Source organism: Psammomys obesus, unplaced genomic scaffold, assembly GCF_907164565.1.
Source record: "Psammomys obesus unplaced genomic scaffold, mPsaObe1.curated_primary_1811, whole genome shotgun sequence".
Taxonomy (NCBI): Eukaryota; Metazoa; Chordata; class Mammalia; order Rodentia; family Muridae; genus Psammomys; species Psammomys obesus.
The window spans coordinates 43,581,430-43,652,534 of NW_026585895.1; the positions used below are offsets into that span (position 1 = coordinate 43,581,430).

The following is a 71,105-nucleotide window of genomic DNA, read 5'->3' on the forward strand; positions in this document are numbered from 1 at the left end:
CCTGTCCCCACCCCTTCTCCGGGCCGGGTAGAGGGTGCCCAGGGCCCTCCCAGGAGAGAAAAGAATTCAGGCTGAGGCCTGGAGGCTGAGCAGAACCTCGCCACGTGACTTCTGTCTACAGATCCTTACACTAGACCCTACAAATCTTGATTTCTCAACTCTCAAAGGAAACCCCGTGTCCTGGGCCTGGAGGGGGAGGCAGGATGAAGAGGTTGCTGGAGGAAGAGGTAGGCAGGGCATGAGCCGGCCCACTGTTGGGTGGAAGGTGATAGGGGCGCGCACCCCTTCTTGGCCTCCATACACTCACCCTCACCCTGTGTGCTGTGAACGGAGAGTGCCGCATGGCCCACAGGTACCTGGGTACTCGGCCTGGATCAACACAGGTTCGACAGACTAAGGGACGCGCTGCCCCTAAACACATGCAAATACACTCTCACATTCAGTCAGGTGCTTTGTAACACAAGCTCAAGTGCACACGTGCGTGCACACATATGTATACGTGTGTGTGTGTGTACACACACACACACGCTCCTAGATGTGGACGCGCATTGCCGACACACAGAGACAGGCATGTGCATCTCTGGAAATGCAAGTAGTCCTGCACACTAAGCAACACACACACACACACATGCGCGCGCGCGCGCGCACACACACACACACACATGCACACACACATGCGCGCGCGCGCGCGCGCACACACACACACACAAGCACCACTCAGCAAGAAGGCCACTGTTAGCAAAGTGAGCCCCGAAGGCCAGGGAAGGCAGCTTGCAGCTCTTCACCCCTCCCATTCTTGGAGTGCCCCTCACACTGGGGCCCAGAAGAGCTCTGCCCAGAGGCTTGAGGAAGAGGTCTAAAGGAACGCAGGCAGGCCTGTGGGAATCTGTGTGCCAGTCCAGAGGCCCTGAGCTGCGGTCCTCTCCCAGCTCTCCACGTTGCCTATTGCAGGAGTTGGTACACCCAGGCACTTAACAATGGTCACTCTAGCTTGGCTGACGACAGTACCCTCAGCGCGGCCAGGATCTCCTGTCTCTCTGGTGTCTCCGGAGAATTTCACCCCGAGACCCCGAGACCTCGGGCTACTGAGGAGAGGATGCGCAGACGACTCGGGGCAATGCGGAGGTGCACCGCCAGGGGGCGCTCTCCACCCGGCTGCGACGCTCCCGGGTAGGACCCCAGGTCCCACCTCCAATGCCCGCGGCTTCTGTCTCGCTCCCTCGGGAGCTAGTCAGTCCCCTAGCGGGCGCCCCCGCAGGATGTCTGCGCTTCTCACTCGGCCGGATCCCACCTCGGCTCCGGCTTCCGCCTCCTCCCAGTCCCCAGGGCCTTGCCTCCTGGGACAGCTCCAGGACTGCAACCACCCTCTCTGCCGGAACCACCCCAAAGCCCACCCCCACCGGGCTCTGTCTGACAACCACCAAGGCCATCCTCCTGTGGGGCCGCGTCCCACGCCTCTCTCCGTGGAGCAAAGACACATAAAGGCGTATTAGCTGACAGATGGCAAACAAAACAGCCTCTGCTCCAAGGCGAGAACCTGTCCAGGCTTCAGGCTCTCCACTAACGGCTGTGGCTGCAGGGGTTATATTGCCACAAACTGTGAAGCAGGTTGTTATCACCTGGGTTCCACACGAACCTATTACAGATTCCAGAAGCTCAGAGAGGTGGGTGATTTGCCCAGAATCTGCAGTAGTGTCTGACTCCAAAGCCGTAAGGACTGTGCTCCGACCCTGAATGCCCCAGCTCTTCAGGATATGTTTATTAAGGACCTGTGGTGCCAGGCGTTGTGCCGGGGCAAAGATGAGGAGTTTTGAACCTTTCAGCAGCTGGAAGGAGGGTTGGAATTAAGCCTGCAGCCTTGTCCTCGCCTTGTCACCTTACTCAATTCGATGCTACTGGCTGCACTGTGCTGGCCACACCAGGCCAGGACGCTGGTTGGTCTGAAGCGGAGAAGATGCAGTCAAGTAGGCCCTATGTTTTGAGTCAGGCAGATAGGTATGCTAAGCAGGCAAGTGCTGTGGGGTGTGTTGGGGCTTCAGCATGGAAGGGGAGATGAGGAGCAGGACCCCAGGGCAGGGCCCACCCAGTGTGCAGGAGTCTGGCACACCTGGCTGGCTTCAAGCCCGGAGACTGGTGCAGATCCCGAGTCCTGCATCAGAGATCTGGGCAGGACTGACTGTCACGGAGCCACAAATGCCAGCTTGTGACCACCTGGCCCAGGAGGACTAGGAGATTCAGAAGACACAGTATGCCAGGTGCCTTCCATGCCTCCCACACCTGCCTGGGAACCGCCGCCCCCCAGGGGAAGTGGGAAAGGATTAGGATGGAATGGACCTATACTTGATGCCTTAAAGACATTGAAACCTCAAGTCCCAAACCTGTGGCCCTGTTCCCTTCTGCCTGACCTTCCTAATGCCTTCTCCCACTGGGTGGAGGGTCATAGGAACTCATCAACCCATGGTCCTACTCCCTTTGTCCTGCATGCCCTCTCACAGCTAGAGAATCCCCTCCTGCCTCTGCTGTGCTGGCTAGTTTCATGTCAATTTGACACGAAGTGCTCTGATCAGAGAGGAGGGGGCTCATTTGAGAAAATGCCTCCGTAAGACAGGGCTGTAGGCAGGCCTATAGAGCGCTTTTCTTAATTAGTGACTGATGGGGGAGGGCCCAGCCTATTTTGTGGGTGTTGCCAACCCTGGGCTGGTGGTCTTGAGTTCTATGAGAAAGCAGGCTGAGCAAGCCATGAGGAGCAAGCCAGGGAGCAGCACCCTTCCATGGCCTCTGCATCAGCTCCTGCATCCAGGTTCCAGGCCTGCTTGAGTTCCTGTCCTGCCTTCCTTCACTGATAAATTATGATGTGGAAGTGTAAGTCAAATAAACCTATAATAAACCTTTATTCCTGTCATGGTGTTTTAGCATAGCAATGACTTGGCTGACTGTGAAATCCCCTTTCGACTATCCCCTCACCCCTCCTGCCCTGACTCAGTATTCACACCTTCTTGGCTCTCTTGAAATAACCACCCAAGCGTGCTGCCATGTTTTCTGCCTTACCTCCCCCCATCCGGGCCCTTGATCTGAAAGCTCCAGTCACACAGTGCCTTAAACTCCCTGGATCTCAGGGCCTTTGCACACACTGCTGCTCCTTTCTCCCATTTGCAGTCATTTCCCACTCTTTTATCAAATTTGTCGGTGGGTCTTTTCTTTGTCTGGTCTCTGCCTGTGCTCTCATGGTCTATGCTGATGCATGGCCATCAGCATAGACAATGTTCAGGAGATGCTTTGGGGGCCCTTTGAGCCAAGTTGGCCTTGCAGATGCTAAAATTCTCCCTGGTCAGGGTCTGTGAGATACCCCTGGCTAGGCTTCTTCACAGGAAGTGATGGAGAGACAGACCACTTAGTTGTTGCTTGCTTGCATGGCTGGCTTTGAACTCACTTTGGAGGATGCCCTTTAGCTCCAGATCCCCTTGGCTCTTCCTTGTGAATTCTGGACTTGGAGGCATACCCACATCTGAGGATCGAACCCAGGGCTTGGAACATGCTAGGCCAGCACTCCGCCAATTGAGCTGCATTCCTACTCTGGCTATTTGGGAAAGCTGTAAGAGCCGTCGTTTGGAGCAGTATGGCTGGAACTCTCCTGTGCAGCCATGTCCATGCAAGCGCCTCTGTACCCTCCTCCAGCCCCGGCCACCTCAAGCATTTTGCAGTATGCTGTCTGGTCTTGTGACTCAAAGTGTCCTCCACTCATCCTGAGAAGGCATCCTCTTACAGCTCTCCACTTTCTTGGAAACCCATCCCCTTCTTCTCCAGTACTTCCTCTGCTTCTGCAAGATGCCAGAAAAGGTCTGGACTGCCCACGTGCCCTAGCCATGGTAGCTGGTATGGTGGGGGATGGATTCATCTGAGCTGTGAATATCCAATGGACTCCATGCTGTGTGATGCTGCTGAGCTGGTCTGTGAAAGGAAATGGCAGCTTCCTTCAAGCAGGTCAGCAACTGGCTGTTGCTTCATTTGTCTCCCAGGGAGCCCAGAAGCCCAAAGGAGACGCTCACTGTAAGTCAAATTATTTCTGTGTTTCGGTCCACTGAGGGGCTGAGGGGAGAATGAAGGCATACAGAGAGATGGAAGGGAAGGTTTGAAGGCATGTTTGCCTCTAGAGGCCTGGTAGCACAGGGGCCCTCAGCTGATGAGGGAGCCTGGAGATGCCCAGTTATACCTGCAGCCCACATTAGGGACTACAGCAAGAAATTGGGAGGTGGCAGGGCCTATTGACAGAACCCAAGATTTTAGCCCAGAAGGGTAGACTATGAAGCTGGACAACTCCTACCCTGGTCTTAGCTTCCAGTGTTCTCCCTGCCCCACTCTCCTCCTAGCCCAATAGTCACTGAAGCTTCCTAACAGGCCTCAGAGTGGTAAAGTCATGAGTGAGCAGCCCATTCATTGCCCAGGGCCTTCCCCATCATCATCTGCTGTCCACCCTGAGCTTTCATCTGCTAGACTCCCATCTCTACTATGGCCTCTCTCGGACTTAGTCAACTGTTGACAAAGAGGGTTCATATTCCCTCACAGAGAATTTCTTTAGAAATATTCCAACTACAGCTGAAGGTACTAAGGGCCAGAGTAGCTAAGTGCCTGACTTATGGCCCCCAATGGTAAGAAGATTGCAGAAGGGCTCTTCCATCTACCCAGGACCCCCTACCCTGTGGACAGGGGTAGGTTCATGATGGAGACTTTCGCTCCTGCAGACTGCCAGTGCTGAGTCTCTGTGTGGATCTCAGGACAAGGAAGACCCCATATTCACAAAATGTGTGGTCAGCAGACACAATGGGCCATGTTGCCAGCAGCTCCTCCTCTCTTGTCAAACGGCAGCCTGGGCACCGCCTGCTTCTTCTGCCTCTTCCTTGCTCTGACCTCGGTCCCACTTCCTTATTCTCTTCAACCGCCTTTAGGGGGCTGGTGTGTTTCCTGTTTCATTCCTCAGAATAGCCTCATTCAGCCTCCCAACCTGTGCCAGGATCACCTTCCCAAATCTGCCCTGCTCTGTCCCAGTCTCTTTGTCTCCCTGTCTTTCCCTGTGTCTCTATGTCACTCCAACTCTATCTCTTTGGTGTGCTGTCTTTTCTGTGCCTTCTGCTCATGTGTGTCTCTTTCCCACTTCTGCCCTGCTCCTCTGTCTCCACCTCTATGTATCTCTGTCATTGTCTTTCTGTCCTAGGATCCTTGCTGGTCCCCCTACCCCCCATTCCAGATCTTGAGAGAGAAACTCCTCCCACACCTGATTCCAGGGTCCCCATCTCCAGCCCAGGAGCAGACCTGTTTTCTAACCTGGCTCCTGTAGCAGGGCGGGGGGGGGGGACCCTGGGGCACCATTCCCAGGCCCTCTCCATCTGGGTGGCAGTGCTGACAGACGAGATAGTTATCAGGCTCGGCTCTGCCCGGGCCTGAGCAAGGGGCACAGCAGGGCTATGCGGGGGTGTCTGGGTACTGCTCACATTCACGTGCTTGCACGTCTGAGGCTGGGTGCAGGTCCCCCATGTGGGGTGGTCTGGTGTCTGGCTGAGTCTACATGGGAGCGTCTGGGCCTGTTTATGTCTGTCTCCAAGCATCTGGTCTAAGTCTTCGTTGAGGTTCTGTCTGGGCAGAAACGTCTTAGCTAGTGCCTCTGTCTAGGAGCCCCTGACAATGTGCCTGGGTGTGTGTTCCTGGGGGTGATTGGAGCCATTGTGTATGTGTGGCCATCCCTGGGCCAGGCCCTCTGCTGCCATCCTCGTGGGGTCCTAGCAGAGAATGCACAGGCAGAAAATGTGATGCCCATTGCTGCTCCCTGCTCTTGCTTCCCTGTGTAACCACGAATGCATGACGGCTTAAGCCTGAAGCTTGGGCTGGCTGTGGGATCCCAAGCAAGTGACTAAATCTTGCTGAGTCTCCTTAGTTGATCAAAAGCAAATAAAACTGGGCTGGAGATTTGGCTCAGAGGTTAAGAGCACTGACTACCCTTCCAACGGCCCTGAGTTCAATTCTCAGGAACCACATAGTGGCTCACAACCATCTATAATGTGATCTGATGCCCTCTTCTGGCAAGCAGGTGCACATGCAGATAGAACACTCACATAACATTAAATAAATAAATCTGGGGCTGGACAGACAGCTCAGTGGTTAAGAGCACTGTTTGCTCCTCCTAAGGACCCAAGTTCAAACCCCAGCACCCACATGACAGCTCACAACTGTCTGTACCTCCAGGCCTGACACCCTCACCCCAGTGCACATAAAATAAAAATTTAAAAAAAAGCAAATAAAACTAATATCAAGGGGCTGGAGAGATGACACTCAGTGGCTAAGAGCACTGGCTGTTCTTCCAGGGGGCTGGGGTTCAGTTCCCAGCACCCACAGGCGGCTTACGACCATCTATAACTCTAGTCCCAAGCGATCTGGCACCCTCTTCTGACCTCTGTGGGCATCAGGCACGCACACGGTGCACAGACATGCAGGCAAAATGCCATTACACATACTACAAGTAAGTAGATATTTTTAAAAATTAAGAAAAAACAAACTGAATCTCAAGTGTGAGAAGTGGAAATGGTGGTCAGGGAACAGAGACTTGGGGTGGGACAGTGTCCCATGGTTTGACTTGGGTGGCATCAATGTGGGTGTGTTCACATGGAAAACATTAATCAACATGCTTTGTTCAGGTATGAACAAAGGTATGTTCAGGTATATCTGTGACTTTGATTTTTAAAAATATTTCCCAATAGTTCAGCTTAGGCTTCTAGCACTCAGCCCAAGCCTGTCTCATTCCCTCCTCCCTCTGCTGCTTCTGCAATATGATGGCCGAAGGTGGAAAAAGAGAGACCCCAGACCTGCTCAATTTTCCCCAGCTACAATGGTCCTTGAAGTTTTCCAATCAGTGGGCTACTGGGGACATGTCAGGGGTGACTGCTGGCATCTAGAGAGTCAGAGAGAGGAATTAACCCTGGAAGCAACTCATGTACCCCACCTGCAGGAATTCTGAAGTCACGGGCACTGTTTGGGTACACATAGTCATTCATGCTGTCTACCTCCTCTCCTGTCACCTGGCATTCAATAAAAGATAGGGAGAACTCGCCTGGGCCATCTCAGAGTGCCATCTGGAAGTCACACTCTGTATCTTACAGCAGAAGAAACTGAGAGCCAAACAGGCAAGATGGCTTCCTTCAGTTTACATTGGCTCAGTGGTCTAGATTCGGGTTTGGTTAATCTTGCTCCAAAACCACATCCTTTTAGGTGTCTTTTCTCTGGATTTTTAAGATTCCCTAATCCTTTAGTAGGAACACTAAATTCATTTGCCTTTTTCCTCTTGAGGACATTTCATAAAGGTATTATTTTTATTTTATTTTTTATTGTGTTTTGCATGCATCTGCGTCTGAACCTTGTAATGTGCCTGGTGGTGGACCAGATCAGAAGAGAGCATCAGCTCCTCTGGAACCGGAGTTACAGATGGTTTGTGAGCTATCATGTGGGTGCTGGGAGTCAAATTCAGGTCCTTTGCAAACCACTGATACATTTCTCCATTCCCTTTACTAGTTTTTAAAATATGGAAATGTGGTGTGTGTGTGTGTGTGTGTGTGTGTGTGTGTGTGTGTGTGTAAATGTTCACGAGTGAAGGTTCCCAGGGAGGCCAGAAGCATTGGATTCAGTGGAGCTGGAGTCACAGGTGTTTGTAAGTTGTCTGATGTGGGTGCTGGGAACTGACCTCAGGTCCTCTGTAAGTAACAAAGTGCTAATGAGCCATCTCTCCAGTCCCATCTCTTGGGAGGAACTTAGAAAAACAAAGCTCTCCTCTCTCCTTCTCTTCCTCTCTCCCTCTCTCTCTCTCTCTCTCTGTAAGTGAGAGAGAGACACAGAGACAGAGACAAAGACAGAGAGACAGTGATAGATATTAGGAAAACAGGCTTAGGTTGCTCTTGAATGACAGCAGACTTCTCCCAGAAGAAGGGGCACATTTTCAGGAGGCCTCTCACAGTACTGAGTGCATTCTCAGCCCTGCCAGGGGCAGAAAAGACCGGTGTGAGGGCTTCTGACCCCATCAGACAGGAGGATGAACAAATGAATGTGTGCACAGATGAACAAAAGGCACTGTTAACAGAGCCCCATACACACACACACACACACACATACACACCACTGTTAGCATGAAAACTTGACTCTGCTGTCAATTCTTTAAGTGTGAGACCTGAATGTCTTTGAGTTGCCATCAAATAGGCACAACCCGGACACAGAGAAAAGGGAGGTGAACACCCTGGAGGTCTGGAGTTCAGAAAACGCTCTGTCCTCACTCACTAAACAGTACCAGCACCAAGTCTTTTCGATAAGTGATTTTATTACTGGTTAGGTTTTACAAATTCTGATATCCGAACAGACTTCCACCTTAAAATTCTAAAACAAGAAAGCGACCGTTGGAGGGGGGTTGATTTTTTTTTTCCTTTTTCTTTTTAGGACTATTCAAAGTAACAAACTTTTTTTGTTGGTTTTTTTTTTTCCTTTTTTACATTTTGCTCTGGTCATAAATATACAGAGAGAAAAAGAGGGAGAGGGAAAAAAACGAACAATTCATCCAAAGTACGAAGATAAAACAGTATTCCTAAGGCACGTGGCAGTCTTTGAAAATACGGAAGCTCTCAGCCAACTTAAATTATTTGTTGTTTTCCTCGCTCAGTCCACAAAACTGTACAGGGTCACAAATGTTGTGTTGCAATATATCTCCCAAGTAATTCCTTAGCACACACCGCTGCGTTAGCCCGACGCACAATTCTTTTTTTTTTTTTCCCTCTGTTTCCAGGCGAGATCCTAAAACGTGGTTAGTTAGTTGCTCAAACCTCTATTTTTAAAATACACTTGGAATTCAACTAAAGATAATTTCTTTTTTAAAGAAATCGTGGGGCGCTTGGGGAGAAGGGGGTGGCGAGTCATTAGAAAAGGTTGGTAAGAGTCGTTTGTGAAGGGCTGTGGGGCTCGTGGCCCTCCATGTTGCCAGGCACAGAAGTTAAGACTGACGTCACAGTCGGCAGGGTGGGGCTAGTCAAGTCTGTGAGGGTTGTAGGAGTGCTGGAGGGGCTGAGCGAGGCGTTGGACAGCTCCGAGGCGGGCCCCGACGGCGTCCCTGTCTGCAGCGTGGCGTCCGAGGTCTTGTCCACGCCCGTGTTTTCCTGCCGTAAAAGGTTGCGCCTGAACTTGGCCCGGGCATTCTGAAACCAGACCTGTGGGGGACGACAGGGGAGGACTGGTTAGGGGAAGGGACGGGGAGGTGGGGGACAGCTGCTGCTTCAGGTCTGCTCAACTCAGCAACCCAACTGCGGCCCAGCGGGAGGTCTGCCTAGAGTCTATGCCCGCATCTCCTCTTCGCAAAAAAATAAATAAAATGCTGTGTCCTCTGGTGGCTATGGCTGGGTCGCTCTTCCTGCCAGGACGCTTCGGCGCTTAGCCCCTTGCGGTTGTACTGAGGCTGAGGCCTTGAAAAGCCACTAGCCAAATGTGGCCAATGTAGAAAGGACATCATGTATGAGATTTCAAGATTTAGCGGGAAAGAAAGGAGGGGGTAGTGTTATCCATTTCATACTGAGTGGACATGCTGGATTAAACAAATACTAAAATTCATTTTATCCCTTTCCTTGTGCTTTCACGTAGCCACTAAAACTGTTTAAATGTGTGGCTCTTGTCGCATCTGCCACTGAAAGCAAAACCCAGACCCAAATTTGGGCCACATACAACCCAAAGATTGGGGGTGGATGGTATGCGCCACACATTTTTATGAACACTTTTTTCTTTTTTAAATGTTTCTTGGTCGGTGTATGTATATACTAGAATGTCATAAAGAATATGGAATGGATCAGAAACGAATGAATGAATGAATGAATGAATGAATGAATGAATGAATGAATGAATGACTAAGAAAGCAGTGGCAAGGAGCCCACTTTTGCTCTCAGCTAGAGAAGCACTAGAGAGCAGAGAATACCAGAGGGACAGTCTGAAGGCTTACTTTTACTTTTTCTGGGGTCCGTCACACTCATAGCTATAGTACGCACATGAACGTTTGCACACACCTGTACATATCACTGAAAATGCACACAAAACTCACCCACGTTCCCCCCAAGCCCTCTCTTCACAGCAGAGACCCTGAGATACCCAGGGGCCCCGTGCAATGCTTAAGAGGGTTCACAGGAAATTCAGGCCACTATTGGGGAGTGGTTACTTATCCCTCCCAAGGAAAAAAGTCCAAAGGCAGGGCCCCTTCACTTCCTTCTGAGTGAAAGAGCCCCTCGGCCAGACGCTTCCCCATAAAACAAAGGACCGTAGGGATTTTGAAGACTCCAGGCTGTCCAGCTGCATGTTTCCAGATGTGTATGCATCTGCCTGTCTTCCCAGTGTCTCTGACAGGGGTGGGATGGGCCAGCTCCTGACTTCAACCTCCCCTTAGGACCACCCCGGCTGCAAGAAGCCTGTGGCATCAGGCCCCACTTCAAATGTCCTGACACAATTTGGGCTCAATTAGCAGCTTGGTCTGGCAGGAAGGAGAGAGATGTTCCCCCATGAAGGGGAGAACAAGCTGGCTCCCCAGAACACTGATCCCCTCAAGGAAAAAGCACATTTTTCCGGCTCTCTGCCTAAAGGAAGCTTATCAGTCCTTTGCGGGGCTAGAAGACGAGTGTGAAGCTTCAAAGACCACCCTTAGAAATGCCCACCTAGACTAGTCAGGACCTTCCCTGCTGGCTGTCAAGTCTGCAGCGGGAGAGTGTGTTCACCTGGCCTAGGTGGTATCTGGAGAATGGATGGAGACAGGATTTGCTCAGTCTCATGAAGGTCAAGCTGTGAGAAAGGCCAGAGCCTCGGTTCTGCTTCCAAGCCACCGTCCTGGCCTGTATGTGAGTGGGAGCTGGAATGGAGGAGCCCTTTGGGTCCTGGGAGTGGGTTCACTGCTCACCCAGGGGCCCCAGGACCTGGGGAAGGCTGGAAGCTTTTAGCTGCAGCCTGTTAGCCATTTCCCAGGCGTTGCCCCAACAGCTTGTGCACAAACAATGACACCATCTTCACAGCTGCGTTCTCGGCTTTAAGGGATCCCAGGCGCTAAGAATCTGCTCCGTGGAAACCTAAAGTCAACTCCAAACCTGGCTACTCGGTATAGTCCCTCTGTGTGAGGTTTCAACAAGATTCAATCCTAGGTGTTTCAAAAAGTCCTCTCCCCAAAGAGGGCTGGGGGCAGGGAACCCTGTCCAACACTAGGGGTATGATAGAGAAGATAAAGTGTTAGTGATATGCACAGTGCTGGTCCTGGAGCTCAGATGAGAAGCGGTGATGCTAACACGTGAGCTATGTTGTGTCAGGAACCTTGCCACCCTGTACCATCCCTGGTTAAGGCCTGTGCCGAGCCAGGCAACGTGGTTTCTATTATTAGCCCCACTTTATAGATTTAAAAGGTACTTACCCACAATCACACAGAGGCTAAGGTGATCAGAAGCAGGGCTGTTTGCCATAAAAACACCCACACTCTCCCTACCATATGACCCTGAGTAGGTCAGCAAGTAAATGAGTGAATGAGGAAACGAATGGACGAATGAAGCAACTTGCGCAATAGAACGAGCATTGATCTTCCAGGCCTGGCTCTGCCATTGACCAGCCAAGTGAGCTTTGGCTAGTCCCCTTCCTCTGAGCCTGCCTGGTTCCTACTTGTACAAAAAGGGGGTTGAAGCGCAGCTCATCTCTGTGGCTTCTTGGGGTTCCGAGGGGCTGGGGTTCCAGGGCAGCTGTGAGTAGAACATAAATGATTGGTTCCAACTACCCGACCTCCCAAAGCCAGAGCCCTGGGTAGCCAGCTGCCTCAAGCTCTGCTCTCCACAGCAGCTCTGGAGTTATACTTTTGGGGTATCAATGACAAGTTCAGTCCTAGAATCATCAGGACACAACTAATACCAGGCCTTGCGAGAGTAAGTGTCTCAGCCAGGCACAGAATGGGTCCTGGTAAGTCCCAGCAGAGTGACGAAACACTGCCATGATACTACCATGGTGTGGCCCTTGTCTAGGCTTCAACTGTCTGAGGATCTGGTTTCTGCTCCCTAAGCTCTTTCCCTGGATTGCTTTCTTCAAGAAGGCTGGGATTGGAGACAGGCATGAAGGCACATGTCTGTAACCCCAGCACTTGTGAGGCAAAAGCAAGGATATTGCAGGATCATGAGTTCCAGGCCAGCCTGGATGACAACAAGAGACCTATTGGAACCCCTAACAAATCTCCTGGGACTCTAAAGAAGCCACCCAAAAGGTGACGCCTCATACCCAAAGATGCTCACTGTGACATTTCTTAGCACATCAACGTTTGTGTCTGGTGTCAACCAGATAGGCTGTGGAAGCATGGCACAGCAGCTCCACCAAGCCCTGGGGGAGACGTCTTACAGTGAAAGAGAAGGGATGAAGAATTACAGCCTCCTCATCCTCAAGAAACTGAGGAAAGAGGATTGCCATGAGTTTGAAGCCAGTCTGAGGCCTACAGAGTGAGTGCCGAGCCAGCGTGAGCTACAGAATGAGAAAGGACACCCCTCCCCAAAAATCTGGGGCTCTAGCTCAGTCTATAGAGTACTTGACTAGCATGCAAAATCTTGGGTTTGAGTCCCAGCACAGCATAAACCTGATGGGGTGTTTGTTATGTGCCCATAGGCAGAGGAAGGAGAATCAGGACTTCAAGGTCACCCTAGGCTATATATCATTTTCAAGGCCAACTCGAACTAGATGGTGTCTCAAAAAACAAAATAAAACAACAACAAACAAACAAGAAACAACAAAAACCTGCTTTGGAAACAAATAACAACTCAAATACAGCCTGTAGTGTTATAATTCATTGAGAAGACACTAACGGTGGTGGCTCTAACTCCATAGTGAAGCCAGGCACTGTCTGAGCTAGATGCCAAGCATTTGGTCCATGTTAGCACATGGTGCATGTAATATCCCTGTGAGGTAGGCTTGAATGTTAGTGCCCGGGACAGAAAGAGGGAGAACGGACATGTGGACCCCTTTAAGGCCCATCTTCGCCCTCGACCACTTATCAAAAAGTATGAATTACTGGGCCTGTGTCTTCACAGTGGCGTTTCTTCCCTATTTGTCTTTTGGGTCTAAATGGTGGTCCTATTATTTTGCCATCTTTTAAAAACAGTTTCCCCAGGGCCTGGAAGGATGGCTTAGCAACTAGGAGCACTGGCTGCTCTTTCAGAGGACCTGAGTTCAATTTCCCAGCATCCACATGGCAGCTCACAACTGTACCTCCAATTCCACGGGATCTGACACCCTCTCGCAGACACACATGCAGGCAAAACATCGATACGCATAAAAATAAATGTTTTATTAAAAAAAAAAAAAGGTTTCTTCAAAGAATTGAAAATAATGAGCACCGAATAGAATTCAAAAGCTCCTAGTTGAAGCTCTGGTTCTGTTGCAGAATTGCTGCGAGATGTTGGGGAGGTTCTCCACCTCTCTGGGCTCATGTCTCCTTGCCTTCACAGCTCAGTGGTAGAGCGCTTTGCCTAGCGTGTATAAGGTCCTGGCTTAGATTCAAGTCAAGTCATCTGTGAGGCTCCCTCTCAGTGTGTCTACGTCTGTCCTGAAGTTGTCTAAGTGACAGGCAGTACAATGACCATCTTGTAAGTGGGAACCCAAGGCTCAAGGAGGTGAAGTCACTCACCTTCCCTTCAGGGTAAAACCTTCACTACTTCCTGTAGCAGCTGAGATTCCCACTGCACGTTCTAGCTGAGCCCTCTGAATTCTCTCCTGGGCTAATGAGAACAAAACTAGTGATGGGAAAATGGGTTTTGAGCCATCGGCATTTAAAATGTTCTTCCAAAGTCACACCAAGGATCCCTAGAGACTTCACCTACTCAAGATCAATCAGCTAGCCATCTCTCAGGAAGCCCGGGGCATCTGCATATCCTCCAAGGACAAGAGACATAGGTGTGCTTAGGAAGTCCACACACGCTGCCAAGGCATGTCACAACAAAGCTCTGTCGAGGGGCCACTGTGATTCCTCCTGGTCACCTTCCTCAATATTGGAGCGTGAGTGTTGTGGCTGCCAAGTGTGCTGGTGGTGACAAATGGAATTTTTGATGTGGAGAAAGCATTGCTACCTATTTCCAGGACCCTCCTGTCTGTCTTCTGCATTCTGAATTCTGCAGCTGGGTCCAAGTCACAATCCCTGTGGCACTTGGTACTTGAAAGATCCCTGGACTCAAGACCACCATGGGCTTAACACCAGGCTTCATAACTAACCACGAACCATAAGGCTAGCCAAACCTGTTTCCACAACTATAAAATGGACAGACAATATATATATATATATATATATATATATATATATATATATATATATATATATATATATAGTCTTTCCAATATAGGGATTCCAATATATATATTGGAATCCCTACAAAAGACAAGTGCAAATCGAATGCTGCTTTGTGACATTAACATGCATGCATGAGCCTCCAATGTAAACTTTGCCGATGGTGTCATTTCACTTCCTCCTTGCAATATCCAGGAACAGAAGTACTAGTGTTATCATTATTGTTCTATCATTATCTGAGACAGGGTCTCATGAAGTCGAGGCTGGATTTGAACTCACTTGAACTGATCCTCCTGTCTCTATCTACTGAGTGCTAGAGTTATAGACGTGCTCTAGCACATGCAGTTTGTACAATGCCGGGGAATCACACCTGGGGCTTCCTGTATGCTATGTAAGCACTCTACCAACTATGCTACGGCCCTACCTCCTAAGGCAAGATTCTCCAACTCCCGAGGCCACTGAGGCTGGGAGTAGTTACAACACATAGGATCCATTCAGAGCGGGGATGGGAGAGTGGAACTAGACCTCATTGCAGGGTCCTCCAGATTCTGACGAGGATGCTGAACTGGCCTACCTAATGTTGGTGGGGCTCACACAGTATATGTTCAACAGAGCCTAGGACCACTACTCTCCTTCACACACATCCTGCACTGCCCACTTCTGAGGTCACAACTCAACTTCAATCCCCATTGTCATGCAAACCTTCTGAAGGGTTGAGGTGAACTGTGACCGTGGGGAAAGAAAGCCATAGTGAATGCTGAAGGATCTAGCACCATGAAGCTGGTGCGATTCATTGCTAAACTGATTCTAAAGTCTTTTTATCTGATCTTATTCTGTAACATGGTTTTGTTTGTCTGTGGTGCTGGGGTTCTACCCAGGGCTGTGTATATGCTAATTAGGCACTAAAATCCTTCCCCAGTCCAGGTTATTACTATATATATCCTGGTCTGGCCTTGAACTTGAGATCGTCCTGCCTTAGCTTCCCAAGTGCTGGGCTGACAGGCATGGGTTAGCCTGTCCTTTTGAGAAACTGCTTAACAGATACCCACTGTGTGCAAGGAGGCATTGAGCTGGCAGACTTCCCCCGTATTTAAGTTATTCTCCTTTACAGGTAGGATACAAGAGTCAGAGAGGAGGGACTGAAGCACCAAACCCCAGAGTAGGTAACTCAGGGAGGATCCGAAACAGTCCATCACCTCCCAAAGCCACCATCACCAGCCCAGGTACCCAAAATATGCCATGGGCATTCAGGGCACAAGTCCCAGCCTGCCTGTGCCTGGGCAACCCACAGCAAGTCACTTCATCTTACCAAGTCTTAAAACCTTCTCTACTGCTGGGTATTCGGTGGCCCACACCTTTAATCCCGGGAGTCAGAGGCAGGTGGATCTTTGAGAGTTCAAGACCAGCCTGGTCTACAGAGCAAGCTCCAGGAGAGCCAGGGCTACCCAGAGAAAACCTGTCTCAAAAAAAAAAAAAAAAACAAAAAAAAAAAAAAAAACAACCCAAAAAAACAAAAAACAAACAAACAAAAAAACCAAAACAACAACAACAAAAATCTTCTCACTGTAAAACAGGCAGGAAAAGATTAAGATGAGGTAGATACATGGCTAGAAAGATGCTTTGCAGTCATGGCCAGTTAGGCTTTTAAAGAACAGAAAGGATTTGTGCAGGAGATAGAGGTCTGGAAGGAAAAGAGACCTTACCCTAAGGTACAGGCCCCCAGTGATGCTCATCCTCTGAGAAATCCAGCCTGGGTTGGCTCAGAGCGGAGAGCACTCTGCCCACTGGCTGGACCGTTACCAGCCAAGTGTGTCTTTGGGCAGACAGAAATCATCTAGGCCTTCATGTGCGCATCTACACTATGGGGAGGGGAACCCTAATGCTTGACATGGAAAGCCTGCCCCCCCTGCTACCCCAACCAGTTATACCAAGGGGAAACTGACTGCTGTGTAGTTGTCTTTCTCTCTCCAACAGATGAATTTCTCAGGGGCCAGGACCAGTTCATCTGTCTAGTCTGGTATCAAGAGATATTCAGCCAGATGAGAGGATAAAGGACAGCTGAGTTGGAAATCCTACGTGTTCCTAAGCCAAGGAACCCTACCTTCTGCCCCCAAAGAAGCAGGGTGGGACTGTTCTGTACTTAGACTGAACTTTGATGGTTTAATCTAGACATCTGGGAGAGAGATGTGCCCTAACTAGTGACCTTTTTACAAATGACACACAGCAGGTAAAATAAGCCAGGGGGTAGTTCTGAGCCTGTTTTTTTTCTGAACTCCAGATTTCCCCCACTTCCCAGCATCCCACACAGGAACAAGAGTAAAGCTACTAACCAGAGAAAAGTCTTAAATCCTCAGTCCAGGCTGACACTGAACTAAAGGAGGGAGTACCACGGGGAGAGAGGACAGCAGGAGGTGTCCAAGGAGGGTTCCAGACCTAGCCCCAACAACGCAAAGTCTGAAGGAAATGAGCAGAGGAACTTGAACCCCAATCGCAGCAGCGCACCCCAGAGTTCAGAGAACCAAACACTACCCTAGCACAGACCAAACAGTGAGGGGCGGGGTCAGAGAGGAGCAGCCTCTGGACCTCCCTCACCTCCTGTGCTACAAGTCTGGGGAAGCCACTGCTGAAGGGATGCCCAGAGACTTCCCAGGTGCCCATCTGGTAAGCGCCATAATAGTCTGTAGATCTCTAAGATCTAAGTCACAGTTACAGCCCACCACCAAGGACACCCCATTAAGTTTCCTTTTGCTTTCTGGCAGGCTCTGACCCTTCTGATTTCTCACTTCTTCAGTGTCAATAGCTTTCAGGACCTGTCCTCGACTCACCGTGATGCCACAGTCAGGTTACATAGTCTCTCAGATTTCTGCTTCAGGTTTTGCTTAAACTTCTGGGGGTGGCGTTCTGCCTTGTATGATAGGGAAACTGAGGTCTGACAGCCAGGACTGCTGGTACGAGTTAATCACATACCAAGCTAACTTAATGTTAATTTTAACTAGCCTCCACTGAGCATAAAGCGTCAGTTAGTTCAGCTGTCACCTCCATCACCTCAGTAGCACGTCCACAGGCGGCATGCATAGGTGACTCTTGTGTACTTTTCACTGAGAGTAAACTGAGGGGCAGGAGGCTTAAGAGGCTTGTCTAGCACTGGGAACGAGTATGAGAAAAAGCAGAAAATTTGAAATTCATTGTCCTGACATGGTACCACAAGTTTGGGCCCCGGACCAGAGTCTGAAACCTCTTGGGAGGCAAGGAAATCCCATGAAAGTTCCAGATCCTGTCTATCTATCGAGGAAGTACCCTCATCTGTAAGCCTGATTTCATTCGGTCCCACAAGCACTCAGCCACTTCTCCTCACACTAAAAGGTGGATGCCCTTAGGCAGGCCATCATACCCACCAGGTCTGCAGGCACACCACACCATCACCAAACCTTGTTTCCTGGAAAGTCTGGGTGACAGACAACATAAAACAAACAAACAACAACCCATGAGATAAACCAGAGCTGTCAGAGGAGAATCCAATAAAGAAAAGAACGACATGGAGGCAAAAGGACAGAGAGGGACAACTTGAGGCACTGAACGTCCCTTGGGTAGGGACAAAGCAGGAGGGCCCTGGGTTCATCTTAAATACTTGAAATTCTTAAAACATGACAAAGTTGGAGAGTCACTTGAGTAATACATGGTAATTAAGAACGGTTTGCCACCAGGAAAAAGAAAAGTCAAGTATGGAGACAGAGGACCACACACAAGAGAAAAAAAAAAATGAGGACAAAAATAGGGAATATATGATGGCAGGCAAAAAGGTTGGCGTTCTAAGACAAACCACAAAGGTAAAAGGCAAAAAAGGCACTCAGGCCGAAAGTTCTTCTGAAGTCCTGGTGCCAGCGAAGTTTTGCCTCGGGCCCTGGCAGCTGCAGAAGCCCCCACCCGGCCCAGCTGACCTGGAGGACTCTCTTGGTGAGGCCGGTCTTTTGCGCGAGCTGCTTCAAGTCCTTGGCATCGGGATTGTGGTTAATGGCAAAGTAAGACTTCATTGTCCGAAGCTGGTGGTGCTTGAAGGAGGTGCGCATGCGCTTCGTCTTTTGGCTGCTGGGGTAGGGCTGGTCACGGTCCAGGTGTTCCGCGTCGTTCTCGTTACAGCTCAGCGCTGGGAAAGGGACGCAGAAGCAGCGGGTGAATTTCCTGACTCTGCCTAGTCGCTGCTGAGTCCACACCCTCCCCGCCCACCGACATCTAGTCTGGAAACCTGGTCGTGTGCACACGCAGTGCTGAAACGGGGATAATATCCCTATTTTAGATATGGAGAAAATGAAGCTCTCCGAAAAACGTGACGTGCCTAAGAAATAGTGGCTTCAACCCCAGTTCTTGGAAAAACAGAACACCCAGAAGCCATCATGTTGCAAGAATAATGGAAAGAGCAGCTGCGAAGAAGACTTGATGCCGGCTCTCTGAATTCCAGGGGCTGCACTAAAAGGGTCTCTCTTTACTCTTTTACATGTATTTACTTCGTGTGTGTGAAGAGGTTCTGGGGATTGAACTCAGGTCTGCAAACTTGGCAGCAGGTCCCTGGACCCACTAAGCCAACTTGCCAGGCCTTGAAAGGCTTTCTGCACAAGCACACAGCGGCTGGGCAGGTAAAGCTGGTCCTTTTACAGATGCTGGGGCACAAGGGGAAGGCCACAGGCCAGGCTCTGACAGTGGTGTGGGCAGCCACCCGGGGCCTGCACTCTTTTGTTTCCCAAGTACTAGCCAAGGATCCCCCCCCCTCCCCCGCCGCAGTCTCCATCTCCCCTTGGCACTGACAAGCACTCCGCTGGCACCCAGAAGTTACTGACTGACAGCTTCTATTTCATCCCACTTTCATCAACTCTCCCTCCTCGGGTCCCCTCTCCCCCCAAGGACCGAGTGGGCTCCAGGGCCCCCAGCACCAGGCCTAAGACTGGGAATTGCACTTTGTAGTTTAATCTTCAGCACTGTCCTGTGAAAGGCTCCCCACGTTTGCAGAAGAAGCAAATGAGGTTTGGGGAAGTTACGGGTTGATTGGCCGGTCTCAGGGACAGAGCAGTAGGTAGACTGGGAGGGAGAGAATTGGAGAAAGGTAGCAACGCGCATTAGATGCCTTCCTTAGGCTCTGGCTTTATATGTGTCCCTGTCCCATCACTACTGTTCCCATTTTAGAGGTGAAGAAACTAAAGCCAAGGAAAGGAAGCCACTCTCACACACTGGCAAAGGCTGAGCCCGAGCCAACGCTTGAGCCCCCCTCCCCTCTTCCTGCTGTGACACCTCCAGGGGGGGGAGAGATAGAGCCTGACTCTTTAGGGAGCCTGGCTTTACTGGGGCCTGGGGAGGGTTCCTGGTTGGGAGGGGTTAGGAACTTTGGATATCAGTGACTGCTCAGCTGATGAGGACATTCAGGATCCCTCAGTAATCCCTCATTTCATCCCAAGTCACCCCATCTTCACAGAACTGGGAAGGCAGCTTCCAACATAGTTGATGCCTACGACAGAGGTGCCAAAATTAGCAAATAAATGTGAATAGTTCCCAGGTAGATTTGAATTTCTGATAAACAAACGGATTTTTTTTAAGCCGTCATGAGCCCCAAAGATTGCATGGGCCCAAAGGAAACTCAAATTTTATCGAAGATGTATGTGCTGATCAGGATACTTGTAAAAATTTGCCCCAAATTCAGAACTAAGTGGCTCCTCCGACAACACAACCTAGGAAGCCCTCTCTGCACCACCCCCTCTTGCCCAAATACCACTGCCTCAATGGGCCCTACTTTGCAGCTTGAAGCTGTAAATCAGGAGCGACCCTATGTCGGGGTGTGTATTCGCATGTACCCAAGCATCCACGCCCCCTCCTCCTCCCACCACTGTTTCCACCCGGAACATCCAGAGCGAAGAATTTAAAGGGGATAAGAATACGACTCCCGCTAGCCAGCAGCTCTAACCCCGCACCGGGAATGGACCCTCCTGTTTCTCCCAGCCCCCAGTTTTACCGGGTTGGGGCAGGCCTCCCCCATGGGGAATCTCTAGGCTCATCCCTCTGCCCAGCCCCCACCTGGGCCTCACTGCTGTTAATGAGCTCCGTGGGGACCCTGGCGCCCTGTAGGCCCAAGGGAGGTGCCCTGAGAGCGGCCTACTATGGGGGAAGGTGGTGGGGAGGGGTGGCCGAGATGACAGAGGTAGAAAGCTAGAGAAGGGGGGGGGGAGGGGGCGGGAAGATGGACAGAGCCAAGGGAGAGGAGTAGGGAACCAGAGGAAGAAAGCTGTGGCAACCAGGAGAACGAGAGAGACAGACAGAGAGAGAGAGAGAGAGAGAGAGAGAGAGAGAGAGAGAGAGAGAGCCCTGAATGAAAAGTCTCAGAAATAAGGGGGATATGTGGTGGGGAGTCCGCGTGATCGAACTAATCCCGGGGCTCAAGGAGACCAGGACTCTATGGAGAAGACTTTTCCAAACGGCTATTGGCTGGGAAGTGGAGCCAGCAGGGAAGAGCCTAGGAGCCCTAGGTGGCCCGACCGAGGCCCCAGCCGCCGGCGGTGAAGGCCGGGGTTGGAGCCGGAGGAGACCGGACGGCGGAGGAGGCCCCGATGCTCGGCCCCCCTCCACTCGCGCCCCTAAAGCCTGGGGCCGTGTAGGGATTCCCCAAGATCGGGTCCGGGGAGGAGCGAGGGGCTGAGAGGAGGGGGAGGACCAGGGCTTTCTCCCCCCCCCTTTTTTTTTTTTCCTCTCAATTAGGCCGATTCAATGGAGCTAAAGAGCTCGTAAAATCATGAATAATTTACTCGTGATCTGTTATTAACCCATCGGGTTTTCGAGCTCTTGTCGCTGGGACTGAACCTGTAATCAAATCTGACTTCGCCTCATTTTACTAAAGACGAGACTGTAGGTTCAATTGTCTAAATAATGGATTGGAATCAAATCAGTAATTACGCCGCCAGGCACACACACACACACACACACACACACACACACACACACACACACACAAAGCTGGGGCTGGGGGAGGCCGAGCCCGGCCAGCGGATCTGCTCACGACTTCCGTGGCTGTGGCGCTCAAAGTGCACGTCCGAGGCCCCTCGCGGGCTCCCACCACCGACCGGGAGCCTCGGGCCGGCTTGGGGTGGGGGTGGGGGGGGGGGATTTGGGTCCTGCCTCCGGGCAAGGGGGTGGGGGCGCGCGCCCGGACCAGAGGGTCCCCGGAAGAAGGGCAGCCGCGGCCCCCACCCCGGAGGAACTTTCCGACCCCACGACCCGAGGCCTGGGGGACCCCGCTGCGCCCCTTCCCCGCCGACGTCCGGCTCCACCTCCCTCTGCGGGGCAGGCCCCCGGAGCGCGGGTCTCCAGGGCGTCCGTGGGGCTGGCCCCCGGGCGCCGGCCGCTCACCGAGCGACCCGCTGTCCCCGCGAGCGGAAGCCGAGCTATCCGGCCACGCGCGCTTGCCTGGACGCGCTCAGCCCGCAGCCTCGCCCCCCGGGGCCCGCGGCCCGACCCCAGCTGCCCCGCGGCCCACACCGCAGCCCTTTCTCTCCTGCCCGTGCCGGGAGACGAGGGAGAAGGCAGGAGGCAGATCTAGGGAAGCCCGGCCGCGCCAGGCGAACAAAAAGAGTCACCCTTTCTTCCAAACTTAGTCCCGGGAGCCCCGAAGCAGCGAGCCGCGCAGCCAGCGCCTGTGGGCCCGGGCGCCGCCGTCCCTCCCAGGACTCAGAGTCCAGGCCGGCCAAGGCCCAGACCCGCGCGCAGGAGGAGCAGACAAGCTGAGGAACACGGAGGAGGGCAGGGGGGAAAATAACAAAAAGGACGGAAATAAAAGAGGGGGGAGGCAAAGAGAAAACCGAGGTGGCAGAAGGGCCTCTCCCGGAACGCGGCCACCAGCCACAGCTTCCCGCTGCCTCTTGGGAAGGACAAGGCTGAGCAACAAAAAGGAAAAAATAAATCTTGAAACCTCATTCTCTCTTTTTTTCCACGATCACAAACCGCGTGCCAATCCGGTGTGTCCAAGAAAACACCAGGCTCCCCACACCCCAGATACTCTGGAGCAGAGTCTTCCCTGTCTTTCTGCGGCAAAGCTGACCCACCTGATAAATAGAGGCCACTGGGTTTGGGGAGAAACGGGCCTGGGCCGGATCTACTCTTTCTTTTGAGGCTGGTGAGTGATGAGAATGTGAGCGCTGAAGAATGGTCTCTTTAAGTAGCACTTTGGACAATTTTTAAATCACCGCCGAACCAGCCACCGCTTTACCACTCACACGACCGGGGCTTGCATTTCCCCCCTCCCTAATCGTCCTGGGATCCTCTATCTAGCAATTTCGTTGGAGCGGAAAAAGGACCTACTCCACTTGCCCTTACCCGTCCCCCCACCCCACCCCCCACCCCAAGCAGTTCAGGCTGTTTAAAATCCTAACGACTCTGACTTCTTCCGTCACCACCACAGCAGATCTACAATCCTGGGTTTGTTTTGGTTTTGTACACACACACACACACTCGCACACATCTTGTGATTTAGACTAGAGAGGAAAGCAGAAAGAGAAAAAAAAAAAATCTCAGCGTCAGATTTGTTGTTATAAACTTAAGAGTCCTAAGCCTTCGGCCCTGCAGACCTCGGCAGACGTGGCTGGGCCGCAGAACCTGTCCAGAGCCAGGATGGTGCTGGAGCACCACAGAGCCTCTCTGAAAGGGCCCAAACTTAAAAAACAAACAAACAAAAAACAAAACAACAACCGCGAATCGTGACCACCACAGTCCTCTGCGAGGACCGGCCTGCACGAGTCTCTTTGGAGAGAGCTGCTTGCTAGGAGGGGAAGGAAAATCTCGGAGACCTGGCGGCGCCTGGTGCCCGAGGACCCGGCAGGACAGACGGACCCACAGCCCTTGCTAGCAACAGCTCCAGGCCTGGCGCCCTGGGGATATTCCGTACAACCGGGCTGCAAGCCAAGCCCAACGGTGCTCTCGGCCCCTGCCAGCCTTTTTCTCTCCTGGGACCCTCGCCGCCCAGAGCTGTTGGTCTCCCTGCCACTCGGAGCCTGTTTGGTGTCGGCGGCGCCTCGCTTCCCCCCCCCCCCGCACTTTCTGCACGGCAAAGCGGGCGAGGCAGACCAAGGCGGTGTCCAAACCATGGTTTCTCACCGACAGGGTCCTGCCCCCGGCTCACCCGTGACCTAAGGCGTTCTCCCTAACGCTTCGGCCGAAGGAACGCCGACTGGCAGCCGGAGGCCTCGGGCCCCTCCCGCCGGCACCCTGGCGCGCAGGGCCCGGGGTGCCCACTGAGCACCAAGCGCGCGGAACCTCGCCCCCCAGCCGGGCCGGGGCTGCGGGCGCTCTGGCACTCACCAGCGTTGTAGGCAGCCAGGTCTGCCCCCGGCCCCGGACTCTTGCGCTTCCTCGGCCTCCCCTTCTGCACGGTGCCCACGCCATTGTAGTAGGGAAGGCCCAGCGGGTTAGCCCCGGCCGAGCCCAGCCCCGCGCTCTTCGCCGCTGCGGCCGCCGCGGCCGCCGCCGCCACGTCGGCGTGGTTGAAGTGTGCCGGGTACTCGCCCTGCAGCAGCGCCTCGAAGTGCAAGCGGCAGTAGACCAGGCTGTCCTTCATGCCGAAGTGGTCGCCGGTCGTGAGCATCTTGTTGCACGTGGAGCACGTAAAGCAGTTGAGGTGGTAAACCAAGTCCCGAGCGCGCATCACCATCTCCGAGGCCGAGATGCCCAGGTGGCAGCGGGCGCAGCGCTGCACGGAGAACCGCCTGCGGGGACCATGGAGGGAGGGGCTGTGGGGACAAATAGTTGGGTATCCCCCCCCCCGGATCCCTGTACTTCTCCTCCGGGTGCTGGGGGTGGGGGTGGGGATCCCCTCCTGGAGAGGGGCAGCCTGAACTGCGCTGAGAGGATTAGGACTCGGGGAACTGGATTTTAACCCGGGCCTGGCCCTCTCTGAAACAGTTTCCCTTAAGCGTTTTCACACCCACAGGAGTCTCTGCTTTGGTCAGAATCTGAGCAAGTCTTAGGAAAGACTTTACTTCGAACGGGGAGAAACTCCCTCACTTACCCCTTCCTCAACCTCCGCCCCTGCCCTCCAGACCAGCACCTGGGAATCCTACACACCGCTGTAATTTGGAAGAAACAGAGATGGGGAAAGAGAGAAATAGAGACAGAGACATACAGAGAGAATCCGTAAACAGACCCTAACTCTAAAGCTGGGGGAGAGAAGGAGGACCTTCGCTCTTACTCTTCAGCCTTGGCCAACTTTTATTGCCACCCCCACCCCACCCCCAAAGAACCAGAACTTCTGGGCTACCCTAGCTCTCCTTTCAACGAGGTTTCTGATCAGCCAAGCTGCCCGGCTTTCGGGGTGTCTGTTCCTATCCCTTCTGCTTGAGTAAAGAAACTTCAAAAGGGAAAGTAGCACGGAGACCTCCCCCCACCCCCCCTAAGCTGAGTTTTTCAGTGCCCTAAACTCAGAGAGGAGGGTGAATTCAGCTTTTCTGGCTCTCCGTTTCCACGATTCTTTTCCAAGGGTGCCCCGGGTTGCTGATTTAGAAACTGTCACCGGATTTCGGCGGGTGCTGGCTGGGAGAAGGGTCTTGGGGAGGGACACCCCCACTGGGCGTGGAAGCGGCGGGGAGGGAGGCGCGAGCCCCGGGGGCCGGCAGGGGGTCTGGATCTACCTGTAGTAATCTTCTTTGCAGTAGATGCTGCCGTCTTTGCTGAAGCAGGTGAGCTCCGACTCCAGGTTGAGCTTGCACTCGCAGCACTTGAGGCAACGCATGTGCCACTGTTTGTCCACCGCCAGCAGGTAGTAGCGGTCGGAGATCTTGCCCCCACAGCCGGCACACAGCGCGGCCCGGTCACTGCTGATGGAAGGCATGGTCTAGGAAAGGAGGAAGAGGGGGCGCTGTAAGGGACAGCCTACAGCTCTGCTCCCAGCAAGAGAACCGGCCCCGAGCGCCTTCCCTGGTCCTGGCTAGTCTTGAAATAAGCCTGGAGGATGGTCGGGCAGGGTAGCCCATTTTTCTCCACCTCACAGGCCCGAGCTGCCCAGCTCAGCTCCAGGCAACCAGTGAGGCAAGCCTCAGCCCCAGTTTTCAGTTTTAAGTTGTTCTGGGCCTTGGGTCTCTCTAATTTCTGCTCTCCTGCTCTTGCCCTAGGACAGAGGGGGGCTCTTCCCCCAAACTCATCAAGGGAATTCCTCAAACTGTTTATTAAAAGCACTGGGCCGCAGGAAAGAGCTAAGGGCTAAAGTAAGGCGAGTATTAAAAGTCTCGCTCTACACACACACACACACACACACACACACACACACTCCTCTTCAGCGAGGCAGCAGGCTTCCTGGCCTCAAGCCTCAGTAGTCTCTTGATCCTTAGACCAAAGGTTCAGCCCAGGGCAGGTCCAGAAACTCCTGGCTCCTCTGCCACACCAGCTGGGTCCCCGGTTGGGTCTTGGGAGAAGGTTAAGTGGGATATAGGGCGACCTTCCAAGAGGGTGTAAGACAGGCCCAATCCGAATTTCTCCCCTAAGCAAACTGAGGAGCCCTGGTTTATCCAGACAGAAGGGCCCAAGGGAAACCGAGAGGTCATCGAGCTGTGGCTCCCGCTCGAGAAGGGGAGCCGCTTGGGCCAGGCTTCCCACCTCCTTGGTCTCTAAAGGTCACTCTGCTGCTTAGGCAGCGTCTGCTAGTCTGGCCCCGGGGGAGGCTATTTGGGGCCGGGACGGCGGAGCCAGGTACAGAAAACCTAATGGAGTCTTCTTCCTTGGAAACCAGGCCGGAGCCTGAACTCCGAACCATTGCCTGGCCAAATCTGGCCAGTTAGGAGCGCGGGTTACGATCAACGAAAAGTGCTGGCCCAGAAGTCCCAGGGCCCTGAAACCGAGCAAGGGAGAGAGCCCGACTGCCAGGAGACAGAAGCCACTCAACCCAGCCCGAGCCACAGCTCCCACCGGTTCTCCCTTTCCCAGAGGCGCCGGCGGCGGCTGCCGAACGGTGGGAAGTCAGGACGGCGGACTGGAGCGCCGGGCGAGGGGAGAGGGGAGCTTCCATCCTGAGCTACGCTCTCCTCCACCCTCGCGGGCCAGAGCTGGCTTTCAATCCTCACCCCCGGCTCTGCCCCGGCAGCCCGGCTCCCCTGCGCCTGGAGCCCCGGCTCTCGCCCCCTGCCCAGCCTTAGGCTAGTGCGCCTCTCAAGACTCTCCCCAAAGTTCGGGAGGCAGTGGCGCTGTCCGGCCCGCCCGGGTCCCAGCGCTCAGCCCCAACTCCGTAGCCGCGCGCCTACCGTCTCCGTGTCGCCGCGGTCGATGGCGGAGCTGATGGCCGGAGCCTCGCTCTTGGCCCTGCGGTCCATCTCGTCGATGACCCCGTGCACCTCGGGGCCCGACAGACTGTGGAACAGCATCGCGGCGGGCCCGGGGACGCGGCCGCCCCGGGGAAGGGCTCGCCCCCCGCCTCAGCTGCCCGGCGCTCCCGGCCTTACCCGGCCCAGAGCATCGCCACCGCGGCCCCGGCCCCGCCCGAGCTCGGCTGCGCCCCCAGGCCGGACTCCGGGCCCCGGGCGCCCGAGGGCCAGGACGCCTCCCGCCGAGGCGCCGGGGCAGCTACATCGCGGGGCGCCCGGGCGGCGGCGCCGAAGCCAGGGTCACAAGGGCAGGGGTTGCGGTGGGGGCGGGAGAGCGGGGCAGAGGTCGGCGCCCGCTGCGGGCGCTTTCACGCCGCGGGCATCGCTCGCTGGGCTCTGGCGCCCGGGGCGCAAATCAGGGGCGCAAACTCTGCCCCGGGCGGCGGTGGCTGCAGTCAGGGTTCGCCCGGGAACAGCAAGGTGCCCGCGGCGGCCCGGATGCCCGGACGTCTCTTCCCCCCGGGGTGTGTTCCCAGCCAGAGGAGGACTGGAGTAGGGGTCTCCACGAAGCCTGCGAGCCGAGCCGAGCCACCGAGAGAATTGAGGAGAGGAGGAGGAGGAAGAGGAGGAGGCGGCCGGGGAGGAGGTGGCGGAGGAGAGAAAGGAGGCGGAGCACTGTGGGAGGAGGAGGAGCCGCCGGCCGCGGGCCCAGCCGCGCGCAGCCACCCGAGCGCGCGCCGAGCTCAGCCCCGGCCCCGCAGTCCGCGCCAGCGCGAGCCTCCGCGCCTTTTCTACAGCCGCGCCTGACATCACGTCCTGCCGCCGTGCCATTGGCCGCCCGGCGCCCCGGGCCTTGGCAGCGCGTGCTCCGGGAAGGCGGGAGACCCAGAGGGAGGGGAGAGGCTAGGGGAGAAGAAGAACGGGGAGAGGAGGCGGTGGGAGCCGGTGGGCGAGGCTGGAGGAGGAGGCGGGAGGGAGGGAGAAGGGAGAGCGCGGGGTTTGGAGTTTCTGAGCTGCGAACAGTTTCCTGTGTTTCTCCGGGAAGGAAAATTAAACCTTTCCTGCCGACTCTATCCTAAGAAAGCGCAGCCGAAGGATGCCTGAGGTCTCCATGCTCCCCTTTGGCCTCTGGAACCTGGGGCGGGGATGGGCAGAGACGGGCCGGAGTACAGCGTGGAGAGCCCTCGGCTGCTTCCCGCCCAGCTCAGCTTTGGTTTGGGGCGCTGCTCTGCTGGCCGCGAGCGCCGCGCAGGCCTCCTGGGACCAGGCGCAAAAGCCACGGGAGCAATGACTCCCACGGGTCTGGCCAGCAGGTCCTCGCTCCAAGCGAGCTAGGAATTATGCTGCTGGGCGTGTTGCTCCTCGATTCCCCCCCCCCCCCAGCCTCTCCAGTCACGCCTTCAGGAACTCAGAAAAAAGAAGCAAGGAGTCCATAGCTCTCCCGAGAGAGTGACTCAACCTTTACGCTGTTTGACTTTCTTGATGGGAAACAAGAAGGTCTCCTGCTTTTAGGTGTTTGGGTGTGATGAAAGAAAAAAAAAAATAGAAAATCACTGGAACATAGTAGGCACTCAGCGAATTTCTTAATCGCTCCTTCTTTTTCCTTTCCTGATCAAAACCTCCTCACTCCCGGATACACTTGGCAGTTCTTAAAGACCACAGGCCCATTCTCTTTCTTTGGGACACTCCATCCCACTGGCACACACACACACACACACACACACACACACACACACTCCCCTCATCCCCCTCTCCCATATCTGGATCCACCCAGCCACCTGGTTACGCTAGAACTAACAATAACATGGCCTGCCCAGCAAATCCCAACTGCCAGTGGGATGTGTCTCGGCTGAACCCAGGGCAATGGCCAGGTGTCTGGTAGAACAGAAATTTGGGAAGTAGAAAAATAAGTGATTTGGGGTTTAAAAAAGAAAAAGACAAGTCAGTTACTCAAACTCCTTCTCTGAGTTCATTTTGCAAGTTGTTTTCATTTCACGTGACAGGGCGGTAGAAACGAGTCTGAAATGCCAGTCTGCTTGCCCGACACAGCCAAAGGGAAGCCAGGACCTCCACAGGGCACACAGTGGCGGTATCACCAAGTCACACTTTCCACATACTGTACAAAACTTTCTCACATAAATGTGCATTGCACTTGTAGCGCCTAAGCTTCTTCCTGTCCGTGTACCAAAGTGCTCATGTTCACCTCTTCTGGCAAAAACACAGCCAGCATGAATTTTGTCTTCGTAGGCCAAACCGTAGCCAGCACTCAGGTACTAATGGACAAGTGTACCCCATCCCCAAGGGGACGTCCGGATGCCCAGCACCAACACTTGTGTGCCCAGGCTAGCCTTGTTTAATCTTCTGTGAGCTCCTCTCAGGAGTATTTGCAAAGACTCTTCAAGTGATACACATGTTTGCAACTCCAGGGAAAAGGCCATCAGTCGAGAGACAGGGATGGACATGTTCGCCCAGAGAGTGCTGGCCCACCGTCAGCTCTAGGGATACGCAAGCACTTTATACTGGGGTATCTGGGACACTTTTTTTTTTCTTTCAAAGAAAGTAGGAAATGAAATGTGAATCTGGGAGTCACCAGGGGTGATGTGGAAGTCACTCAAGGTGTAGGAAACTTCTGTAGCCAACCTTGAGTGTGTGTTTTCGGTGCCGGCTAGACTGAAGGGGCTGCCTTAGGAGCTGGGGTGGTTGTTGGGAGCTACCCAAGGGACAGGAAACTGTCCCCATAAAGAGATGGACACCGTTGGGTCCCCAGCTCTCTGACCAGCAGTCCTGTCATTCCTTGGCCTGAACTCTCTGGCCGTTGGGATCCCGGCTTCTCTATTTATCCCGTGTTTTTTGGCTGGGACGCAATAGCGTCTGTTAGAGGCTCAAGCGCATTCCCCACTGCAGGGCGGCATCTGGGCACCCGGGCCCTGGGTTCAGAGGCCGCTAACTTTGCTAATCACTGGGGGCCGTCGCGCAATCGCTTTGCCCTGTCCTGGGAGACTAAGCAAGGCGAGGAACAGGCTGTAAACACAGATCCTGACACGTGAGTGACATTTACACAGTGCGAGGAGCCTCAGCAGTGGGAAAGGCAGGCGGGAGGCGGGGGGGGGGGAGGTCAGGCTAGGACAGGTAACTGGAGCATCCACAAATGCCTGGAAGGGCGGCCCCTCCACCCCTTTCCCCGGCCAGGGGTAAGGCGTTCCCAGCCTCCCGCTCCCTGCGTCTGCGGAAGGTGACAGGTGAATGGGATTCAGGTCTGGCCGCAGTCGCCGCTGCCTACCTCTCCACCATCTGCTTCCCCGCAGACTAGCAGACCCAGCGCATAATGAGGTAGCAGCCTCCAGCCGGCCACCGTGACTAACTAAGAACAAAAGCACTCCTCCACGCCTCCTCCAACAAAAGGGCCACCAGCCCCGGCGCTCCCCGAAGGCTGCGGGGCTCCCGGCTGTCGGCTGCGGAGAGGCCGGGCGCAAAGTTCCCGGGGCTCCCGGGGCTGGCGGCGCCACCAGACTGGGGCCGCGGAGGAAGAAGCGCCCTGCGCAAGGGAGAAAGTGAGGCCGGAGGAGGGGAGAGGGGGAGGAGGGCGCGGGGCGCCGCGGAACCAGGGTGATTGATCTGCGCGCGGTTCCCGGCGCTCCGTCCCGTTATTAGAGGCGGCCAAAGCAGGGCCACGCAAATACCCTCGGAATCGCCAACTAATTGACGCTGCAGGCAACTATTTCATTGTGCGTGCTGGTTTTATGTCTTCATAGCCGGTGATTGACAAGGTGTAATTAGTCATCTCGCTCGGTGATAAACATGGGCGCCCTCCCCCCGCGGCATCAGGCCGAGTGTACCAGCAGAGGAAGCGAGAGTTGACGCTGATACACCATTAAATCAAAATGAAGACGTTCAGAAGTGTGTGTTTGCTGTGACGCTCTCGTGGTTTATTTCTCAAATACGGCACCAACAGATTTACTTGATTTGCAAGTTAACTACAACATTAACTGGTTTTATTTATTTTGCCTCTTTCCTTCCTCTTCCTAAGCAGGGATGTTACTCTTGGAGTATGTGAAGACAGTTTGCTTTTTGACAAGCGAGCAAGCGGGCGCCCAGATTTCGGCAGCCTTTGGAGTCTCCCCGGAGGGAAAGGCAGACAGAACAAACCTCGGACTGGGAAGCCATCCTGGAAGGGCTCTGCGCAGGGGAAACGCCCTACCTTTTGGCCCCAGACTCTTCTGCCTGGGGCTCTCGGCTTGGTTACTACTAAAGGATTGCCTCAAGCTGAGGGTAGAGCTGGGGTTTAGGGTTCCTGGAAGCTCTGTAATAACAACCGTGAGGGGGAGAAAGAGGCTGTGCTGACACTTCTAGCCGGCCTCGCAGCAGAAAGGACTGCTTTCTTAAATTAAAGCTGTTGGCTTGCAGTCCCAGTGGCTGGCCATTTTGCCCCTGTCCCCCGTGTAAAGCATAACTTCTCTGGGCTTGCTTCAAATTACACTCTTTGCTTACTAAAGTGAGCCTTGCTCAGAGAAATGTATTCTCTCTCTCTCTCTCTCTCTCTCTCGCTCTCTCTCTTTTTCTCTCTCCCCCCCGTTACTATTACTGATGCTGGGTACCCATTTCAGAAACCTGGGTGCTTACATTTTAAGTGGAGGGAGGCCTGATCTGTTTTGAGAGCATCAACTAAACAAAGCCGCCAGCATCTGAAAATCAGTCTCCAGATTACCCCGGGTGTCCCCAGGAGGCCCTATGAGGGAGCACTTTCTGCACTTTTGCCTTCTTTCTAACCTCTGTTTCTTTCTTATAGAGCAGAGAAATGAAAAGATGATTTCCTCCTACCAGGCAAAGGAATGTGGGGAGGAGGCAGCACCAGGAAAAGGTGGGGTGAGGGTCACAGAGATGGTAGAGAGAGAGAGCCCTGCATCTACAATGAGGACTGTCTCCCCCCACCCCCCTGGGCTGCAGGCCTTGTTCAGGAAGGGGGGGGTTGTTGTATATTGATGAGAGAGGTTGTCTGCAGCAGCAAATGTGCTCAGGCGCGACTCTTTTACTCTGAGATCTGTTCATTGTTTTGGTCATACCGTACAGAGATCTGCTGATCACCAGTACTGACAACATAAACCTGTGGGACCTGTGTTATTTCTAAGAGGAGCCCCATGTCTGTGACACCAGAACAGAGAAGTGGCTTGGACCATGGCAAGCAGAAAGGAGCCCAATTCCTCCTCCTCTTCACCCTGCAGCAATCTGAACAATTCCGGGGGGAAAAAAAAAAGAAAAAGAAAAAGAAAAAAGCGCCTCCCTGGGCGTCAGCTGAGAAGGTTGGGGAACTAACCAGGGCTCGCTCTCTCTCTCTAGGGCCCTGTTAAATGCACTGAACTTAAAATGAAACACGAAGTGTGAATTTCAGGTTTGAACATGATGCATCGGGAAATGTGAAGGTTGGCAGCCCTTTCCTCCCTCCCGCCTTTCGGTAGCAGGTATTAATATTGTATTAAATGTTATGAGAAAGTAAGGGCTGTGGAGAGGAATGTGCTCAGATGCAATTTTGTCAAGGTTTTTATCTGTGATTATGGTTCCAGATGTAGAAACTCCCGGAGGAGGAAAATGAGGGGCTGCTGGCATGTGACATGTGTTTTAAGGTGTTTGGCAGTGTTTCTCAAAGTGGTGACAAAATGTTCAATTTTATTACAGGGAATTGGTAAAAGAAATACAAATTCTAAGGTCAGAGATTGTTCACCTTCAGCAAAAACGATTTACCATTATTGATTAGGGTGTGGAAAGTTTATATCTAGGCCCTCCTCAAATCACATTGCCAACAATATAAATCTGTCAGATCAAATTATTCTTAAACAACAATCGCAACCAAATACACAATAGCTAATCATATTCTCCTCCTCCCTCCAGCTAATTTCCACAAAAAGGTATACGCTGCCCTGAGATAAAAAGGAAAGTGAATATTGCAACAAGAGGCCCTGCATTTCACGTGCTACAACTACATCTTGTACCTAGAGGGTCGGTTCTTTTTAATTTAGTCCAGAATAACATGCAGCCCTAAAAGGGACATTTTGCTAACCCTTGCTTTCAGTCTTTTAGATTGAAGAGAGCAATAAATTTTCTCACACAGGGAACCACAGTTGCTTAAGTGAGAATCAAAGATTCTCTAGGAGGAAGTAGAGGTGGTTGGTGATGGGGGAGAAAGTAGATAGACCATCAGGTGACTGCCATCTCTTGATTCCATGCCCTTGATACTGGAAAATTTTTCCCACCAGTCTTTATTCAAAGGCATCTCTACCATCCCTCGCAGAATACAAGACACCCTAAGCTCCATCTTGAGCACAAGTTTCTCTAATAAATCTTTTATAAGCTTCACATCCACCAGTATTAATAGTTGGGTACCTGGTTATGGCTCACCAGCCTGAAGGTGAGTTTGGTAACTATTTCCATAGAAGAAAAAGATGTTTTACTTCAAAATTCTGGGTTTGGTGTCTCCCTGGAACCCCCATCAAAGGCCACAAGACTGTATCCACTTACTGACATAATGCTGCTGTACAAGTCACCTCACACCTAGCGCACACGTTTGGCCCCACCCTTTCTGTCATCCTAGCAGAGGGACGCTGCAGCGATGAGATGTATTTACCATCACAGATAATAGTAGGCAGCAAGGCAAATCGCACCTTCCTTGGGATTCCAGAAACTTCCTCTTAGTGAGGGTCCCGGCACTTTTCCAACCTTCCAACAGGAGAGAAAATAGCCAACCTGACTACTGTCTCATCCAGAGCTCCTAGCATCCCTACCCAACTTTCTCCGGGTCTGATTAGCAAATCTTTATTGCTGTCCAGGGAAGTTGCCATTGTCTCTTTAGGTGAGAAATGAGTCATTTCCCACAGATGCTTCAGCTGAAGCCCAGCCCCTAGGCACCCCCTCCCCCAACAATTTTTTATTCTTCCATTAATTAAAACAACTAATGTCCCATTGATTATCTTTGCATGGATGGAAATCATTAGAACCCTTGCAGGTATATGGGAAATTCTGTTTGCTTAAGTATTCACATTTTGATTTCCTATAGACTCACTTTTTCAAGCATAAAGAGATTCAAACAAAACAAAACAAAAACAAGATCTCTGACACTTTGCTAATTTCAGAAATATGAAAACTAGTTTTCAATGAGCTTGAGGGAATCTCTGGTAGGAAGAGCTGTTCAGATGTCCTAGCACTGAAGTTGACCTTCTGATGAAAGGGTCCTAGACAGTTAAGGCAGACATTGATAGGTCTGGCAGACTGAGGTTTTTAATTTGTGCTTGCTTAAAGTCAGATGAGATCATCCAAATTGACTCTCAGACCACTGTGTCAGCCCTCAAAGGTGAATAAGAAAATGGGAAGAAGGAGAAGGAGAACAAGAAGAGGAGGAGGAGGAGGAGGAGGAGGAGGAGGAGGAGGCAGTGGGCAATTGGGTGTTTGAAACTTCCCACTCAGTTGACCGGTTCAGCTTACATCCGTTTCTGGGGGCAGCCATAATTAGAGTGATCTATTTTGCATTTTTTTTACCCACTCTTCCCATGCTTATTAAACAGTGCCACCTGCACCAGTCGCAACAAAGCTCTTCCGTCAGTCAGGCCAGCTAAGGGTCCCAGACCATACATTATCATTAACTGAAGCTCAGTTGAATAGTTGATGATGAGTAAAAGCAGTTCCTAGGACCTGTTTATGAAAATCTTCTTAGCAAAAAATATGAATTCCTCAAATTGTCACCTTCTATAAACCTGTTTCGTTTTCTTTATATAGTAATTTAAGCAGCAATTAGCAAGTTGTTTAATTAATGCACTATCCTCTGCGTGTCACCAAGGTGCCCCCAGCACAAACATTCATAGGTACCAGCCAATGCGGTCAATATTTTGTCACTCAAAGCTTCTGAAGCTGACCACCTTGATAGCCCTAATGGCATAAAAAGGAGCTGAAGAGCCCAAGACAAGGCTAAGAAGCAAAGGCCAGTTTTCAGCAAACCAGTCAAGGCTAGTCTGAATGCAGAGAGAGGGAGAGGCAGAAGCAGAGAAGGGAGAGAGAAAATGAATCTGCAGAGACATCAGTGGCTAAAGAAAGGCACAGGAAGTTCCTAGCAAACATGGGACCATTTTCTGACATTCAGCTATGTTCTAACAAACTCGACTTTCCAAAGCTGATGATTTACACATCTTTAAGAGCCTCAAACCTCACTGTGGCTTGTTCTTTTAAAAGCTTCCTGCTTTGTTCCAAATACTGCTTATCGTTGGCATTGTCAACAGCTCTGCATCTGGGAGAGATTAATTAAGTGATAGGTCAGACACAATGAGGTGAAAGGGCATGTCCACCCAATCAGAGCTGATTCATCCATTTCAGGGTGGATCAACTTTTTTTTTTTTTTTTTTTTTGAGAGAGAGAGAGCAATTTTGTTTCCATCTCAAGGGGGGATTTGTCAATAGGGATATCTGAGCTCTTCTGGTGAGGACTATATAGCTGAAAAAGAATGTTTTGCAGATAGAAAAAAAAAAAACCTAAAAATCTACTGTCTATCTGTCTTTTTAAGGTATGAAAACAAATTTCAACTATCAATCCTGTCTGTATGCTTAAGTTGTACAATCTGGGTGAGAGCTGATTTTCCTGAATATGATTCTCTTACAAAATAGCTAATTGGATGGTTATAAATAAGATTTACATATAACATAATAAAAAATTTAAAGTTCATTTTCACTCCCTTCTCCGCTCCCTGAGTATCTGGCACAATGCAAGTCCTTCCTCTCAAGTCCACTTTTCAATTTCTGGAAGGCAAAATGAGAGAAAGACATAGGAAAGGGAGTCAGAGAGGAGGAGAAGAGTAAAGAAGAAAAAAGGGGGGTTCTAGGTGTCATGGACTAAATTTTTCCACACCAATTAGAGATTATCTTTAAATCTCTATCCTCCACCCCCTCCATACTTTTCTAAATAGATCTTTAGATTAATGAGAAATTAGTTAATTGGGAAAAGCCATGTGGCCAGTGAGCTGGGTTCCTAAGCAGTAAGGGTAGAGGGCTTGAGACCCTATCCCCAGAAATTAGTTCCTCCCCATCTCCTCAGCAGTGAATCAGCATGAGTCAAAACTAGTTGCAAAATTGTGTGTGTGTGTGTGTGTGTGTGTGTGTGTGTGTGTACAGATACATGGATGGACAGACAGATATAAACTCTGAGCCTATGAACAAAGCTGGTCAAGTAAAGTAATTGTCTAAACAAGATATTTGGAATTATTTTTTACTTCATTCTTCAACATGTCTGCCAATGAAATTCCCATTTTCTAAGGCCTTTCTTTCTTCTTTCTTTCTCTCTTCACATGGGTGTTGAGGAACGATAGGGATGTTTTCAGTGGACTAGCCATTTCCATTTGCCAAAGAAACTGAATGCTAGTTTCTTAGCTATCCAAGTCTTTAATTCATCTGGGATCTATCTATATTTCTAAAACTGAGCAGAAATACTTAACAGCCTGATCAATAGCCATTGACCGTCAGCACACCTCACACCCTAACATGCACAGCTTGATCATGTATATTTGATCATTGAAAAATTCAAAGCGTCTTTCAGCTGTATATCAAGCTTCCTACCAAATAGTCTGTCTGTGGTCTTTAAAAGAGTGTGAGTTGCTCTCTCTCTTGCATTCAGCTATCCATCCATTTACACACACACATACACACACACACACACACACACACACACACACACACACACACACACACACACGCCTGCACAGAGGCACACCTCCTTCCTGGAGAATTTATTGCTCATATATTTGATGAAGAACAAGGTAATTAACTGCGAGGCTGTACATCTGGGCGGCACTTCATATCCATTGCAATAATAAAACACTTTTTTCACATTTTAGCAGAAGAAAGGCGTAGTCCCTCCCACAGATTCAGGGGACCCCAGAGTCTCTGTCTGCAAAGCCTCCTTGTTATAAATCCTGCCTTCCTCTTAAGTGATGGCACACACAATTGCACCAAGGGGCACTAAGTTTACTGTGCAAAAGCAATGCAAGAAAAGCTGGTCTCTTCTCAAAGCTTTAGCATCAGCATGTGGTGGTTTGAAATATATACAGCTGGTTCCTCCATCCCCAATCTGCTTGGCAGCAAACTGGGGCGAGGGTCCAAGGGCTTATCCTGTAAAGGGCACAGGTACAAAGTACATTTAGGATCCCTGAGCATGTGCCATTGTGATCTAGTTACCCCAAAAGGAACCAGTTGTGCAGAATTTTCCCATATCCAGGGCTCAAAAACATGGATTCTAAGTTTCTCCATAATGGGAACCTCTAAGCCCATTCAAATCACTCTAGGGATCTGACCCCAAAGAATACATCTGGCAAACCTGCTCCAAGTTCCCAGCGCAAGCCCTTAGAACCTTAACCCCAGAGACCACCCCTACCCCCAGCCAGGAAAAAAAAATTACCTGCAGAACCTCCCATCTCCGGAGTCTCCCGTTCTGTATGGCAAATTGTGCCCAGCACAAATTATTCGGGGGCCTTCCCTCTGAAGGCAGCAGCATCTGGGCCAAGGCCCCCCTTAAAGGAGGGGGACCTCATATGATAATACGTGTAATATGATATGGAATGACAGAATGCATGACAGTTGCCCATAATACAGAGAAGTCAGTCAAAGGACAGAGGGGACATTTGGATAATTACCATCCATTGGCTAGTCAATCACTCGAACAGAGAGAAACTGCACAAAACCCACAATGGAGTTGGGAAACAAAAGAGACCCGAGCCAGACTCAGGATTAACCGGTCTAAAGCGATCTAAATGCTTTTGTGTCTGAAGAACTGAGGCTCCCGGGTTGCCCCCCCCCTTCGTCCCAGGGAACTAATTGTGGGGATCAGAGTTAAGGCTTTCTCCCTCCTTTCCTATTTCTCTTTGTAGACTGCTCACCACGCAGTGAAAAACAAATGGTTTCTCTCTGTGTGTTCATTAAACTACTTTAAAGTTAAGGGGGTGCAGGGAGGGAGCTAGATGTGGCCCCCCCCCCCCGTCCAGAGCTGGAGAGTCTTCTCCCATGGAAGATGCTAGAATAGTCTCCCTTGGCCTTAATTCTTTGTTTGAGGGTAAGGTCTTTCCTCCTTGCCCCTTGGAAACAAACACTCATGCACCTGACCGAGGCTGGGCAGCTGTCTTCGTTCTGGCAGAGATGCACTGCTGGTACCCTGCTTTGACTGAAATGTCTCTCTGCGTTGCCTCCACATCGGAAAAACACCAGGTCCCCTGCTCCGAGTTAAGGAACTGCACATCCAATTAAGTGGGGGTACAGGGGCAACAGAAAAGCGCGTCTAGCCTTCAGCATCGCGGGAGGGTGCTACGGACGGGGACGGTTGTGAATTGTGGGTAGAGAGGAATCCTTTCTAAACTGAGGAGTCAGAGAGAGGGAGCAAACCCTTCTAACTTGGGAGAGAGAGAGAAAAAATAGGTTTGGGAAGAGAAATAGAGACCCGCTTCTTGCTTAGGAAAAGGAGACGAAACGGGGTGATTCCTCTAAAGAGACATCAGGAAATGGTGACTTGGGAGACCGAGAGAGGATAGTGAGAGGGGAAGAGAATTCCTTAAAAGAGATGGACCCTAGAGCTCCGTTCCCCAAAGCCAGACCCTCCACTCCCAGGACTGGAAGACCGGTAACTGTCACCCAGTTCCCTCCAGGGTCTCAGTCCACAATCGCTCTGTGTCCCCGCGGGCCCTTGCGGGTTCCGGGCTGGGTGGCAGCAGGAGCTTCCGTACCGACCTGCGGGTGCCCGAGGTGGCCCAGGCTCGCGCCCTGCGCTCAGCCCTCCCGGTCCCGGCGCCTCTTACCTTAGCGAGCCCTCGACAGCGGGTGTGGCCGGCTCTGCGGGCGGCCCCGGGCCAGGGCCGGGGCGCGGGGGGCGGCGGTGCGGGACTGGGGGGCAGCAGCAGGGTGAACGCCGGCGGGGCTGGCACGGTGCCCAGAGGGGGAGACGGAGCGGAGGGCAGCCCCGGGGCCTGGCGATGCCCGCGGGGGGCCGGGGAGGGGCGCCGGGGCGCGGGCCTGGGGACCGGGGGCTCCCTCCTGGGGCCGGCGGGGCGCTCCAGCCTGAGGGGCCGGCCCGGGAGGCCGGGCGGCGCAGCGATCGGAGTGGCTGCTGGCTCGCCTGGGCTGACAAATCAATCAGGGCCCTCGGAGCCCCGGGAGTTGCCACCCTGGCCGCGGCGCGCGGTCCCCGCGCTGCCAGCTGACGGCCGCCTCCGGTGGGCTCCGGCTGGCCGCGGTCATTAGGCTGCGGGCGCGGGCGGGGGCGGCCGGGCCGGCGGCAGAGCCGGGAGGAGGCGACCGCGCCGCCGCGTCCTGGCCTGGGCGCCCCGCCCGCTGCCGTCCCGCGCCCGCTGGGCTCCTCGCCGCCCCCCGCCCCCGCTCCCGCCCCGTCACTGGCTTCGCCTGCCCTGAGCCCCGTTTGGTTCGGCCCGCCTCCCTCCGTCTCCCTCTGTCCCCGGAGTCTCTGGGTCTCTTCCTCTCCTGTCCTCCCCGGATCCCTTCCTTGTGTCCCCAGCTCTTCCACGCTGTGCCTCTCTTCTTACCCCTCGCTCCTCGCTCAGTCTCACCATTTTCTCCCTCCCTCTCATTTCTGCGACACCCCCCCCCCCCCCACCGAATCACTTAGCTACCCCTTTCTCCCTCTGCTCGGAAAGATGGGCTGTCCTTTCCTCTCCCTTTTTTGTTGTTGTTTTGGAGCAGAGGTCCCCAGAATCCAACTCGAGTCGTTTCCCTGCCCTGGGACCTCGGACAAGTAGCCCCCCCCCCCGCTTGCAGTTTCATTATCTTTAATTCAAGCTAATAAATAAAGGGGGGGGTGAAGCAGGGTAAGGAAGCGGGATGCGCCCGTGGCTCTGGATCCCCCGTCTGAACCTCACACACATTAGCAAATGCAGCAGCCACTGTGGCAGCTGCTTGGCGACCGGGGCACCCTGAGACCAATTTAGCAGGGAGTGTCAAGGGTGATTTCTTCTGGGGTCTCCAAAGCCTCTACTGAATCGTGACTGTGGGTTTCTTAACGCCTGATCCAGATTTTGGTTGGGTACGGCCCAGAGCTGGGTCTGATATCCCAGGCTGTGTCACCTGCTGTTCTTCCTTGCCAGGCCCATGATTGGCTTTTAAGCACCGAGAGGTGCTTCCTAGATGGAGTCTTCAGAATCAAATAGACGTGAGTTCAAGAGCGCTTGCTAGGGCAGGAAACCCCATCCCAAGCTCGCTTCCTCTCCTAGGAGACAGAAACAACTATCACTTGTCTTTTTAGGGTCGTGAGTTAGATTATTCGTCGTTTGTCTAATGTGCCTGTCTATGGAAGGTTTCCATTCCTCCCTAACTTTTTATTCAGGTTCTGTGGAAGGAATGGCAACTCAGAAAACAGGCATGATTTTTGCCTCTGTGCACTGGCTCCCAGCTGGGGAGGCAAACTGGAGGGCAGAGATACGAATCATGACAGCGGAGTGAGCGCGGTGGGATCAAGCATCCTTGGAAACTGATCCGGAAGTGGGGCAGGACCGGGAAGGACTTCATCAAGGGTGTGGTCATCAAAGCTGACACCTGATGGGGAGACAAGTGGATGAAGTCGGCTAGAAGGGTGAAAGCTGTGGAATGCACGGAGGCAGAAATGCCATGGCCAGAAGGCCGGTGAGGCTGGAGTGTGTGGGAGGAGAATGAGGGTGGAGAGGTGGTCCAGGCTGCTGGGGGGCGGGGGTCCTATGGATCTTATGTAGGACTGAACCTCTGTGGTTGGGAATTGCTCATATTAATCTCCAACCACTTCAGTCCTGTTTTCAGTTTCGGAACTGGAAGGAGCCAGGCGGAGCAAGACACGCCACTTGCTGCTAGTCTTTCTTGAAGGCTACCATCTCTTGTCTTCCACCAGCCCATCTCAAGTACTGTCCACCTCAACGTGACGTCTTTTTCTTTGCCTAAGCGACCTTCCTGAGAACACATGTCTAGGGTTGGCTCCTGTGTCAACAAGTCAGGCACACAGGAGCTGTCCTCAAGCAGCTCTACGGAACAACTAGGGGTCAGGGATCCTCTGCTGGGGGCCGGGCTATTCGTTTGGGCGTTGCTCCTGCCCTCACAAAACAAACACTCTGGAACCCAGGACGTTGATGAGGGGGTCTCACAGAGTGCCTCAGACCGGAAGTTCTCTGAGGGTAGGCCTGCCTAGAATTGGTTTACCTGTTAGAGCCACAGTGCACTGTGGTAGCCCGCAGCCTTGCAGCAGAACACTCACTCAATGGCACCTGCTGAGAGGCTGGAAAGGAAATAAAGCCTCCGTGCAAAGGGCCGAAAAGCAAACAGGACCCCAGTGAGCCACGTGGAGGAGACTTGTGTAGCGGGCAGCAGGCAGAAGGGTCTTTAGAGAGTTTGAGAGCCCTTCTATGCCCAGTAACCTCTGCCAGTCTTCACAAGTATCCCTGCCTCTTGGGCATGGTTACCTTCCCTTTTCTGATAAACTGCTAGGGTCCAGAAAGGTGAACCCCCCTGGCCCAGAGTCATCAGGCCTGTTCTAGGGTTTGAACCCAGGCCCGCTGCTTCCTTTTCACTCAAAGGAAGAAGCAAAGAGAAAGAGAAGGCAGAGTGAAGAAGGAGACAGCTGAGAACAAAAGGGCTGTGGTAAAGGAGTTAGCTCCTTTAGCGAGTAATTTTTCAACTTAAAAACAATTCCCATTTCCCAGCCCTGCGGAGGCAGGCACGGCGGATCTGAGGCAAGGCCGGCCCTCTGACTCGCAGGAGCCTGCCGAGGGGCCCGCGAGCTGCTTCAAAGTCGGCCTCTCCGGCACAGGCGCTTTTAAACTTCACACGGGGAAACTTTCCAGGGCTGACTTTCTGCACTTTGTTTCCAAATCAAGAGATGGGGAAGTCCCTCTCAGCCCAGCGGGGAGGAGAGCTCACCTGCCCTAGGGTCTGGGCTAGGCGAGGGACTCCCCAGGCTGGGCGACCTGGCCCTCCCCCCACACAGATGGGGGCGGGGGCCTGTCTCCCGCTTGCAGTGGTCTCCAGAAGAGAATCAGGGTTTGGACCGCCCCTGGTCTCTCTTCCCTGGCTCATGTCTGCTTCTTCTTAGGTTCCACTGGTGACAAAGTGGGACCTTCTTAGGAGGACCACGACATTCTGCATACTTTTCATTCAGCTGCAGCTTCAAAAACTTATCAGTCTGTCGTCCTCTGATCCCCATATCTAGAGGCAGCAAAGGTCTTTCTAACCCTCTGCGCCTTCTGAATTTTGGAATCCACATTTGGTTTTTGGATGTACATCAAGAGGCTGGCTCCCTGCATTTTAATTAAGCTGTCTTTTTTTTTCATTTATTACTAATATACTCCTCTTAACTATGATTTATTTGTTAAACAAAGCACCATAAGCCGTCACTTATTCATCTTAATTTCAACAAAATTAAAGTAGTCGCTGTTAGATTGCACCTAATTGCACTTGCAACGAAAAGAACGGAGATGTTAATCAAAATAAATTGAAGATAAACAATAAAATCATTACATCTTTGCGACTGTAAGTGTAACTAATCAGTTTTGACTCGAAGCGACTGAACAGGAATAATGAATGTGTCACTGAAGGCTGGTTCATTAAGAGAAGCCACAGAGACCTGGTCCTTGGGGCAGCAGACAGACACCCTACCCATGGGGCACTGAAGGGTCTTGCTCCCCGGACTGGGTAGAGGGGCTCTAAGGAGCAGTGGGAACTGGTGGGTAGCAGGGTGGATGTCACGGGTAGAGAGACTCTAAAACTGCCCTGCTGCAGAAGGGTTCTCTCCCTCTGTTAAGGCAGCAAGAGATCCCAGGCTCATCCCTAGACATGTCAGGTAACCAAGAATGGAGCAAATTGGGCTGGAGGACAGACACACAACAGCTATGCTGAGGACACAAACAGGGAGACACACTTTAGGGGATGCAGTCTAGAGGGGCAGGCAGAAAGAGCCTAGGAGAAAGAGCGAAGAAATGAAGATAGAAAGGAGCCACGAGGAAGGGAAATTGAGGTAGCCCCTCCGCTCTACCCTGGGGAGTGGAAGTGAGGAGGAGAGAAGCAGATGGCTCCACACAAACAGAGGGAAATGGAGATAGTGTTCAGGAAGTCTCAGAATCCCAGACTCCTCAGGAGCCCAGGCAGACACGTGACTGTGGGGATGGGAAACCTGGGGGATGATAAGGATTCCTGAGTGGAAGAGGCAAGTGCCTCTCAGGTTCATATGGCCCTCAGACTGACAGGTCCATATTGAGGCCCCTTCCTCAGGGCCTGTGGATCTAGCTGCAGAGCCAGAGAGAGGCCAGCTGGCATGGTGTCCTCCCATGTTGCCTTGGCCACACCCTCTGCTCAGTTTCAGAAGCTCCAGAAGATGAGCTACCTTGGTAAGTGAGAAAGTCTAAATCTAGAAAAGGACAGGAGAGACAACCTCAAAAACATGAATTTTAGTTTTAGTTTTGGATTTTTGAGCTGCTGGGATCAAACCTAGGGCCTTGTACATGGTAGGAAGCATTCTACCATTAAGCCGCATCTCAAACCCTAAGATATATTTTGTTTTGTTTTTTTAAAAATGTCTACTTTGTGCTTACCCCTGATCTTTTCATGAGAAATAATACGCTAGTGAATTAGCTGTATTGTCTCTCTGTGCCCCAGTCTCCTCATCTTTAAGTCACATTTAATAATAGAACTGAGGGAGATGGAGAGATAGCTCAGTGGTTAAGAGCATCGACTGCTCTTCTAGAGGACCCTGGTTTAATTCCCAGCAGCCACGTGGCAGCTCAAAACTGTCTGCAACTCCAAGATCTGACACCCTCACACAGACATACATGCAGGCACAACACCAATGCACATAAATTAATTAATTAAACATAATAGAATTGACTGCATATATTTACCATATCATCTATCCATCTATCTATCTATCTATCCTATCTATCTATGTATAAGGCCTTGTTGCATAGCTTAGTTCAGCCTCATACTCACAATTCTTCCTCATTCTCATGAATACAGGCATATGTCACATTGTCCAACTTAAAAGAGTTCATGTTTGCAAAGGCTCAGAATGGTTTTCATCTCAACTTGAAATAGAATCTACATGTTAGTTGAACAAAGTTAAGTGACTTCATACTTTGATGAGGTGTATGACTCAGCAAAAAAGATTGTTCCTTAACAGTCAGTTCAATCCAAAAACTTAAGGGTCATAATGGAGGAACTTTAAGGTGTTTTGAGGCCCAGACTGGAGGTGAATACGCCTGTTGAGTAAATTCTCGAAGAAGTCAGAATTAGTCCATTAAGGGTGAAGGGAAGAAGAAAAAGACCAAGGGCTTGTTTCTTGATCCCTTTGGCAGGGGCCACGGAAGAACATCAGACATCGGGGGAGACATGGCTGATTGTTTTTAAACGTTGCTATTATTTTATTATTATTACTGCTTCCAATGTTATATTTAAATGTATCAAGCCTCACTCCTTTTCTCCCTTCCTCCCTCTCAGTCCACGTGCTTTTGGTAGAGGTAAGAACCCCGTGATATGGGAGGGAACATGTGACCCAGTCCTAAGCCAATCAGGGCATCCCACTTCCATGGCTACAGTGATTGGAGGAGGGACAGTAAATTCCACCCAATGGGGGCTGATCTAGGGGTTTTGGCTTGAGGACCTGAGAGAGGTCTTTAATCCTTTCTGCGGGTCTCTAATCTGACAGGATTCAGGCTTTGGGGCTGCTGTCACCATCTCAGGACCATGGGGATTCTGAGACCAAAGCCAGCGCAGCAGAAGGCAGCGCAACGAGGCAAACGGAGCCCCAGTGACATCGTTTGAGCCCCAGATCCAGCCAAGATGAAGGCAGCTCTAGCCCCTGGCCCTTTTGGTTTCACGAGCCAATAAATTCCTTTTTGTTCAAGCCAGTTTGGGTTAGGTTTTCTGTCACTTGGAACAGCAGTTCAGGCTTCAGACAAGAATGTGGTGTGTTTTAGTAACATGGCTCTGGCAACCACAGCTAGGCACAGGGACCTAAAGGAACAAGCTTTAAGCCCACCCCCAAAAAGAGCTTATGACAAAGGGCAGGCAGAGCTGGGGACTATCATTGCTTATTACCATAATGGATATAAATTTTTTCTGTTTGGGGTGTGTTCAAGTGCTCCTTCCCCACAAACACCCCACACAACTAGGGCCCAAGCCCAGGGCTCTGCTATAGCTCTATTCCCAAAGGAGAATTATTTCTCCCACCCTGTCTTCCTTCCCCAGTGCGGTGAAGGTATTGGAGTTAAAAGATCTACCACACTGAGCTACACTCCCAGGCCCTGGTTCTTGCTCAAGACGATCTGGAACCTGAGATCCTCCTGTCTCGTCCTCCTGAGTGTTCAGGGGAGATAAGTATATTTAATTGTGACAGCTGGCCTCTGACTTGCTACCCTTCAGGTGATGACACTGAACTTTTGATCTCTCCTGGCTCTATCTCCTGAGCTCTGAGATTACAGGCATATGCTACCATCCCCAGGATATGGAATGCTGAAAACTGAACCCAGGGCTTTGTGAGCTAGGCAAGCACGCTACCAACTGAGCTATGCCCCTACCCCCAAGAGAGGGTTCTTTAAAAAGAACTCCTCCCTCGGGAGGAGGTTTCAGGCATAGCTTGAAGCTGGATAACCTCTGTTTCTGCTCCTTCCTTACATGCCATTCACATTGTCCATCCCTGAAAAGGATGCTGGTTATTAGATTTTACTTGTGTAATCCAGGATGATCCTGTATCAAGGTCTTAATTGAATTATATCTGTAATGATTTTTTTCCTATGAATTCTTATTCAAAGACTCCACAAGGTGGATGTTTCCTGGGGCGGAAAGGGTGTGTGTACAGGGTTATTGTGGGCAATGGCCACTAGTTCCCAAAGCCCAGTGCTGTGGTGTCCCACAGATATCTGCCTCCTGGGGTTACCAGCTTCTAGCCTCGTAGAGAAAAACATAAGCCCCAGGTTCAGAGAATAAGCAGAGGGTAACAGAAGAGAACACTCAATCCTCTCTTCTGTCTCCATGCATACACACAGGTGTCTGCGCCTGCACACACACTTGTGAACACACACATAGCAAGCAAGCAAGCAAGAATCATTTTTAAAACTGCATGTTTAATTCCCCATGTGAAACTCAGAGGGTAGGAATTTTTAAAATATTTTTTTGTATTTTTTGAGATTATAATTACATCAATTTTCCCTTCTTTTTCTTCCTTCAAACTCTCACACATACCCTTCCCTGATCTCTTTCAAATTCATGGCCTCTTTTTCTTTAATTGTCGTTACTTACACACACACACACACACACACACACAAACACTTTCTTCTAAATACATAAATACAGCCTGCTCAGTCTGTATGTATTACTTGTCTTCCTGTTTTCAGGACTGATCATTTAGCACTTGATAACCATTTAGTGTTCTTTTCTTTGTGGAAGGCTATTTCTCTGGCTCTCTGAGTCCCTTAGTTGCCTGCAGTTCTTTGTCTAGAGTTGTGGCCTCACGAGCTTTCCCCTTTCCACATTAGCATGTTTGTTGATATCATACTTGTTCAGGTCACCTCTAGGTAGCCATGTTGGTGAGACTCTATGGGGTACCTTCTGACATTTTTAGAAGACACAACCTCCCAGCAAAGTCCCTGCTTTTCTGGCTTTTACAATCTTTCCACCTCCTCTTCCACAATGGCCCTTGAGCCTTAGGTGCGGAAGTTGTGAAGACGATCTATCGGTTGGGACTGGGCTTCACAACTCTGTGTTTCGATCAGTTGTCGTTTTTTTGTAATGGTCTCCATCTGTTAGAAAGAATAACATTTTAGCTTAGTTCATTTATGGTGTGCAGGTAGGTGTGTGTGTGTGTGTGTGTGTGTGCCGTGTAGAGGTAAGAAGAAAACTTGGGAGAGTGGTTCTCTTCTTTCACCCTGGGCTTGAACTTGGGTCTTCAGGCTTGAAGACAAGGGCATTCACCCTCTGACCCATCTCAACAGCCCCCAAGAATAGGATATTTAAGTGAAGATAAGACTGCAGGGAGGGTAAGAGTTTGGCTGGCCAACCTGGAATCTTCAGTGTTATCAGCAAGGCCCCTGAGAACCCTGTTCAGAAGTATCCTGAGTGTCCTTCGCCCTTGGGCTACTTCTCTCAGTCTCTGTGCATGGCCAGCTTCTGACCCTGAGCTCGACAAGTGAGCTTGGTGACATTTGCACTGAGCCAGGCAAAGAGCTCAGGGATTTTGTGCATCCGCTCAGTTTTTCTACTCCGGGTTGGCAACTGTTCCCTTTCATAGGTAAAAAAGCTGAGGCTCTGCCCTTCTTAAATTTGTAAGCTGGTAGCTGCCAAAATCAGGCCTCAAGCCCAGTATGTCTGTTCTCAAAGCTATGCTTATACCAAAGATACCAGCCTGCTGGGAGCAATCTGTGAGGGCTCAGCAGCGGAAGTGGAAAGATGTCCTTGGGCTGGGCCCCCAGGGTTAGCTCCAGACAGAGTTGGTCACTGGAAATGGCAGTACTCTAAAGAAGGGCTTCCGAGATGTTTTCTACTCTCTTGGCACCTGAGGAGAAAGATTTAATTAAAAACATTTCACATTTACTTACCTACTTTATTTGTTTCATGGGTGTATGTGCATGCAAGTGTACGTCAGTGCTCTCCTTCCGCCACACTGGTCTTGCTAATCAAACTCAGGTTGTCGGGCCAGGTGGCAAGCACTTTACCCACTGAACTAACTCACTGTCTCTCACCTGAGAACTTTTTATAGGATCCTGGGTATACAGATACATACATAGGTGCACAAGTCAAACATCAGCTGACAATAAGCCCTCAACACTGATTTTGAAAGTTCTTTGGTATTTATGTAAGCTAATTGTTTATTAAAAAAAAAAAAAGGAAAGCAAAATTGCATCTATGAACATGCACTATTATTTTTACCTAAAGAATCAATTCTTACCCAAATATTTGGTACCTCAGGATGCAAAGCATTTTCAACATTTTTCAGAGTTGATTGATGTTTTCGTTTTATAATTGTTGATGCTGTGAACACGGCTCCACATAAGCAAGTAGCACAACGTGACAGACATGTCTTTACAGTCACTTAAAGATAATCCAGATAACTCAGATAATCCAGATAATTCCAGAAATCACCGAAAAGTCTGTTCTCATCCCAAGTCAAATTTCACGGAATGACTCTGTGTGTGCGCGTGCGTGCGTTGTATGTATAAAGAGGCCAGAGGTTGATGTTGGTATGTTCCTCAATTACTCCCCACCTTACTGCAATTAATAAATAATTTTATGTGTCTGGGTGTTTTGCTTACATAAATGTTGGTGTACCTCACGCATGCTGGCACCCACAAAGGCCAGGAGAGGGCATCAGATCATCTAGAACTCTGAACTTCCATGTGGGTGCTGGGAACAAAACCTGGGTCTTCAGAAAAAGCAGCCAATGCCATGAGTCATTTCTCCAGTTTTATTTTTTTGGGACAAGATCATCCACTTGAGCCTACAGCTCACCAATTGGTTAGGCTGCCTGGCCAGTGAGCTCTTGGGGTCTGCCTATCTCCATTCCCCAGTGCTCAGGTTACAGGCATAAATGCCCAGCCTGGCTTTTTACATACATGATGAGGATTTGAACTTGGGTCCTCATGTTTGCAGAGCAAATGCTCTTACCCACTGAGTTCTCTCCTCATTCCTCAAAGAACAATCTTTTTTTACTTTAAAAAGATTTTGTTTATGTGTATGAGTGTTTTGCCTGCATGGACGTATGTGTACCACAGCCATGCCTGGTGCCTTCGGAGGTCAGAAAAGGGTTTTAGGCCCTAAGGAATGAGCATTACATATGATTATGGACCAACATGTTGGGTTCTGGGAACCAAACCCAGGTCATCTGCACAAGCAACAGTGCTCTTAATGGCTGAGGCATCTCTCCAGCCTTCAAACAGCAATTTAGATGGGGTCTCACGATGTAGTCCAAGCTGATCTGGGACTCAAAATGCAGACCAAGTGGCACTGAACTCTATCTTTGCCTCCTGAGTATTAGGGCTAAAGGCATGTGCCTAATGTAACCGTCTATTGCAATACAAACTAAAGTTATACTAAATTGATACTTTTAATACTGCAAAATTATGGTAAGAAGATATCAGAAATCTTTGCTTTCTGTAATTAGTATGTTTCCAAGCATGAACATTATAGTAATAACACTGCAATTCATAACATGCACTCTTCTTAGACCTGAGCTCTTGCATGCTATGATGGCATGCACAATGTACAAACTATAGAAATCCACTATCCAGACCTGAGGGGCACTGATCACTGAATCACTACAGATCTTTATGGTGACTCTCTCTGAGAGAGCCCATCATGAACCGACTCCTGTTTTCCCTTCAGAATCATTGCCTCTATCATTTGCACCTCTGCGCCCAGCTCTGCCAGCCACAGGATCTTCCTCACCCAGCCTTTGCACCTGAGCCTCACCACCACCTTGATTGCCTATTCGCTTTTCAGGCCTCGGACCCCAGATCAAACATCCCTGCTTAGGAGACCTCCTCCCTGACTTTTCATGTGGCCAATTTAAGTTCTACCAGGCTCCGAAACTGGCCTTTGAGACCTTGCAGGAAACACCTGGGTAGTCCACGAACCTTTCATTAAAGACATCCTTGGAAATGGCTGGGTGTGTCAGCATCACCTGTGAAGACGTGGCTGTCCCAGGCAGCGGCAGCCAGACCTTTGTAGCTGCACATCAAACATGCTCATCCCTTGTCCAAGGTTTATGGCTGAGATGCTTGGGGAGCCATCCTTTCTGTCACCTGGATTGTCTGTCCTCCAGCTCACAGGGAGGTGAGGGCTTCTGGAGGAACTGGGGACACACAGGGCCCAGTTTTGAGGAGCAATGTAACAGTCTCTCCCAGCACTGTACCTACGCTTGGCATCATTCTTGTCCCCTGTGCTGTCACGCTTAGCTTGTAACCATCACATCAGTCACCCGAAGCTTCTGTGCAGCCTGCTTAAGAGGGGCTTCTTTCTCCTGGGGTGTCTCCCTTTGGCACAATATGAGGTGCACACTATCGTAAACCTCACATCATAGGTGAAGAGGCCGAGGCCCAGGTCACATCATTTGTCAAAGTCATCTGGCTGGGAACTGGTGGCCTGGTATTTCCTACAGCCAACGTCTCTCTTCTCTACCCATAGACCTCTGCTAAGCAACTGCTCATTGACATTGCGACAAAGTCCAGAACCCTTAAGGTGGTCCTGTAACCCCTGTATGATGGAGTGTCTCACCATACACCTGCAACTCAGTTGCTTGAGGGCTTTGCATTTAGGGGAACCACGGCCACTGTCCCATTCATCTTGTACATACAATATTCATTTTGCCTTATACAATTGATGGACTCCGATGCAGTCATTTTTCTCTCCTTTTGGATGGGAACTAACCAGGGTCTTCACACATGTTAGGCAAGTGCTCTACCATGACTTATACCCTCAGCCCTCTTTCTAAAAAATCTTTTAAAATTATGTGCATATTTGTGTGTGTGTGTGTGTGTGTTGTGTGTGTAGGTTTGTGTATGTATACAGGTGCCTACATAGGCCAGTGGTTTGGATTTCCTTGTACTGAAGTTACAGGAGGTTATGAGCACCTGACATGGGTGCTGGGAACTGAACTCAGGTCCTCTGGGAGAGCAGACTGTGTCTTAACCACTAAGCTATCTCTCCAATAATCTCAGTGACCCCACACACACACCTTTTTTTTTTTTAACTTTTAATTTTTTTTTTTTTTTTTTTTTTTTTACTTTGTTGCCCAGGCTAGCCTTGAACTTTTTATTCCAGACCGGCCTTGAAATTTTGATCTTCCTGCCTTAGCTTCCCAAGTAGCTGGGATCACAACTCTGTGCCAAAATGGTCCCAGCCCCTGCCCATTCTTCAGCATCTAAGGAGGCTGGTTAAATCACTTTCAATTAGATGCCCCTGGTGTATATATATGCATGTGCCCATGTGCCCTTTCAAGTTGCAGTGTGTTATATGTCTACACTGAAACTCCATGAATCCATCCAGGCGGATGGCCAGGTGGTACGCAGTATGAGAGCAAAGAGGACCTCTGGGTTCAACCCCCAGCTTCCCCAGCTCCTCCTCACACCAAACCTGGCTCAGGGCCAGAGCTTCCAGCCCTGTATGGGTGAGGCCTTCTCTCCAGCATTGAGAATCAGGATGGGTGTTGCTCCTGGGCTGCCCTGGAGAGGGCAGGGGTGTCCACATTGAGGCTGGTGGGGCAGAAACAGACTTCAAAGGCTTTCTTTTAAGTGCTGGCTGACAGGCAGCTAGGAGGCCAAGGGGCCAGAGGCAAGGTAGTGTACAGCAGGGAGTGGACAGGTACTCCTGGACTGGGGAGGGGCTGGCCTCCTAAGCTGGGGTGGAGCATGTGTGGCCCCTCTTTTTCTCCAGGGAGTAGGTGAGAGCTTTACAAGGGCAAGGTGCAGAAGAGTCATCCCTGGTTCCTCAGCGCCCAGTATGGGACTAGATGGACTAAGTCCCTGAACCCTCCTGTTCTCCAAAATGTCCTTCTTGCAGTGTGAGATCAGCTTCCCCCATTCCCTCATGCTGGCCCACTGTTTTCAAAAAACAAGTTGAAAGCTAAAGAACAAAAGAAAACAAAACCCAACACACATATCCTTTGACGTGGCATTTTTCCTTTTAAGAATGTGCTCTGTAGCCAGGAGCACGAGCGTGCATAGATCCATCAGCAGTTGCTTCCTTTAGTTGCTTGTGGAAAACAATCTGTTGAAATTCAGTGAGTTCCAAGTCCTGAATGAGGCTCTGAGATGGTCTCCTGAATACACAGATGTGGCCCCTTGTGTCCCTCTAGAAACTGCAGAGTCAGCAGGGGCAAAAGGTCTTGAATAGCCATTTATGGAACTCCTTAGTTGAATTTATATTATGTATTTTAAATGAAGTATTTGGGTGAAGGAGGCAAAGGCCAAATGTCTTTCTAGTGGAGTGCTGGAGAGATGGCTCAGTGATTAAGAGCACTTGTAGAGGACTCTGGTTGGTTCCAAGCACCCTTATGTCAGCTAACTCCGCTTCCAGTGGATCAAACCCCTCTCCTGGCCTCAACAGAGTCACTGCAGCATGTGGCACACAAACACACATGCATGCAAAACACCCATCAACATTAAATAAAAATAAATGAATCTTGAGAAAAAAAAAATCCTTCTAATGGTGTTTGTTGCCAGGGAAAATTAGGCAGTATCCCAACTATTCACTCAAAGAGGAATGGTAAGAACCGCTTATATCCATATGATTGGTTAGTGTGTACTACTGAAAACAACAAAGCAAGGCTGGGGATGCAGTTCAGGATAGAGGATTTGCCTAGCACAGAAGCCATAGACTTCAAAAAGCAAAAGCCACTGGGCATGGTGGCACTCATCTGTGATCCCAGCACTGGAGAGGCAGAGGCAGGCAGATCTCTGTGAGTTCGAGGCCAGCCTGGTCTACAAAAATAGTTCTAGGACAGCCAAGGCTACACAGAGGAACCCTGTCTCAAAAACCAAAACAAACAAAAATCAAAAGCTAAACGACAGCACAGAAGCCTCAGGGACTTTTGGAGATGGCTCAGTTGGTAAAGAACCTGCTTCACAATCATGAGGGCCCGAGGTTGGCTCCCCAGCACTCAGGTAAAAAGCCAGGTGTCATGAAGTGCACCTATAACCCCAGTGCTGGGGAGGCAACAGAGGACCCCTAGGGCCTTGGGCCAGCCAGGCTAGTTACATTGGTGAATTCTGGGCTCAGTGAGGGAAACCCTGTCTCAAAAATTAAAGTGGAGGGTGACTGAGAGCACCCCATGTCAACCTCTAGCCTCTATATACAAGCATGCACACACTCATCCCAATACGTGTGTGTAAATAATAAAAATTTTCCTCAAGATAAAAGGAGCAGGTTATGTAAGCATGATGTGATAGACATCCTCAATATAGCATTAAGGTTTTTTTTTGTTTTTTTTTTAAGAAAGGCGTGATTTGTGCTTGAATACTAACAAGCATTATGATTTTTGTGTGCATTATTAATATTTTCATAGCAAAAGACTGGGAGAATATGTCTCATCTTGTGAGCAGCTGTTATTTTGGGGGAGGGCAATACCTGTGACTTTTATTTTTTAAACATTCCAGTAGCGTTAGAGTGGTTAAAAATAGGCATGTATTACCTTGGTAAAGAGAAGGAACTAAAAGTAATGGGGGAAATACGCTGATTTATTTCTTCTGGTGCTATGTAGCGAGGGAACGAAGCGAGGTTTCCAGCACCTCAGCCCCATAGATTGTTATTGCTGTTCCCATTGTATGTATACGCACATAATGTGAATTCTGGGAGTGCTCGGCATGCTGTGCATGTGGAGGTCAGTGGACAAGTGGGTGGAGCTGGTCCTCTCCATCCACGTTTGGTTTGCTCGGGTTCAGAGCATCAGGCTCAGGTTGCCAGGTTTCCACCTACTGATCCTGTTTGGAAATGGCAATAACTAAAAGACTAGTCAGTGTGGGGCCTGTCTTCTTCCCTTTCTCTCTTTCCTCATATCTCTCTCCTTCCTTCCTTCCCTTTCATATAGCTCAGGACAGCCTTGAACTTGGTAGGTAGCCAAGGATAGCCTTGAACTTACTATGTAGCCAAAGATAGCCTTGAACCTACCATGTAACCAAAGAGGATGTTGCATTTCTGATTCTTTTGCTGGGGTTACATGCCTGGGCCATCACACCCAGTTGAAGCCATCCTCCTCCTCCTCTCTTTCATCCTCCCTCCTCTTCCTCTTTCCCCCTCCTCTGTGTCCTCCCTCCCTCCTCCTCCCCCTCCTCTTCTACCTTATTCTCCTCTTTCTCCTCCTCCTTTTTCTTGATTTTTCAAGACAAGGTTTCTCTGAGTAGTCCTTGCTGTCCTGAAACTCACTCTGTAGGCCAGGCTAACCTCAAATTCAAAGCTCTGACTGCTTCTCTCTCTGCTCTCCCCTGCTCCCCATCCCCTACCTCCCAGTGCTGGGACTAAGTGTGTGTGCCACAACACTCAGTTAGGTTTTCCTTCTTAAAGACAATCTCCACTAGGGCTAGAATTTCACAAGAGAAAACCAATCACAATAAATAGGGGATAGAGAGCCTTGCAAATGGCAGCATGGTACACTGTGAAGTTCAGTGCCCTGCCCTGTTGACTTGGGTAGGTCGGAGGCTTCATCTCTTTGCCTTCAGGAAGGACACAGTACTTTTTCCCCACAGGGCTGTTTGCTACTTTAGAATTCTTTTGGAAAGCAACTACTCGGTGGTTCTAAACAGAGGGAATGCTTTTGCCAGACCTGGAAGCATCATATGGAATTGTTGGAAGAGGAGAAATAATTTTGCTCTTGGCTCTTCTCTCAGAGATGTGAAGTTTGCTTATACCATCTACCTAGGAAAATCCAATAACACGTCTGCTTGCCGATAAGCAGCAGTGATTTTTTTCGAGCTTCCCATGGCAGCGCCCCCTCCTGGCAGCACCCCCACCCCCATTCGTCACCAAGATGATATCAAGGGTTGTTGACTGAGTAAATGAACGGCCCGCTCCCACCCAGAGTTTCTTTCAGCATCTTCAGGTGTGAAGCTCAGCTGAATAATTCAATGAACACAATCCACATCTCACTCCTCAAATAGACTTGGTAGGATTGATTGTGAAATGCCAGCAGGCACACTTCACATCTAACGCCTGAGCTAAGGGAAAAGTCAGCGAGGTTGGCTCAAGCTATGCACCAGTTTACAATAGTTGAGATGTTGCTCCTGACTGCAGTTTGAAGGACAGGACAGAAAGTGAAAGCAGGGCCAGGTCCTGGCCTTAAGGTGCAGAGAGAGAAGTAGTATAGGACACAGCTGCCCTTGACCCTCAGACTCTTTCCAAGACACTGAGTCTTGGCTCAAGGGATGCTGGATCCTCTGGGCCAAGATAGTGACAAAGTAAGGGTTTGGGACAACCGAGGCAGGGTTCTGGGGCTCAAAGCAGTGTGATAAATATCAGCTTGAGTCCAGCAGGGGTGGGGAGGTAGGGGAGTTATGGTGGATGTTGAGGGTAGGGTGGACGGGGCTGCTGCCTGAAATGAAGTCTGGCCAGCCATGAAGGCAGGAAGTGGTCAGTTAATGCCACAGCAGGAGTTCAGCCGTCCTCTACAGCTCAGGATCTTGTCTGTCACAAGTGGGCCAAAAACAGTGGCTAGTGGTATTATTTAAACTGTGTTCTATGGAAGCTGGGGGAGGCTTGAACCTAGACTGTTCTCAGGATATTATCCACGGGTCCTGGCCTCAGTGGTGAGTTCCAAAACTGGACTTCTCCAGGGAAACTCAAACAACAAGGTGCTGAAGCGGGTTGGTGCATACACACAGAGCGTTACTGTGAGCTTGCTGTGTGCCTACAAGCACTGTGGGAAGTCCTTTACCTGCAATAGCTCACCCTTCCTGCAGCACAGCGGGGAGCCTCAGTCCCACTGAGGCTAACTTGCCCACAATCACATAAGGAGGGAGGATGCCTGCCCAGGGCCACTAGAGAATACAAGAATGACAGTGCCCACACATGTCTGACTCTCAGCCAAACCCTTACGTTATCTTGGGGGAAACCTCCCGGGTCCCCAGGGTAAATACCAGAACTCCGTGTTACACATGAGGAAAGCAGCCCAGAGGTGCAGTAACACGCTATACTTACACACCCAGAAAACAACGCTGCCGGAGGGAGCCTGGAGCCTGCCGTGAGTAAGAAGCAGATGCAAGGCCTTCCTAACCAGGCCAGCTCAAAAACTGAGCAGAAGGGCCAACAGGCCTAGACACAAGGGTACCAGGTGGGTGATATGGCTCTACTTCAGGACCCCAGCTGCCAGAGGGGTGGATTGTGTCCCTCCTCCTTACCCTAACTCTGGAGGGTCAAGTCAGGGCCAGACACCTGGCAGCTAAGACTACACACAGGGCCAGAGCTCTGAAGGTCTACATGGAGAAAGGAGGTTATGACTCAGATGACTGGCTGGCCCTCATGGTCCTCAGAGAGAGAGGCAGGTACCCCTTATGGATTCCCTGCCACCCCCTCCTGCCTGCTACTTTTTTATCACAGAGCTGTAAGGATCATTTGAAAACACAACTGGTTGCTCACACAAGGAGGAGGCTGGTGTGGGTCCTCAGTAACCCCTCATTTCTGCAGAACAAGGCCTTGGTGTTTAGTGTCACATTCGACTTCCTGGTGTGACCTGGCTCTTGCCTTCCTCTCTAGCCTCGTTTCCCATTCCTACTCCAAACTCCATACCACACACACACACACACACACACACACACACACACACACATACACTCTCTCTCTCACACAAACACACACAACATGTACACACATACACACACCATATGCATCCACACCACATACACTCACGTGGCCACACACACATCCCACACACACATCCCATACAAACACACACCACACACACACATACACCTCACACACATACCAAATATATACACACATCACACCACATATGCACACATGGCCACACACCACATACACACAAAGCACACACACACAGCCACGGTTACAGCTTCCTGGACATGATAGGCCCTCGTAAGCGTCTAGCTCTTTCCACCTTTTGTATGTAGTAGCCTCCTGTCTTCATTCTTGCTCATCTAGGCCCCGCTGACCTTCTTGCTGACCTCACAACTCAGTTCTGGAAATATCTCCCAGTTCAGGCTTGCCTGAGCCAAAGTGCTCTGCCCCAATCCCGTCACTGTATGTGCCAGGGTGGATTGGCAGTGCCTCGCTGTGTGTCTCCCTTATTACACTGGCAGCCTCCTGTCTCAGGCCGGACCTTGCCTGCCTCACCTCTGCCTCTCTGAACTCAGGCAGGTCTTGCACAGGGCAAGTCATGGCTGGCCAGTGGTGGCTGGGGAGCTGGGTGAGAGATTAGAAGAAATCATAGAAGTGTTCTCTGTGCTCTCCTCTGTCTCTCTGTTTCAGACTGCACAGCTGGCAGCAGGGGGTTAAGTGTGGAAATGCTGTAATGTCTCAGGAGCATGAGGACCAGGTGAAAACAAATGGTTACCAGCCTGCCTCACCACATCCGCCAGGTTCCTGCCTGTTCTTGGCACCACAGATGGTCTCCACACCCATCTGGGAGAAAGGCTCAGCCTGGGAGGATTCTTAGGGGCTGAGGGCTCAGAGGGTATTTGTGATTGAGATCTCTCTCTCTCTCTCTCTCTCTCTCTCTCTCTCTGTGTGTGTGTGTGTGTGTGTGTGTGTGTGTGAAAGAGAGAGATACAGAGACAGAAACATACACACATATACAGAGAGAGAGAGACACACATGCACACATACATACACACACAGGGAGAGAGAGAAAGAGAGAGAATTACATGGTGCTCTGCCCACTGCCATCACTGCACATGCCAGGCTGGGTTGGAGGTGCTTCGCTGTGGTCTCTGTTATTAGGGCAGCAGCCTCCTGTCTCAGGCTGGACCTTCTCTGCCATCCATTTGCTTTCCTGAGCTCAGCCAGTGTATGAGAGAAGGAAAGGGAAGGGGTTCACTCTAGGAAAAGTTAATGCTCTTATTCTTTGTGGTCTGCATACTTTGCACAGTGCAATGAAAAGTTTAGTTAAAGCCAGACCTCATGGTACAGGCCTTACCGAGAAGCAAAGGCCAGGGAATTGAAAGCTGAGCTATAGAGTGAGTCCAAGGCCAACCTGGTCAACTTATAAGCACGCTATATCAAAATAAGGGCTGGGGGAACGGCCTGGGGTGACAGGCTTGATTTGCTAGCATGAGGACCTGAGTTTGGATGCCAGCACCCATATAACTGTTAGGCCTGGTGGTACTTGCTTGTAGTCCTAGTGCTGGGAAACTCGGTTTGATAACTAGCTAGTTCAGCTACTTTTCAAGCTTCAGGTTCAAGGAAGGACCTTGTTTCAAAAAAAGGAAAACATCTGGTGTCAATACTCTGACCTCCACATATGCACACACAAGTGAATGCTCCCCTGACCCATTCACATGTACTCATGAATATATAATAGTAGTAGTGATAATTAATAATAATGATATCTCTTTCCAAAAGATACACAAAACATAGAAAGTAACCAATTTTCTGATGAGATTGTGGAGAAATTGCTGGGGTGGTAGTGTTTTTGAACTTCGAGTCAACCTGAGCTACAAAGAAAAGAAAAGAAAAAGAAAATAACACACGCATACACAATATTCTATTTGATCTTCTCTATCTTTTATAAACTGAACATTCTGAATTTTAAGAAACATCCTGTCTGAAATTCCTGTCACAAGCATGGTACACATAAGAATGCACATGGGGCCAGGCACAGTGGCGCACACCTGTAATCCCAGTACTCGGGGTTGGGGAGGGGGGAGGCAGAGGCAGGCGGATCTCTGTGAGTTCGAGGCTAGCCTGGTCTACAAAGTGAGTCCAGGACAGCCAAGGCTACACAGAGAAAACCTGTCTTGAAAAAAATAACCAACCCAACAAACAAACAAAGAACTCACATGCGGGTGTTGACTCCTTCTAGTTGGATGGGACGGGAGAAAGGGAAGATGAGGCTGGCCACAATTCAGTTTTGACTCTCCAACGTGGTGTGTTTTATCTGTGGGGACAAGGCAGGGCAGAGCCTTCCTGTTGGCTCAAGCAGTACTGAGAGGAGAGTTACATTAGAGAGAATGTAAGTGAAAGTGTTCAGCAGAACAGCCGGAAGGGACGACAGCACCCAAGACTGGGAGTCCGGCAAACACCCGATCCCCTGTGGCACTGCACACATGAGTTCTGTCTCTCAGGCAAGGCGGAGCCCTGGGTTCCAGCAGGGGAACGACCACTCCCGGGAGGCGCAGGTGGGAGAGACGCCACTCTTCCAAGGGTGTTGCTGAAATCGGAGCAGTTCTGCCTGCAGCCTTCCCCAATCCATCCAGACCACACATGGAAATGAGATTGCTTTGGCACGGTTTGCCTGGCACCACTCAACTTCTAGAGAAATGTATCTGTAAGAATCGATCGTGTCGTGGCAGGAAACCAACGAGGAAGCAGGCAAGTGTGGCTTTGAGGAGTCGGTAAACACGCTTCTGTGGGCAACCTCCAACCACGATTTCCATTGCTGCCCCACAACTTCTGGGACATGGCAGTGGAGCTGGCCCAGCAGCCAGGCCTGGCCGGGGAAGGGCTCGCGGCTCAGCTGCTCTTGGTCCCTGCTCCATGAAGGCTGTCACCCGCTCTCGGCACCCACGTGCAGCCCAAACACACTGTTCACTTTTCAAGTTGGTTTCAGACTTTGCTCTTTTTATTCCTGTTTTTCATTTAGAATTTTTTTTTGGCTGGTTCAAGTTCGAAAGGCAATTTCAACACTGAGATTGAGCGCAGCAAACACAGCCCGCTGTAAAAGAACAGCCGGTGTACGCTTGCTGGTGTTGGTTTTGGAAAGGCGCATCCATACACCGAGTCTATTAGCCAGGCCCTTGTTTTATGGCACCTGGTGTCCCCAGATAGCCTCCAAAGTCTTGGTCTGGATTTAATTCATAACCCTGGCCTTGTCTCCAAATGATTGGCTCTGTGTACCTAATGTGTGGCCTTTCAATCACTCTTCTACGCCTTTATTCACGTACATGTAAATACAGCATGTAGCGTTGCTTTCAGTAATTTGATAAATTTGTGGACACAATCTCATGTTCTTCATATTTTATTTTTTTGACGTAAGTAAAAATACACCATTCCTTTTGACTGGTGCGATATTTTTTCCTGTAATTTTGACGTTGGTTGTTTGTTGCCTTCCCTGAGGGTACTCTGGTTTGCTCCAAGCTCTTTGTTGTTGTAGCAACGATGCAATGAGCACCTTTGTACTTGGCTGGGCACAAGCTGCACAGTCAAATGAGCTGTGGGTTCACTGTGTGGCCTTAAGCCTCTGATCCACCATCCATTAGACAGAGGAGGAGGAGGAGGAGGAGGAGGAGGAGGAGGAGGAGGAGGAGGAGGAGGAAAGCAAGTAGTTCGGAGGCGCAGGCTCTCAGGAGATAGCAGTGGGAGGAGGAGGTTGAGGTCATTTCTGGATACATAGTAAGTTTGAGACTAGTCTGGGTTTCACGAAACCTCATCTCAAAAAGGGGATACAACAGGGAAAATGACATTTCTGTCATCACAACTAAACAGCATGCCCTGAAGGCAGGCTCCCATCTGCCTTCACCTCTGCTTTATCTTCAATGTGGCACAAAATAGGTGTTCAATAAATACGCCTGGACCAAAGTGACTGTCATAAAGATCACCTGAGATGTGTAGGAAAGAGCCTTGGGAATGTTCAGTGTGCATGTGGAAATAAGAGCTGTTCTTGGTTATTGTTGTTTAAATAAAGTTAACAACGTATAATACCAGTAAAGGCAACCATATTTAAATGGTGACGACATCAGGGTTTGCAATCTGTCTGCATCTATCTCCTGGTCTTCTCCTCCTTCCGGGCCCTGCTTTGGCATCAGGAAACACTTTCTGGAGATTAATCAGGAAGGCCTGGCTTGGGGTTGGGAAATACGGGACCTGCCTGCCAGGCTGAGGTGGGGCAGCTTAATTGTCCCCTTTGAGCCAGGTGTCCGGAGGTCATTCACCATCCAAAAGCCTCCCCTGGGCTACCCTGGCCTATAAAACCTAGGTACTGCTGTGGACCCAGCTCGCTTAGGTGTTGTGAAGATTAATTATGGCTTGTAAAGGGCTTTGAAGATGAAAAGTTCTTGTTATGAAAATAAATGGCTTCAGACACAGCTTTCTTCAAGCCTTTAGTGCCTTGGTGCCTTCTAGCCAAGGACCTGGGTGAGTTCAGAGGTGAGGGTGGCCTCCGTCCTACCCTCATGAAAAGCAAAGCTTACCTGAGACTTCCTCCAGTGACGCAGGACCCCATGACTTGCTGCTGCTCGTTTTAAATTTTAAACCTGTGATGAATTTCCTAAGTAGATGAGCTAAGCTGATTCAAAATACATTAAACAGACTCAGCAGTGGCATGGTGAAATGTATTTCCGGTACTGAGCTTTTTGCTGTCAAACCTAATCATTCAAATTGGTTTTAAAAATTGGGCTACTCCCTTCCCCATGTCTTCCCAGATTTAGGGGCATTTAAAGTAGAAACTGGACATGAGCTCAGCCCTTCACCAGCTTTGGACCTTAATTCCCAATTTGTCAGCTGAGGATAACGGTAAATCACTAGGGAACCATTCCCACTTGGGAAGTAAGGAATCTAAGTCGACAGTGGTGATGTGGTCATACTTACTCAGAGGGAAGGTGATATGCCAAGATTCAAACCTGGATTTGGGGGCTGGTGAGATGGCTCAGTGGGTAGACTCACTTGTAGAACAAGCCTTGTGACTTGAATTCAATCTCCAGATGCCATGTATGGATGGAGGACAGAATCAACACTACGAAATTGTACTCTGACCTCTACGTGCATGCTGTGGCAAGAGTGTCCATCCTACCAAAATAATAATAAGAAGAATAGTAATAGTAATAATAATAACCCCAAACCTGGATCTGCCTGACTTCATCCCAGCAACCCACATATGGCCTCACCTCTGAATAGAAAGTGGGTTTTGAGCATTTATTTTGTTTATTTTGTTATTGTTGTGTTCTTTTTAAACACATTCATGTGTGTGTGTGTGCATGTACATGTGTGTGCATGCAAACATATGGAGACCTGCAGCTGACACTTGACAATTAATGGAGGAAGCTCGGTCATTCTCCACTTTATGTACTGAGGCAGAGTCTCTTGATGGAACACAGAATTTACCAATTCAGCTAGTGAAAGCTAGCCAGCTTGTCCCAGGGATCCCCTGCCTTTTCTAAGTATTGGGGTTACAGACAGCAGCTGCACCTGCTTGGCTTTTCCATGGGTGACAGGGATCTGAAGCTCTTGGTCCTCATGCCTGTGTGACAAGCACTTTATCCTGAGACATTTCCCCAGACTGAGGATTGTTATTTTATTTTATTTTATTTTTTTATTTTATTTGAGACAGGGTCTACTTTCACCCAGACTGGCCCTGAATGTGATATCTAGCCAAAAATGACCTTGAACTCCCACTTTTACAGTGCTGAGATAATAGGTGTGTGACACTATGCCATTTATGGAGTAGTGAAGATAGAACCCAGGGCCTGTGCGTGATAGACAGCTACATCTCCAACCCCTGTTTTTATTTTATTTTTTGAGACAGGGTCTTTCTATATAACCCTGGCTGTCCTGGAAATCACTATGTAGACAAGACTGACCTTGAACTCATGGAGATCTGCTTGCCTCTTTCTCCCAAGTGCTGGGACTAAAGATGTGTTTCATCACATCTGGCCCCTGTCTTTATTTTATATTTTGATGCTGGGACTCAAGGACTTGCACATAATAATCACTGGATGTAGTACAGAGCTATAGCCCCAGCCTGGGAACTTGTTTTCTATAATCAGAACCTAAGCAAATTCCAACTGGAGCATACAGAGAAAGTCAGCGCCCTGTGGGGTTGTTTGTTCCCATGTTCTGCATTATATAGCCATTGTGCATGCTAGCTTCTATGTGCTGATGTTAATGTTTACTTGTCCATGTGAGGACTGCTAGCTAGAAGCATGTCTCCTTCTTCTTCTTCTTCTTCTTCTTCTTCTTCTTCTTCTTCTTCTTCTCCTTCTCCTCCTCCTCTTCCTCCTCCTCCTCCTCCTCCTTCTTCTTCTTCTTTTTGAGACAGGGTTTCTCTATGTAGTCCTGGCTGTCCTGGACTTGGTTTGTAGACTAGGATGGCCTTGAACACCTGCCTCTCCCTCCCTGAGTGCTGGGATTACAGGTGTAAACCACTGTGCCTGGCTAGCATGTTTTCCTATACTACATGACGGGACCAAAATACCTTGATGGCTTCAAGAGTTCCAGACCCTCAGGGACCGTCTATGTTTAAAGGGGATGAGCTAAACGCAACAGCCTCATCTTTCACTCCTGTCAAGGTCAGCCTGGCTATATCCCTCCTTTTCCCATACATCTTTATATCTTTCTTTTAACAAAACATTTACAGGTCTCCTACTATGCCTGGAACACAGCTTAACCAAAATGGCCATATATGAGATTTACCACCATCAGGCACTGCACTTTCCAGGCATCACCTCATCGCAGTGGTAGTTTGAGGCAAATATTGATACCATGACCATTTCACAATGAAAAGAAAAAGATCTTCAGAGTGAAAACAAGTGCCAAGATACAGAATGGAACCCAGATTCTCTGAACGCCATCACATGGCCTTCCCCATGACAGTATACTGCTTTCTTGACAGCATATACAACAGAATATTCCTTCCTATCATCTCCAGACCCAGCCCCGTAATAGTAATGTTCAATAAATGTTTGATGTTGAACATGTAATTAAAATACTAAAAAATTGCTAATCTGTGCCCAGAATGCTATAGCATTAGCAAAAGACTTTTCACTTATGCCTGACTTTTGGGGTTAGTAGAGAAGGTTGGTTTCACTATCCCACTTCAAATAAAATTTATAACACTAAATAGCATTATTTGGGGCCACAGGAAAAAAAATAAGATGTAGAAATCAGATAAGACTCTAAAACAAACTCACAGAGAAGACACAACATTCAACAGAGCTGCAGGGCAGAGAAGTGTCTGTCTGGTTGGAAAAAAAAAATCAGATCTTACAAAGCGCTAGAGCTTGAGCCAAGATCATATGCCTAGCACATGTTTTCTGAAAACATTCACATCACTTACACGGTTGGTGTGAGGTTTCAGATAGTAAGATTATGAGAAAGCAAAGCAAGATGTGAGAGGCAGAAATGGATGGAGAACAAAGTAAGCTCGGTCTTGTCACCACTTCCCTCGAGCTCAGCTCCCTTCCCAGAAATCTCCCCAAACCCCAACCCCAGCAGTTTGACACCCTCTTAGATGGTGCAGCTTGTGGCTGGGAGCCATGCTGTAAATAAGCAGACCGGGTTCAAATTCGGACTCAGTTGCTTCCGGTGTGTGACTTTAGATACATGTACTCAATCTCATTGCCTGCACTTACGAAGTACAAGTAAGCCACAGGCTTGTTAGGATGACAGCTCGGTTGCTTTTAAAGCTTTGTTTTAGAATTGTAGGAGGTAAAATCTTTCATTGTTAAGTTCAACTACCGTACAGGGTAAGCAAGGTTTTACTACAATACAAGCAACCTATAACTTTAGCAGTTAGCACAAAGAGTTCTCACTCCCATATTGTGTTCGTTGTGTCAAAAAGGGATTCTGACTGATGGAGCAGTCATTGTGGTCTTGTTTCTGGTCGTTGTGTCCAGTGGGCAAAAGGAGTCTGCAGGGTCCTACAGTGGCCGTGGGACTTCTGCCTGAACATGACCCTTGCCACTTTAAAGCTTTTGTCTATTTGTCCTTTTCTTTTGAGAACTGCAGGCATGTATGTAGTGCACTTTGATCACACCCACTTACAAACCCATCCCATATCAATTTCTCCCATATCAATTTCTCCCAGAGCCTGAACCTCACCCACATTCCCCTTTCGACCTCATGTCTTTTTTTTTCTCTTTATCACGCACTGAGACTGGCTAGTATTGTTTGTATCCATTATGTATCTATGACAGAGATATGTCACACAACCTCTCCAACTACTAAGAGGCTAAGGGGTGCAGCCCACTGTGCTTCTAGAGTACCCAGAAACATTTGTTAAATGGTATCTGACCTTCATTGAACACTTAGCACATGCCAGTTGGTGAGGGTTTTTTTGTTGTTGTTTGTTTTGTTTTGTTGTTTTTGTTTAGCTATGTCCCCTAATGCCTCAGAAATCTCCTAAAGCAAAGATTGTATTGTATGTATATGTTCATGAGTGTACATGTTCATGTGTTCACAGGTTAGCATGCTGTGTATGTACATGTATGTGGATTGATGTCAACCTCAGATATAATTCTTCAGGTGCTATACTCCTTGTTTCTGAGACAGGGTATCTGACTTGGAAATTAGGCTGGGCTGGCCTCCCCAGCACCGGGATTACAATTGCGCACTACCTGGATTAGCTTTTTAACATGGATTCTGAGGATCAAACACTGCTCTTTATATTTGCATAGCAAGCGCTTTCCCCACCCAGCCTATGAAGCAGGGGCTTGTATCTTAAGTTTATAGTCAGACAATCTGATGCTGAGAGACATATGTGACTCATTGGGTAATGGAAAAAAAAGGGTAAGGTCAGGGTTGTTACCTCCGAGCTGTGTTCCTGCAGCTGGGCAGCTGTCAAATACAGCGAGAAACAACATTGCTGGAAGAACTAGCATTAACTGAGCCCCTCCTATGCATTACACCTTTGCCATCTCAGTAGACCAGAGGCTTACGGGTTTAAGAACTTCCCAGGGTAGACAGCAGAAAATCTAGATTTTCTGGGGCTAAATTCTCTATTTAATATATTTCTTTCCTTTCTTCTCTACTCTAGTGCTAATGATGGCCCTAACAGTGGGAGGCAGAGAGTGTGTGAGCGTGGGTATTAGAGATAGATTGCAGCTGGGGTTAGATTTGGACCCTGCTGTTTATTGTGTCTTACCTTCTAAGCCTGCTAACTAAGGCTGACAACTGAGCCATCTCTTAGGGTTGTTGTATAGAATAAATAAGGTCATCATTATGATGAACATAATAACACATTTAAAAGAAATTAACTAGGTCTATATACTGAACTCAGAGATTGATAGAAGAACTAGAACACACACACACACACACACACACACACACACACACACACACACCTAATCATTTACTTTGGATATTTAGATTGCAGGTAACACAAAGAGATTCTATCTGACTCCTCCCAGCTTTCCCTAAGGTAATGTACCTGGCATTATAACCAAAGCACATTTACCAAAAGAAATTAAGATTGGTATGACACTATATCTAAATTACACTTTTTTGTATTTCATCTGTTTTCCCACTAACATCCTCTTTTTTTTTTTTTTTTTTTTTTTTTTTGTCCCATGGCTCAGTCTGTGTTGCAACACTGCATCTGGTCATCACTTCTCCTTGATCACTTATTTTCTCTGTTCTCTTTTTGTAGTGGTGGTGAACCCAGAGCCATCTCCTCCTTGGTATACCAAGCCAAGCCTGCTGCTGAGCCACACCCTCCCTGCTGATCTGCTTTTATTTCCATTTACTATTGAGGAAACTGAAGCTCAAGTGATTAAGCCACACAGAGTTAGAATTCAACCCCAAATCTGTCTGACTCCAAGCCCAAGACTTTACCTTTTGTAAAGAAATGATCGGCAAGAAATCCAATGTTCCAAGAAAGGGCAGAAAGCACACAGAGAGCAAGAGGCTCATGGGAGAGAACTGGCTTTGCAGCTTTAGAATACAAACTCAGCATGATCTTCTCCCCCCTCAGCCAACCCTAGGTAATCTGTTCTGAGAGGAGAGCACACCTGGTTGAGTATGTGGGACAAAGGAAGCTAAGCTCAGGCTTAGGCACTGGCAGAAGGGCTTCTCAGAGAGTCAGGCCTCGGCAGCAAAGCCAGACCCAGCATCCTGAGCCAGGTTGGGGGTCAGCAGCACAGGGCACCAAGACAGGACCAGAATCCACTTAACAGGGGTTTCCGGCAGCTCCCTCTGCCCTGAGCACACAGCAGAGCCATCGAAACCAAACCAACCATTGAAGAGTTGACCTTATTAATACTCAGCATGCCTTATTCAGTGTGCCTGTCATTTTACTGTCCAAGCTTCAGAGAGAGAGAAACAAAAGCAAGAAGGAGATCAGGCAGGGTGGCACACACCTGTCATAGCATTTGAGATGGTGAGGGTAGAGGACTGTCTCAAATTCAAGGCCTGCATAGCAAGACCTTATCATCATCAACAAAACAAAAACAACAAACGGGTTCTTTAGCCACCTTTCCTGTAGCTTCTGCCCCTCATCAAAGGAGCCTTTCTTTACAGCAAATGTAGACCAACACAGAGACCACAGCTCAACACAACGGATCAGAGGAGCCCAGCCCTAATGGTTATATCTACACCATGGCTCCTACATCTATGGCTCGGGAAACATTAAGGAAGAATGGGGCAGAAAAACTGTAAGAGCCAGAATACCAGGAAGTCCGGTACGGAACAGTCTTTATTAGAAATAGCTTCATAAAGAAGACCAAACGCTAGCGATATCAATAGACATGTTAATGTGGAAAGGGGAAAAATTGGTGGGGTTCCACCCCTAGACAAAGAACTGCTGGTGACTAATGACTGCTGGAGGGAGAAATAGCATCTTCTAGGGATGAACCCCTTATCGGTTGTCTAATGCAGAGTGGCTAGCCTCAAAACCATATACATAAAACAGATGAAAGTGGATTCAGTAAGCTGTATTTAAAAAAAAAACTTTTTATTGATTCTTTGTGAATTTCACATCATGCACCCCAATTCCACTCATCTCCCCATCCCTTTATATCTGCTGTCTTCCCTTGCAACCTCCCCCACAAAAGAAAACATAAAAGAAGAAGAAAAGAAACAAAACAAAACAAAAAAACAAAGAAAAGAAATTCACTGTGGAAGCTACTGTGTGTCACACAATACACCCTTTCGCCCAAACAGCTTTACTTGCAGATGTTCATTGCAGTGAGTCATTGGTCTGGTTCAAGGCCTCTGGCTTCTGCTACACCATCAATACTGAATCCTCACGGGGACTCCTCTCAGATCTCCTGCTGTTGTCCTGTGTCATGGAGATCCTGTAGCTTTGGACCTACAAGACCAGCCCCTTCACGTGCTCCAGCAGTTCATAGATGGGGTAGATGTTGGGGTGCGCCAACTCAAAGGCCTGAATCTGGGCCTAGGTGGTAGCTGAGCTGGTCAGCCTACCAAAACTCATGCTCATACTCATGCCATCCAGACCAGCTCTCCTGCACCCACACTACCAAGGCCAACTCTCTTGCACTACCCCAGTGAGTGATGGGGCCAGCTCTGCTAGCCCCCTGACCAACAACATGGCTGCAGGCAGCTGCCCAGACAAGGGAGGACTGTATGGCCTTTGGTAAGTAACATATTGACACAGATCCCTGTTCCTTCGGGGCCATGGACCTAGATATGGCTTTCCAAGGCAGCACCAGCTGGGACCTCACTGCCTACTCGCATCAGGCTGTTTCTCACTCCGGGTCCACCTCTCTTCATCGTGCACATACCACTCTGTTTCTCTTTCTCTTCCATCTCTTCACCACATACTTGCTTATCTTAGTGGCTTCTGAGTGTCTTCTGCCCTGACTGTGCCACCTGGCAGTGGCCAGGGGTCATCTCAGGCATGCTCCGGGAAGCTGTGTTTATATGTTTGTGCACACACACAAAGGCGTGTGTGTGTGTGTGTGTGTGTGTGTGTGTGTGTGTGTGTGTGTGTAACAATAATAATCAAAGAAAAAGAGGCTGTCAACTTGAGAATGGAGGAAAGAGGTGTGGAAGGAGTGTATGGGAGAGGGGCTTGAGGGAGTAAAGTGATGCAATTTTATTTCAATTAAATTACACTTAAATTTTAAACTAGTTAAAAGCAAAGCAAAATAAAAACCATAAACAACAAGAAGGGCTAGAGAAATAGCTCCATTGGTAAAATACTAAAGGTCTGAGTTCCCACCCAGAACTGTAGAACCCACGATTAAAAAAAATAAACCTGCAGCATGGTGTCACATAGGCAGGTGGATTTCTGTGAGTTCAAGGCTAGTTTAGTCTACGAAGCCAAGGCTACACAGAAAAACCCTCTCAAAAAAAAAACAAAACACCAAAACCAAACACACACACACACACACACACACACACACACACACACACACACAAACCAAATAAGCAAAAACCAAAAAGCCAGTGGGGTATGGAGCCCAGTGAGTAGTTTTGTGGGATGACCTGGGAGTTTATCCCAGGGATCATGTAGGGTGGAACAAGAGAACTGACTCCCACAATTGCTCCCTGTCATGGCTCCCATGTGCCTCATCCCCAGTAAATAAAATTGAAAACATTAAAAAATATTTCTTGGTGTGGTGGCATTCATTTGTAATACCAGAAAGCAGAGACAAATGGAATTCTGGGAGACAAATGGAAACTTAGCCTTCTTGGTGAGGTCTAGCCCAGTAAAAGACCCTGACTGAAAAGGGGGGGGGGGTAGTGAGCTAGCTCAGTAGTGTTTTTTTTTTAAAGCCCCTGCTAAGCAGCCTAATGAACTTCGATCAACGCCCATTCAGAAAGGAAAGAATGAATTCCCACAAGTTGTCTTCTGACTTCAACACGCCCGCACACACACACAGCAGCAGCATGGACACACACACATGAATGAACACGAAATAAGTAAAAATGTAAAACAAAGTGGATGGCTCCTGAGGAAGGACACTGGAGGTCACAGTCATGCCTCCAAAGTGCATCCCCCAATCCTCACCCAAAGAAGAAGTGGAGGTGGTCTTGATTTTAGTCACAAGTAAAGAAATAATCTGGGTGAATCAGCCAGCCAGGCACATGTCAAGTTGAGAGGTTGTCCCTGATGCTGCCTCGGGCTGCAGACAGGGCAGGAGCTAGTGACCATCTGTCCAGTATATGAACAAGGGAAGTCACTCCTTTAAGAAACTTGCAGAGAATCATCCCATTTAGATCTGCCCAACACATAGGATTCTAGGGCACTTGTTGACCCAAGAGATGAGTCACCACACTGTTCTCCATAGAAAGGTTTCTGGTGTGCAACTTGCAACCCACCAGCACAGAAGGCATCTCAGCACAGTGGCTGGCAGCCAGAACCTGGGGTGGGATGCCTAGGTTTGAGTGGCCACCCTGCCACCTGCCGATCATCTGGCACTGGACAGCTCACTAAGTCCATCTGTAAAATGGGAATAAAGAGGATGGATGGTGACTATCTGTTACAAAGAGCTAGATGAAGACGAAAGACGTCAAGATTCAGGGAGTTAGAACAAGAATTAGGTGAGCCAAATACACAAACAAGAAACACACACATGCACACACAGAGAGAGAGAACGAGAATGAATGTGTGACAATCAATTCATCTAGAATTTAGCTCAAATTAATAGCCAACTATAATAATGCATGTCAAGTGTCTCACAGCTAATGTAAGGAAATTTCCCTGCCTCCTCTCTCTTTCAGCACCAATTCTGACTTAAGGACCCCTACAAATAACACACTCAGACACACACATGCACACACATCACAAGACACACACACACAGCAAACATTTGCCTCAAGAGGAAAAAGCTAAAGAGACATCCTCAGCAGAGGAAAGGTCAGGCTAGTTCCAGAAGAGCCACAGATCTTCTCTCTTTAGAACTCTGTTGTTGAGCTGCATCCAGCAGGAAGGCTTCTCTTCCTTTGCACAGTGCCTACCGTGTCTATGGTTTATGTTGACTACTCACTGAACAAAGCCTAGCCTGGTGCTGCCCGGGGCTTTCTATGCAGCTTATCTCAAATCATCCCTCCTATACGAGCTTGGTTCTCAACAGGGACTGCCCATGGCATCAGTATCCCCAAGCACCTCTGCAGAAATGTGTGTCCTCATCCCAGACCTGCAGAAACAAATTGTTTGGCCCACCAGCCTGAATTTCACCAAGATTTCCAGTATATTCTGATGGTACCTCTAGTTTTCCAGCCACCGCTGTGTGTGGAAACTGCTTTTCTTTGGGGGAAATTGAGTCCCAGAGAAAGGAAGTAACTTCCCCAAGACCCTAAGATTCAGTGTCATCAGAATAGTGCAACTGGTTAGGTATTCATTCTTCGTACTAGACAGAATCTTCTAATGGATTCATTTTTATTTTACTTTCTACTTTTTAAGTTAATTGCTTAAAAGTTGTTTTTGTGCATGTGTGTTTAAATGCGAATGTGCTCACACATGTGTTCATACCTATGGAAGTCAACCTCAGGCATCATTTTGCAAGAGGCATCTACTTTCTTCTTACCACATCTCTCTCTCTCTCTCTCTCTCTCTCTCCCTATTTTTGTATGTGTATGGGACATGGCACATGTGCCCAAGTACCTGTGGAGGTTAGAGGACAACTTTCAAGAGCTGTTCTCTGCTTCCAACCTGTGAGTCCTATGGATTAAACTTAGGTCATTATGCTTGGCAGCAAGCACCTTGACTCCCTGGCCCAGCCAGCTTGCTGGTCCCTGTCTACCTTATCTTTTGAGACAGTGAGTTTCTCACTGGCCCAGAGCCCTCTAATAGGTTACACTGGCTGGCCATCGGTTTCTGCCACTCCAGTGCTAGTATAACTGTCACCGTGCCTAGCTTTTAAAATGTAGGTTCTGAAGTCTGAACTTAGGTCTTTGTTTGAGCTACCTCCCCAGCCCTCCTTTCTATCTTTTAGGTCAAGCCTCACATACAAAGGCTCTGTGACCTCTGCTGAATGGTGGGAAAAAAATTACAAACATTAATTAAGATTTGGTCCAGGTGATTTATTGATTCAGATGAGGAAAAGAGCCCCAAGTGAGTACTGGGGCTGGGAGCCAGGAAATGGTTAACAATTTGAAAAATTAAAAGAAAATATCATCTACTGGTTGTGAGACTTTCCA

The 71,105-nt window shown here is 49.8% G+C and overlaps 1 protein-coding gene across 2 annotated transcripts; it reads right to left on the reverse strand.

The window, feature by feature from the left end:
• Positions 1-8,338: 8,338 nt before the first annotated feature.
• Positions 8,339-38,504, reverse strand: Lhx2 (LIM homeobox 2). Of its 2 annotated transcripts, none has more exons than XM_055600347.1 (5): positions 38,468-38,504; positions 24,997-25,199; positions 23,672-24,075; positions 18,283-18,488; positions 8,339-9,227 (listed from the first exon to the last, which is right to left on the reverse strand). In XM_055600347.1, exons 2-5 carry the CDS (start codon positions 25,194-25,196, stop codon positions 8,940-8,942), a joined length of 1,098 nt encoding a protein of 365 aa, XP_055456322.1. In that variant the 5' UTR covers positions 25,197-25,199; positions 38,468-38,504; the 3' UTR covers positions 8,339-8,939. The 2 variants fall into 2 exon arrangements, with proteins under 2 accessions (XP_055456322.1, XP_055456321.1); XM_055600346.1 differs by lacking the exon at positions 38,468-38,504 and adding an exon at positions 26,599-26,885.
• Positions 38,505-71,105: the final 32,601 nt, after the last annotated feature.

What these genes read in the sequence shown, in the direction of transcription:
- Lhx2 (XM_055600346.1), bottom strand. Translation starts at nt 26,718, where the DNA reads ATGCTGTTCCACAGTCTGTCGGGCCCCGAGGTGCACGGGGTCATCGAC. An exon ending in ACCGCGGCGACACGGAGACG is followed by an intron (nt 25,200 to 26,598) that starts GTAGGCGCGCGG and finishes CTCCTTTCCTAG; the next exon opens with ACCATGCCTTCCATCAGCAG. An exon ending in CCTGGCTGCCTACAACGCTG is followed by an intron (nt 18,489 to 23,671) that starts GTGAGTGCCAGA and finishes TCCCTTTCCCAG; the next exon opens with CGCTGAGCTGTAACGAGAAC.